A 64,888-nucleotide genomic window follows, 5' to 3' on the forward strand; every position below is an offset into this window, starting at 1 on the left:
AAGCACAAAACTGGCATTACAGAGCCAAGTACAACGAGTCGGTTGTGAATGTTCTAAGGAACAACCTCCAGCAGGCTATCTCACAGGGAGTTGAACAAGGGAAAGAAGGTTTTGGGGACAGTGAGGTTGATGATGCTGCCTCAGGCATTGACCCCAATAACTTGCTGAGCATCCATGGCGTGCCGATGAAATCTACTGGAAAGAAGCAGCAAGGCTCGGAGGATCACATGATTTGCAGGTCATGCAAGGCAAAGGAGGTTTCAATGTTGTTAATGCCTTGTAGGCATCTGTGCTTGTGTATGGACTGTGATGCTTTTGTCAGTGTTTGTCCTGTATGCCAAATGATGAAATCTGCTAGTGTCCAAGTGTTTCTTTCTTAACCTACAAAAGGGTAAGTACTTAAAAAAAGGGGGCGAAAATGAAAAATGCAAGGAAAACACATCATCCTACCGTCTCTGTGACTGTTGTGTGATATCTGCTAATTTATGAAACTTATGAGTGAACTTGTCAACATATCACTTGACTTCAAAAGATGTTACTATCCAATTTGCTTTGTCAGATCACTCTCCCCCCTATGCCCACTTTCTTTCTTAAACTTGTAATTGTGTAAATAGAGTTGTGAATTTTGAATAAGAATCTTTTACATGAGAAATATTTCTCTTCAAGCAATTTCAAACAAGTTAGATGTAGTTGTGAGTGTTTTACATTGTGTCAAATAATTGAATAGCTGCAATGATAACCAGTATTTTTCGCTACAGGCTGGATGCAATGGCTGCTAGGTCCGGAATCTGAAAGAAATATTATTTCAAAGGCAGTAAGTGATTTCTGTTCTTTAATAGAGGGGAAAAAAATATAAATAAGAGCAAATTTAACTACTATATCTAAAAGTCCCGTGAAAATATGCATGGAAATAAAGGCAACTTTATAATGATTTTAGTGCAATAGAATATCATTAATAGCCACAGGGTGCAATTTTTGGTAGCGTTTTGCTTCTTGTTAATCAGGCAATCTGCAAAAGGACATTTAGCTTTACATTAAAATTTTAAACGCCATTTTTTAGACACAATATTCCAATGAAGATTAATCTCATTCCAATTCATATCACTGACCGACCTCCCATACCATTCAATGTGACCGCTTTTTGTCCACAGGCTCAAGCGTTGAAAAACTCCCAACAAAGCCTTTGAATTTTACCCTTCACGGCAACTCGTCTTGCGTTCAAATAACCTACCTCATTGGATGTCAAGGCCGTTCCGTTTCCCCTCTTACTTTGAATGTGATCCGCCATCATATTGTCGCCTACTAAAGCATTGAAAAAATTAAACCTAAGTTTTTTTTTGGTCAGACATAGATATTATCTTATTAGATATAATCATGTTTGAAGTACTATCAGACACTAAATGTAGACAACCCTCCTAAAAAAAATTCCAACTTTAATTTCCCACATTACAGAGGACTACCTTTTAACACTAGAACTAACCTTAGAAGCACTCTCATTTGGTACCAGTGAATTAGAAAAAATAGGAAGAAAAACTTTAACAAGGTCAATTTAAAAAAAAAAAAAGAAAAAATAGGGTTATAAAATTTTAATAGAAGAAAAATTTTTAACTCCACTTTTTTAATTTTTTTAAAAAATTTCATTAAAATTTTTTCTCCCTTCCCGTCCCGTTCAATTCCCTTATACCAATCAGATCCTAATAGTTAAAAATTACGCATTATGGCCCATGGGACGATGAAAAGCAGGTGCGGTTTAGAGAGAGATTTCCAAACAAGTGGTAATTATAGTATATTTATTTAACTACTTATTAAGAGAGAATCTGACGTCATGTAAATTTACAAATGACCTTTTGTAAGCGCATGATTTCAAGTGCACCTTTCCATTCTTTCTAAGGAACAACAAAGGAAAAGAAAACTCAGTCCAAACAGGAACTTAACAGTACTTACATAGATGTAAACTTCGGATTTTGTAATTTTATCCCAAACTAGGAGTTGAATATATACATTCTTATTCTGACCAAAAAAAAAAGAAGAAGAAGAATATACACATTCTTATAACATACAACATTTAAGCACACTGATTACCCTCTATTATTATTACTACTACTACTACAGGGAGCACATCATGTTGTTCAATAACGGTGGGCTAACTTCTCCTTCTCCTTGTATTGTTGAACATACCTGCATCCGGTAGAAACAAGTACCGGTCATTAGCTATTTAATTCCTTTAATTAATACCCCAAAAAACCAAAAAAGTAAACATTTCGAATCCTCAGTCTTGACCGCTTAATTATTTATTGGATCCCGTAATTACATCTATTTATAAAGTATTTTTAACATATTTCAACACATCAATTCAATTTTACTAACTCTATTTTATAACTTTACCGGTATGTAATATATAAATATTTTAAAAAATAACTATTTACATAGTGATGGATAAAACAGTACATGTCAAAAATTAAATAAAGTGAGCTATAAATATAACAACAAAAAGGACATTTAATTTGTGTTATAGATAGGCACGGAGGAGTATTAATTAATTGATCGTTTCCCCATGTGATTACGGATCTAATGAATCAGAACGAGTCTTGGATTTAGAGCTCAAACAATAGCTATATTAGCGATCCCCATATTCAAAAGTTTGAGCTTTTAAAGTTTTCTTAAACATGAAAGACGCAGTATCATCGAGATTAATTAATTAGGACAGGAAGTGATGTTTTAAGCTAGTCCAGAATGAGCAGTTGTATAAGCTTCAACAATAAATTTCCATACAGAGATCTATCGAAGATTCTGCTCTAAGTAAAATTTCGCAGTTATTCAAACAGTTAATGAGCTATATTCATGCTCGCAGATTTTTTGTTCTAGTGGTTGATGAAAGAAAAGAATTAAAGAAAAGAAAAAAAGGCAGGGAGGGAGGAAAATTACGCGTAGGTGCCGACGAGGGGAGAGAGGAAGAGGACGGCGTTGAGCCAATTCTCGGAGACTTTTTGTTGGATCTTTCCGGGCAAGTCCTTGTACAGTCCGCTCATCACTTTCTGCTGAAACGGCGACAGCGCGTACACGACGGCCTTCATCCTCACCGGCTGCTTCCCCATTGTCGGACGATCTGAGAATGCGACGGAGCCACACTGGTGTCCTTCTCTGGTTCTGCTACTTTGAAATTCAATTCTTATAGCGACTCAAGCTCCCTCTAGAACCTCCGACACAGTTCTTTCTCCTCTTTCTTATAAAAATGGTCTTCCCTTCAAATGACCACGTCAGCTTTCTATCCACCGTGTCAATATCCCACACAGTCTAATGACTTTTTTTAAAAAATATATATATATTTATACGTGTGTGTGTATATATTTATATTATATATATATTTATATGATATATAGTTCAGTGACGGGAATGGAGACGTCCAGCGTCCCGCGCGCCCCATACTTTCTCGGAGCTGGGATTAGGACCGCCTGCTGCCGCCGCTTCTACTGTTTTTTAAATTTACCTTATTTCCCAAATACTACTGTAGTATATTTTTCTGCTTCTTTTGTTTATTAGATTTTATATAAGATGAGCAATATTTTAGGTATAGTTCTGAATTATTCACAATTAAAAAAACTCTAAAATTTTGTAGTTTCTTTTTAATGTAGATTTAAAAAAAAACTGTAAAAAATTCAGAACATCATATTTTTTTTCTATAAGATATCAAAATATCACTTATTTTATGCAGAATTCAGTTATTAAAAGAAACGGGAAAACACACGCGGAAAGTAGAAAAAATTTGAAGAGCAGCAAACACCTCGAGTCCTATGATCTATGTGTGTCCCGTTTTTCTTGGGCTAGGTTTGTCCTGCCCTAAAGTGACCGGGTCCGGATACTGGCTAATATATTGGCAACACGTGCAAAAATAATAAAAAAACATAGTTCGAGTCGTATCCAAAAACACTGTCTTTAAGAGTTATTCCGCCACACAGGTTAGAATAAAAGGCAGCACTCCCTATGATTAAACGAACCCTTCCTGCATAGACCAAGGTGACAGAACAGCAAAAATTTAAAACTCAGGAGAAGAGAGAAAGAAGGAGAGCTCGGGGATAGAACTTGACGCACACTGACCATACACCACACATTGCCTTTTATAGGCAGATAATATGTGACCGTTGGGCTGCTATAATGCTAATTAAATGTGATTTTAATGACAATTAAAAAAGCGGTTTTAAAACAACGAATTAAGATAAATTAAACCATTTTAAAGCCATTAAATCTAGTTAATAAAAGAATAAAACTGACTAATAAAAACACATAAATGCTTCAACAGTCATCTCTAACGGTCGGTTCTAAGGACTCCACTTCTCAGCTATTTTATTAGCTCAAGCTCATATCTTAGTAAATACTAAGGTTTTCTCAATCTTGAGTAATATGAGACTTCTTTTGACACACTCAGACTAAAACTCCAACAATCCCCCACATGTGTCAAAAGGAGCATTATCATCTGAGTTACACACATGGGTATAACCATTTCGAATTTGGTGTCTTTCGGACTATGAACCAGACTTAGATTAATAACAGTTAGTACACAGAGATGTCAGTTGCTTCTATGAACCAACAACTCTTGGTGTGTACTAGAGGCATTAAGAGTCAAATTATACCCCCACAATTTTCACTGTTAACGGTGGTTTTGCGCATTATAGCGGCCATGCACATGCCCAATTCTTAACAAATACTCTAGAGATTTCGCTATGATCTCATAGGAGCGGCCTCACTCCATATTCGTAGAGGTGATTTCATTAAGCGTACCTGCAATGAGCACACCATCCTGTAGGATTATGAAATCATTAAGAGCTTTGCTCAACTTCGCCAAGAAATACATTCTAGCACTTTCTCACATCAGGAAGGAACTATGAATTTATAATAGTGCCAGCAAAACTAACAGAAGACTTGTTTTCCCATTTGAACCTTTTTCATGGGGTCTCCAATCACAAAGGTTGGGTTTCCATCGTTGTTAATTTTATATTGGCTTAAGTCCCATTCCCCTTGATGTTTCTAAAATATGTTTCTTTCCCAAAGCTTTCATTAACGGATCCGCTAGGTCTATTTTTGACTTCACAAAATCGATTGAGATAACTTCACAATTTTTAAAGTAGCTTATTCACATAGCATCTCAAACGATATGTACTTGCACTATTGTTTCCTTTACAATGATTATTGCCATTTGGCAATCACAACTCATCGACACTAAGTGTCGGTTTTACACCGAAATATTTGCCAAGAGGTTTTCAACAACTTAGCTTTCAATCACTACTAAAGGTGAATGATCACTAATAGATTTTCTCATATAACTTGAAATTCAGTTAACATCTGTGTATTTCAATACACAGGGAATCCACCACACAAGATACCATCATTTATGGTACTTCTCAACATTTAATTTCCCTCATAGGACTTTATTTAAACATATGCTCAATCTTACAACACATGTTTTATCACTGAAACTAATTTAATTTAATGCAACAAATTCTCAAAAGGTTGAGCTATACAACTATCTCAAACAAGCATTATAGAAACATTCACATATTGGCTTTTAGGAACCAACCTTTGGAAACACTCCTCAACTTGAGAGATTTTGTCGCTACCTTGATGATATTTCAATACTCAAAAACACATTTATTTCACCTATGCTTCCGTTTAAATTTTGAAGCTTAAAAACATAATATTTCATATCCACATTAAAATTCAATATTCACAATAGTTATGCAAACTCATGCATATTTATACCAAGATAAACTATTTATCCACAAATAATAATATTATGAAAATTAAAGCATATTTATTTCTACACGAGATAAATGATTTAATTCTCAAGCCGCAAAAAACCTGATAATTCACAAAATTTGCTCTCAATAGCAAATCACAAAGCCTCCACTTTTTTTTTTTTTAAATCACAACACCCATATTGAGATTTGCAAAATGAGACTAACACAATTTGAAATAAATTAAAACATATTTTTCTCACCAATATTATTTCTGTAAGGTACCTAACATCTTAGGTACCCCCACACTTTGAAATATCTCATTTATCTATAACAATTTATTTTCATATCTCATCAATAATCTCATCAATAACAATTCTAATTAAGTTAGAATCAAAAGAAAATATCATTCTGATTTCACAAAAATGTCACAAAATCTCCAAAGTTAAAATATCCGCAACACAACTATATGGCTATTTGCATGTCAATATGCAAATTGTACCATCCCCTTAATTATATTCTCTTTTTAAATTAAATCAATGTGTGCACTGAAACACGATTTTTTTTTCCCGGCCCATTTAAATATTTTGTATATTAGTCAAATATTTCCCTGTATCACTAAAACAACAATGCATGTCTTCATGCCACTTCTAAATGATTCATCACTTTTGAATACAAAGTAGACATCTTGTCTTTTTTTTTTTTACCAGAAGTAGACATCTTGTCAATGTCTATATAACCGAAAGTCTTTCATAATGAAAATAAACAAATAAATGACAATGATTTCGCATGCAATGATCCGAACGACACCATGAGTATCAGTTACTACAAAACTAAATTTGCTTCTACAGGACTAACGGCAACATATCTAACAAATATTATTGAAATCAATTTAATGTATTCATCCATCAAAAGCAATTGAACCTCCAAGACTCCAACGGAAAGAACTAAATTCACCAATGAATCATTCTCATCAACATATATAAGGCAATAAAACCTCCAACCTCGAACGTCAATAATATTTTAAGTATGGAGGTTATGAAAATTAATGTAATTTAATAATGTCTTTTAAGATAACCATTAACTTTCAAACTTCCAACAAGACAACCATGAAACCATCATGCCATGAACGCCTAAGTGATCATTAATGAACAAAATATATACCGGAAAACTTCATCGTTTATTTGTTTTTACATTCCATAATCATAATATTTAATTTTTATCAAAATTGCCATCACCGCCACAATTACTAACGTATTTTCCAAAGATGTGAGGAGCTATTTTATAATATTATTTTTCCTTATTAAAAACTGATTAAGTCCAGCACTGTTCACATCCACTTAGGCAATTCTTGTTACTCACCAAATGTCAATAATGGTTACATGATCACCCAGTATTTTATTGCCAAAACCGAAAAACAACTTTGATTATATTCCTCGCAGTCACAGACATATCAGTAAAATCATTCAATGTATTCATTATCCAAAACCGATAAAGCCATACAAATAATCATCAATATTGTTGTTGGCACCATTCAATACTCCAGCGATTAATAGGCTTTTAGAGTATTGGTAATTTACATAACGGAGACATATAATAAGCCAACGTATGAAACCATCCCGCTTTCCAAAGGGAAAAAAGACTTTAAAAATATAGTATTTATAACAATCACGAAGACTTATTCAGTATTTGTGCTATGAAGCCACCTTAATAATCATATTTACTAACCATGATAAAGATCTCGTATCATTCAAACATACATATATATTAATATATACATACACACATATGAACACTGTCATAAAGGCAAGTTTCAAGATAGAGACGCACCTGCCTAGCAATCATTTGTCGACCTCTCTCTGATGATCTAAGAATTCTCAAAGCATAAGATTCACATGTGGACAGGTGTGTGGTCTCACAAAGATTAAGACGAATCCGGTAGGAGGGAAAATTCGGCACTTAACCATGGTAGTAATAATCACAGCCCACCATGAGCATCACTTCATTTTAATGTGCTTTCACCAGTCACCGTGAATGGCATAGGCCATACCCCTCTTCTCCAATATCATCAGACCTGTAACATCTCGTCACTTTGTGTTCACACCCACCAATGTCCACATCTCCTCATATACACCAACCAAATGAATTGGAGCTCAAATATGTGAGCTAAACCTCAATGCTCCAGTCATCTCTGGCCTTTATGGCACCAGAGGTTCATCCCCTTCCATCTCAATCCTGCGAGAGAGATGAAGAATAGCCCATTGGCCAATTTCTTCATTGTGAGGTCTCAAAAGTATCTTGAACTGATGCTCAAAACATAAGATCCAACTCATCAATGTTCCTCTCACACAAGGGAACAACCAAATTCATATAAAATAAAATTGTTAAATTAGGACAAAGTTCAGAGGCTTCCCTATATGATCACTTTGATGTTGATGGGTGCTAAAACAGCTAACTCTGCGATTGAGTTGTATCTTCAGTGTGACATAACTCTTAAGATTGTTGGCAACACCTGCAAAAATAATAAAAAAATATGGTTCGAGTAGCGTCTAAAGACACTATCTTTAAGAGTTATTCCGCCACACAGGTTAGAATAAAAGGCAGCACTCCCTATGATTAAACGAACCCTTCCTGCATAGACCAAGGTGACAGAACAGCAAAAATTTAAAACTCAGGAGAAGAGAGAAAGAAGGAGAGCTCGGGGATAGAACTTGACGCACACTGACCATACACCACACATTGCCTTTTATAGGCAGATAATATGTGACCGTTGGACTGCTATAATGTTGATTAAATATGATTTTAATGACAATTAAAAAAGCGGTTTTAAAACAACTAATTAAGATAAATTAAATCATTTTAAAGACATTAAATCTGGTTAATAAAAGAATAAAACTGACTAATAAAAACATATAAATGCTTCAACGGTCATCTCTAACGGTCGGTTCTAAAATAAAAACATATAAATGCTTCAACGGTCATCTCTAACGGTCAGTTCTAAGAACTCCTCTTCTCAGCTATTTTATTAGCTCAAGCTCACATCTTAGTAAATACTAAGGTTTTCTCAATCTTGAGTAATATGAGACTTCTTTTGATACACTTACACACTAAAACTCCAACAAAATATTCCTACTGTATTCTTTTAGACATTTTTATTTTAACTACTACCTCCTTGATAGTATTTTCAAAACAGTCCTTCTAATCATGATAGTTTTAGCTAATATACTGGATTAGTAAGGATATTTTAGAAAAAGACAACATCTATTTGCACTACAAAAAAACATGGTTTTAGCGACGGAATTTTGAATTTAGCGACGAAATTAGCGACGGAATAGCGACGGAACGGATTAGCTACGGAATTAGCGACGGAATTTTTTCCGTCACTAATTCCTCTGTCGCTAATTGATTAGCAACGGATTAGCGACGGATTTTCCGTCCCTAATTACCGACAGAATTTTTCCGTCGCTAACTCGATTTTTTAAAAAATAAAATAAAATGCCACATGGCACCTCTACCAATTGCCACGTCGTCACTGAAACCACCTCCACATGTCGTTGCCACCTCACATCTATTGCCACGTGTGCGCCACGTGTCACACCTCTGCATGCCACGTGTGCCTGCCACGTGTGCGCCACGTGTCACCACCACATAATTCCCTTCTCAAAGTGACTTCTCCATGGCTTGAACCCAGGACCTCCTCCGTGCGCATGTGCGGCTTTACCAGTTGAGCTACAATGAACCTGTTGACTTATTATGTAAAATTAAATATATATTATATTATTTTACACAAACAATTATATATACATATATATTATTAAAAACTAAAAATATACTATATGATAATTTTAATCATAACTATTTTAATGAAAAAATAATTTTTAAATATCTGTTTTACTATTTTTATAATGTTTTATTTTTTTAAAAATCTTTTTAATATAATTTTAATTTCTAACGACACTAATTTTGAATTTTACATCATAAATAATTTTTCATAAATAATTTTTAAATAACATTGATAAGATATACAATTTAATTATATATATATTATATTACATTATATTATATAGGTATATGTGGTTTATATATTTGAAGAAAATCATTTACAATTAGTCAAAAAATCTTGTTATTCAAAAAATAACTACTATAATAAAATCTAATAAATTATTTTATATAAAAAATTAAATGATTTAAATAGATTATGATAAACAGTATTTTCCTATTTATATATATATATCCTATATAATTTATTTTCTTAAAATTTGCGACGAAAACAAATTCCGTCGCTAATTTCTGACGGAATTTCCGTCGCTAATTTTTCTGACGGATTAGCGACGGAATTGTCTGACAGAAAAAGATTTCGTCGCTAATTCTGTCGCTAAATACGGGTTAACGACGGAATTTAGCGACGGACAGAAATTCCGTCGCTAATCCGTCAAAAAAATTAGCGACGGAATTTCGGTCGCAAATTCCGTCGCTAATTTGAGACGGAACAAATTCCGTCGCAAATTCCGTCGCTAATTCGCTGTTTTTTTGTAGTGTTGTTACAAACAACTAATTTAACTTATTTTCTTAATCTACTTAAATTAGTCAAATAACTCTTATATTTAGGATCGGAGGTAGTATTAGCTCTTAAATATAAGGAGAGATGTTATAGTACCTTATAGTTACCGAATCGTAAGAGTGGCAAAAAAAAAAAGGGTTGTAAAATGGTAATATCTTGTAATAATTTTTAACAATAATATGATAAAATTGTTTAATTTTAATTTTTTTTAAATATAGCAATATACATACATATATATATATATATATATATAAAAGATTGCACGAATTCATGACGCGGCAAGATGTGAGTACATCTTACTTTTTTTCTATCAATTAATAATCAAATGAAAACAAAACACAAAACAATTAGGAAGATGAGGCATTAAAGGCTTATTAAACTTGACATGGCACCTCAAATGTCAAATCAGATCCGTTGAAAAGTAATTTCATTAGGAGAAGTGTAATTTAATCAATTTCTTAAAATTCATTTGATTGACTTAAGAATCAAAAGACCAAATTGAAGGACTATTTTGCAATATCTGGATTCTAAAATGCAAATTGATTTCGATCTATTGCTTCCACACCAGCGACTCCTCTCAAATAAATTCAACAAAACACAGGTATTAGTTTGGGTGCTTATCACACTGCTCGTCAGATATGATACATTAAAGTGCAAATAATTATGAAAATTAGTTTCAAATCTTGAAGGCTCAATCACAAATTAATATTATGAAATATTAGCTGTAGATTAATCTTGTAATTTACAATTGTATTGCAACCGGTAATCTGGTATTTATGACGGAACTTCTGAAATTTACTATTGATCTATAATGACTTATACAATTTTCACAATTTACAACAAATTTATCAATTAAATTAAATGCCCAAAAATTATAATTGAATATTTTATTATTGAAGGCAATTCTATTCCAGTTCTAGTTTTACTTCCAATTCCCTGGCCTCAATTCCAATGTACCAAATAGGACATTAGTTTTTCTTTATGGATTATGAACTATAATATTATACTCCCTTAGTATATAATATAATGAGGCAGTTAACTTTTCTCACATATCAAGAAATAAAAGTTTAGTCATTGAATTTGTCATAAATTGATAGAGTTTTCTTATTTTACCCTTAAAAAATAATAAAATTGCCTTTAATGTCAAATTAAACTCACTGCGTCAAAGCTAATTATAATGAGGAGAGCAAGTTACGTACAAAGGAGGAGGAAGAGGAGAAAAATAAAAAGAAAGAGAGAGAAGAGGCAGAGGAAGGGACAATCACTATAGAGGAGAAAAAAAAGAAAGTGAAGAGGGAAGACTCAGGTACCTGACAGCAGCTCCAGAAAAAAAATACTGAATGAAAACAGAGGTTGGAGCCTAGGTTTAGGTTACTAATATAACTTTTTAAAATTCAAACTAACACACACACACACATATAAAACTTACTAAGATAAATTTTTAAAATTCAAACCAACGCATCTTACCTTATCTTTTTATTATTTTTATTTTATTTTATTAAAAAAAACTTGTAGATGAATTTTATGATAACAAAAGAGTCAAGATATCTCAAAAATTTTATATGGACTTTTCTAAATGTTATATACATACATATTTTATACTTCAATATCTCTTAATTTATTTCTAGATATTGGGTGTGTGTATATTTTGTATTATCTTTTCTTGATTATATAGTCATTTGTGATTCCCGTTATCTACTAAATTAATTTTCATATATTTTTATATTTGAAGAAAAAAAGAGTACTTTAATTTCCTGTCATTCCCTAGTCTTTTTAGTCATTTGGACCTACTAATTACGCACCTATTCTTCTTAAAGGCCCAAATTTCACTCTAACTCCAAAAAGAATCAGGATGTTACAAGTTTCAAATCTTGAAGGCTCAATCACAAATTAATATTATGAAATATTAGTTGTAGATTAATTTTGTAATTTACAATTGTATTGCAACCGGTAATCTGGTATTTATGACTGAACTTCTGAAATTTACTATTGATCTATAATTACTTATACAATTTTCACAGTTTACAACAAATTTATCAATTAAATTAAATGCCCAAAAATTATAATTGAATCATTTCTTATTGGAGACAATTCTTTTCCAGTTTCAGTTTCACTTCCAATTTCCTGGCCTCAATTCCAATGTACCAAATAGGGCATTAGTTTTTCTTTATGGATTATGAACTATAATATTATACTCCCTTAATATATAATATAATGAGGCAGTTAACTTTTCTCACATATCAAGAAATAAAAGTTTAGTTATTAAATTTGTCATAAATTGATAGAGTTTTCTTATTTTGCCCTTAAAAAAAATGATAAAATTACCTTTAATGTTATACTTTTATTATCTCTCATCTTTTTCTTATATTTGATGGTGGTGAAAATGAAAAAATCACATTAATTATTCTGATAATGTTTTATATTTTAGACTACAATTTTTTTCCAACCAACGTCTTATCTTATACTACCTCCGGTCCTAATTATAAGACCCAATTGATTTATTTGAGGAGATTAAGGAAGTAAGTTAAGTTAGTTATTTGTAATAAATAAGTGTTGTCATTTCTAAAATATCCTTGCTAATTAAGTATATTGGCTATAACTATCATTATTAGAAGGAGTATCTTGGAAAAAAATACAAAAATATAAGAGACAAAATAGATTGGGGTCTTATAATTAGGACCAAACAAAAAGTCAAATGGGGTCTTATAATAAGGACCGGAGGTAGTATCATAGATCATAGAGTATGTTAATCTTCATGATGTTATTATTAAGGTTTGTTTTATCTTGGGAAAGAACATAAAAGTAATAATCCAAGGATGCCAAAGCACAAAAACTCGGAACAAACCTAGGGGACTTCTATGTAGAAACACACTTGAAAGTTGAAACAAAGAAGAAACACAAGGTAGAAAGGGGAAAACCAGAGGCGAACTCTTGACAGCTTTCCGCCTGAAAAGTCCACTGAGCTTAAAGTACTCTCAAAAGACTGACCCACGAGCTATAGGCCCCTTTTAAAAAAATTCAGTAGTTCTTTCACTAAAATTTTTTAAAATATTTTTCACTTATTTTCAAATAGACAAAAATAAAACAATATATCTCATAAAATTTCTAATTCAAATCACAAATGTTAGCAAACTAAATTGTCAAATTATTTTCCAAATGTCCAAAACTAAATCAACTCAAACTTTTGTTATCTAAAACTAAATAAAACAGATGAACCATCATCAGCAACATCAACATCCTAATTATCATCTTCATTAATATCACATCAATAATATTTGATTGTGCTTTATTGTGAGCAGAGTCTCTTTGAGTGTAAAAATATCAATGTTTTTTTTTCTTTATCACTTTTATTATCTTCAACAAATAATAAACCAAAGTCACACTCATAATATAGTTATCATTTATTCATGGTAAGAAGCACAAATAACAGTACAACAAAAATAAATATAAACTATCCTTATATGTAAAACCATGTAACTAGTCACGAACAAAAATGATAGCTTGATCATTAGTTGGAAGAAGGAAACTTCTATACTTTTTTAGGATGCATGGACTAATACTAAAGGCTTGAAAAATTAAAAATCTATGTTGATTGTTTTTTCACCTGTTCAAAACATCTAAAATTTTATAATTATCAGGCTTAAATGTTGTTTACGTTCTTTCAAATAATTTTCTAGATTTATTCATATAAGAATGATCCACAATCACATAAAACATGTTGATAATCATGCATCATGTTCATGTAATTTGTAAAGGATTAAAATAATTTAAACTAGCTAAATAAAAATTGAACAAATATAATTATCAAAATTTTTAAAACATACGGCCTATTTATTTTGGAGTTGGCCCGTTCAATCCTACAACCCTATAGTATACATTCCTCCTATCTCAAGCTCGGCCCTTTAATTTGATTGTCATGGAACAGCCCCAACAGACTTCATCTCCATTTCAATGTCTTCAATGTTAACCACACAAGTTGTTGGAGTTGTCTCACTCAATAAATGATGGTAAGGAGTATGAACTTGTTCCTTGTTTTCTTATTATACTACTCTTCCGATCATTAATATAAGACCTATTTAACTAATTTGATTAGATTAAAAAAATTATACAAGTTAGTTAATTATAAGAAATGTGACACGTTTTTCTTAAAATACCATGATTATCTTTCTTAGTACCCTATTTTCTTCATGTACTTGATTATAGTTGAAAGAGTATCCATAGGGGTCATTTAGAGAAAATTGATAAATATAAAAAATAGGTCTTATATTTAGAATCAAAACCAACTCAACGATTGAGTCTTATGTTAAGGACCAGAGGAGTATAAATATAAGTCATTCATAATATATTTAATATTTATTTCTTAATTTTATTATTATTTATTTTTATTGAAAAGAGAGAAAGAATTGGAAGATATGAGAATGATTTGTAAATATAAAGAAAGAAATTTTTTATAAAACTAAAAAGTTTTGTCAATTTAACAATTTTTTTTTTTTGACCGGAGTCAATTTAACAAATTTCTAACATACGAAAATGTATTATAAGTAATTTATATTAACGATGCTATTGTTGAAGATTTGTTGGGAAAGGTCAGTACGACCTCTATGCCTCCACCTTATCTTCCTGTAATGATCAATTTGAATGAAAAATAATTACATGATCATCATCATGTGTCAAATCAATTCGAATAATTATAGTAAATTTAATTAGCTCTATTTATAAGATAATAACATGTTTTCTCCAATTAAATTTTTTTAAAAATCTTATTATTTTTATTTGAACCTTTAGTAACCCCACAAAACTTTACAGTTTTTTTTTTGACCGGAACCCAAGACTTTACAGTTTACACCTACTTAATACCTATAAAATTATACATGCGTGTAACAAGTTTAATTCAGGGAAAAAATGTCAAGAAGGTGAGCTCTTGCAGCAGGAGTTACATCAATCCAGCTGTCGTGGCTTTTTTTTTTTTTTTTTTTATAATGAAAAACGTTTGTTTTTTTCCCCCCAATGGCAATCCAAACACAGCCTCATTCTCTCATAATACGAGTTCAAATTTCAAGATATCTGCTTTTAGTGTGCAACGGTTGGACCAATCAATGAAAGGAGTATTTATTATGCTATTATCAATGATTAGAAAATTGTGGCAAAAAGCGGTGAGTTTGTAAAATTACAATAAAATATGAGCATATGATGCAAGCATATATATTGAACTAGTTTGAGAAAAATTTCATCAGATCTGTCTAAATCTGATTTGAACGGTCGATATTTGATTTTTTTTTTTCAAAATTTGTTTAAGATAACTATTTTAATGAGTAGAGAATCTAAAATAACAATAATTTTTTAAACTATCTTTTTTTTAAATATATTTTTATTTAAAAATAATTAATTAAAAATATTAAATTTGAGTCATTCAGATCAAATTTGATCAGTTCGAATCTGATGATTTTAGGATCTCCAAACTAATTCTGTGTATTCACACACACACACATATATATATATATATATACACGCAATCAACAAGCCTCCCACTGTAATTGTGCTTTTGGGCCTTCTCTCTCTCTGTCTCTCCAAATCTCTCAGCGACCGACCCCTCATCATCAGTTCCAAAATCAACTTCCGATGACTGCTCCGCTGCTGCCTCTTGCCATCCTTTAATCTCACCAGTCTATGTAAGTTTCATATATACCGCTTTTCGCATCCATCTCTTCTTTCATTCTTCTATCTATTTATACACGGGCTCCTCTTAATTAATTTGGGTGTTAATTAAAATATCCTCATTATCAGTAGTAGACAAAGTACTGGTTGTTAATCGCATCATGACAATCACATACAGTACTTGATAAATAATCCAATCCGGATTATTTATATGTATTTCCTTACAATTTGGTGTCTAATGATTGATTGTCTAAAGGGGTGTTTGTCTTTATGTATTTATTTTCTTACTTTAATACAATTGATTATTTTATTAAAAAATATATCAGCTTCTCTCAGCTTAAGAGGTCATGGGTATGTGTTTTACTTTGTACTTGCTCCTGTTCTATTTATAAGTTTTAAATTTGAAAAAAGATTTGATCTATTTTATGAGTTTCAGTTTAAGTTTGTTTTAACATTTAATGTATTTTTTTTAATTTTATCTTTATTCATTTATTATCTCTCCTTTACCATAATCTCTCTTATCATATTTTCTCATATATATATATATATATTTTCTTCTTCTTATTTACTATAAAAGTATATTCAAAAATAAAAATATATTTCTAACATACTTATTACTTTTAACTAATTTTAATTAATTATTTGTTATCCGTAAATTAATTATTTGAAACTTATAATAAGAACTAAATGGAGTATATTATATATCCATCCAGTTTTTTCCCCCTCTAAATTTTATATGGTAATTTTTTAAAAGAATTTTGATATGGTAAAAAAAGGTAAAGGAGAGCATGCGGTCCGCAATAAAAATGAGGAATGAAAAAATGGATAATAAATATGAAACAGCAGAGAGACACACACACTACCTCGTCCGTCCGATTCTGAATATATAAATTGAATTACAAACTAAATCTTATATTAAAGATCAGATATAATATATATTTTTATGCAACTAGTGAAATATATATTATTGTTCAATTTTAACCTAGAACATGATGTTTAATTTTTAATTTATGTGAGATAATACATCCTAAAATAATAATGCTTTAGAATTTGTTATTCCCAGTTATGCTCAAATATAAATAATAATTTATTTTATTGCAAATTTGTTACATAAATTACCTTTAAAATGTCACTTTTCCAGTCCTTAATATAGTAGTTAATTGGAAAGTTGATGTTAGTTCTATATATAAGACTTATTTCACATATTTATTAATCTTTCTTAAATTAACCATATTGATATTCTCCCAATAATAATCAAGTAGAAGAAGGACGGAAGGAATTAAAGATGATGCTTAAAGTATTTTAGAAAAAAAAATATTAACAAATTTAACTAATATTTTTAATCTATTCAAATTAGTTAATTAGGTCTTAATAATTAATACCGAAGAAGTACTTTATTAGAGTTCCAATAAGCACCTATAGATGGCAGCTGGTGGTTAGACAATAGCATTGGCGGCAATTGCTCAGTCGCAAGCGATGTTTGGCATGTTAAAAATAAAATTATTTTCTACATTGTTATTGTAAAGATATAATTGTTAAAAAATATCCATGATTCAATAAATTTTTTCATTTAGTTTTAAATTCATTTCTTATAATTAAATTGACATCTTTAAAGTTTTAAATATATAGTATGAAATAAATTTTATAAGTATGAAATTTTGAACATTGTCGGTGGACTAAATTTGAAATAGACTAAAGTATATATTTGGTCATTTAACTTTATTTAAGGTTTCACTTTGATCCCTTAACTTTAAAAAGTATATTTTTGATTATTTAACTCCAAAATTGTTAGTCTTAAATGATATTTTTTTTCTAATAATCATGATTGTTTTGAATGTTAAACTTAATATGTTAGTATTTAGTAATGTTTTATCAGTATTTAAGAGTTCAATATCATCATTTTTTGTTAACAATTTTACGGTTAGAGGACTAAAAGTTTATTTTTTAAAGTTAAATGACCAAAATAAAATCTTGTGCAAACTTAAAGGACTAAAAGTATACCTTAGCCTTTAAAATATAGTGAAGGGGTTGAGAAGAGAGGAAAAAGATACAATTAATGGGCTAAGATGGAAAAGAAAGGACAATATTTAGGTATTTATTATATTAAATTCTCCAATTACACATTATCATGTATTCTATTTTTAGAATATTAGCATTTGGTATCATTTAATTATAAACTTACATGAAAAAAAATATATGGCCATATGTGATTGAAAAACTTGACATAATGTATAAAAGTAGTTTTCTTTAGGTGTTTTTGAAAAAGAATTTAATGTTTGGCTAATTTTGATAATTAGCCAAAATAGGACAACCGAAGGGATGACAACCAGCTAGCAAACGGGTTCTCCCGCATCTTCTCAATCTCGTTAATGAAAAGAATGCAAAAACAATAAAACCTTTTATATTTATGGCATCATTATGTCCCTTCGGGTTGATTACATGTAATTCTGCTAGTTCAGGTACGTGGTCGAATCTATGTAATGTAAAAAGAATTACATTTTGTAATGCTGATTACATTAAGTAGCAGTATTGGGATTACGAGACTCATGAAATGAAATGCACACTTTTTGTAATCAAGTAGGAAAGTCATTATTATATTGTCTTTATTTTTAAATTGACCAAATTAGACTTAATAAAAGACGCATAACTGGAAAACCCCATCGCCTGCAGCAAATTGACCAAATGAGATTTGGTCATTTACTTCGTTCTTATTAGTTGATGAAGAAATGAGAATAATGTTCTTATTGAATCGATAAGAATTTCATTAAGAAAGAGATAAGAATTCGTTAATAATGAGATCATTATTAATTAACGAATTACTAAGAACATTATTAACGAGGAGATAAGAAGTTATTAATAACTGGATTCTGTTACAAATATAGGGAATGGGGTAACTAATTCCAACTTTTAGGAGGAATTATATGTCTATATTTAACATGATTATATATAGGATGAAGGCAAATTTGTTTCTTCTACTTGTTTTTATATAACATGTATGTCTATTGATCCTTATTATTGAGAAACATAAACTGTAGAAGTGTAAAGATGAGAATGAAGGTGGCTCAAGTGTTGCATATGAAAGGTGGCACTACAGAAGCAAGCTATTCAAACAATTCTTTATATCAGGTATCTACATATCTAACTTCATTCAATCCTTTCTAAAACTCTAATTTGCATGCATTGATTCCATTATAACAAATAGGATGATTAAGGTCCAATTCAGTTCCGAAAGTTTTCACATAGAAATTGTGGGTATCTGAAAGTTTTCTTAGGATCAAAATCATTCTGGAAGAGTTAACTAAAAGATGACAAATTAGTCGCCCTAACCATTAGAAAACTAACATTGAATGCTACCATTGTTAGTGGCCAGAGATGGAATTGCTTCCTTTTAAAACTTCTGGGGTGATAGTGATTCAAGAAAAAAGCCTTTTGAATATCCACGGTCCCTATATGAAGACTTTTAGGACAAAATTGGATACCAACCCTAAAATATAATACTATGTATACTTACTAAAAGATGGGGTGTGTGTGTGTGTGGATAGCAAAAGGTGATTTCTTCAACAAAGCCCATAAGAGACGAAGTTATAACTTGCTTATATAAAGAAACAATCCCTCGAAGCTTAGCAGTTGCAGACTTGGGTTGCACATCTGGGCCAAACACTTTCTCTGTGATTTATGAATTGATTGAAACTGTGGAGAAGCTTTGCAGAGACCTAAACCATGAATCCCCAGAATACATTACCTTCTTAAATGACCTACCAAGCAATGACTTCAACACAGTCTTCAAGTCTCTTGAAAGCTTTAAACAAAAGCTAAGTAAGGAAATGGTAGGTGGGAAGCAGACTGGTCCATGTTACATCGCTGGAGTTCCTGGTTCTTTCTATGGCAGGATTTTTCCTACTAAATCTTTGCACTTTGTTCATTCCTCCTATAGTCTTCATTGGATGTCTCAGGTATATACATTTTATTCCTTTGAGCTTGTATTTAGTGGATAATAATTGTCGATATTATTAAATTAATTGGTGAGCGGGGTGATTACATTAATTCAATAATTGTAGGTACCTGAGGGTGTAGAGAATAATAAGGGCAACGTTTGTATGACAAGAACAAGCCCTTTAAATGTGTGCAATTCTTACTACCATCAATTTCAAAGAGATTTCTCAATGTTTCTTAAGTATCGTGCTCAAGAAGTAGTTGAAGGGGGTCATATGGTACTTACACTCTTGGGAAGAAGCAGTGGTGATCCATCAATGGAAAAATCTTGCCACATTTGGGACATTGTAGCTGAAGCACTTAATCAAATGGTCTTGGAGGTACCCATATACATACTCTAGCATGTCGTCTTGTTAATTATTCTGTTCTTTACTAAATGTGGGAGTTAGATAACTACTCCCTCAAGTCTTAGATATAAGTAACAACTAACCAAATTATGTAAGTAAACGTGTGACACACACACATATATGTTTTCAAATTCATATGAAAATAGGGGACAAAAATGGACTTTTTTTTTTTAAAAATAGTAGTGCTTATGTATGATGATAATGAGTGAAAAAGAATGAGTGTGAAAAGAGATAAGAGAGAATGAGTAGAAAAAAGTGAAACTAATAAGGATTGAGTTTAGTAGAAGAAGCTAATCTCTCATAACATGACGAATCAAGGTTTGAATTTCTGCCGAGAGAGGCAGTAATATTTAGTGCCCAATAATGCTTCTAATAGGATTGCCTTTAATAGAAGGATAGATATGTTTAGCAAAAAAATGAAAAAAAAATTACATTAAATAAACGAATACAAAATGTTACTTAGATAAATTACCAGCCATATATAGGAGAATGTTATTTATACATAAGATTGGAGTGAGTGATTTATATAGATTAAAAAAGTTAGTTAACTCAATATTTATAAAGAAATGTGTTAGTTTTTCCAAAGTATTACTTTTAATAATTTGCGCATTTAAACTACTCCCCTAATGGGAAAAACATCTTAATGTGTGGAATTAATAGGAAGAGGGGATTATAAATTTGAAAGATAGAGTAAATATAGAACAAAACAAATCCCTCTAAACCTTTCATTTAGAACAGGAGAATGCAACAATTTTCTTTGAAAAGCCAATTCTAAAAGAAAACGATGGAGATTAATGATAGTGCAATTTGTTTTGATGTGATGCAATGAAGGGAATAATAAAGGAAGATCAAATGGATTCATTCAACGTTCCTTTCTATACTCCGTCCGCATCTGAATTGGAATCAGAGGTTAAGAAAGAAGGGTCCTTCGCTATTAATCACTTGGAGGCATTTGAAACAAGTTGGGAGGCTGCTTGTGATGAGAAACGTAATGACAGTAAAGAGTACCAAATTACACAATTCATGAGAGCTGTGGCTGAACCTTTGCTTATGAACCACTTTGGAGAATCCATAATGGACGATGTTTTTCAAAACTGCCAAGATATATTAGCAGATCTTATGTCTAAGGGAGACCTTGTCCATGTGAGTCTCTGCATATCTTTGACTAGAACAAGTTGAAGAAGAAGCAACATGTGTGTGTGTGTGTGTGTTTCTATAACACACCAGATATCATTAAAACCTTACAGTTAAACATACTTAGATGATAATAGTATTAAGATGTGTGACATCTTAGGAAGTCCTTGTGGTGTGGGAAAAAATACAAAATTTTCTCCAATAAATATTGACATTGTGTTTAATCAACATATAGTGCTGTGCCCTAGTAATGTCTATGATGTTATAAGATCTTGCGACTTTCCAAATTTATTTTTCGATTGATAGCAGTTCATTTGGGGAGTTGATATGATGAAAAAAACCATCAATTAAGCCAAGCGTAAAAGAGATGATTAATGGCATATTTAAAAAATGACTCATTAATGTTTTACTAAATTTGATAAAGAATTTTTGTAGTATTAAGAGCCAATAATTATAAGATTAAGACCATAAGAAATACTATCAAGCTGACGCTCAAAATAATCCAAGTTTCAAAGAAGTAATTATGCAATATAATCCAAAATTAATTAATATGTTTGTGAGATGGGTTCAGTTACTAAAAATGTAAGGAGGTTAAATTTTTTATTTTTATTTAACACATTTAATCTTTGATTTTACTTACAAAATTTTATTTGATCCATTGTCATTTCAAGCAAGCACTTAACAAGGAAAAGGGAAATGGGGGGCTCACGTGAGGAGGTTAGTTGCCTGCTGGCTGAGCAGTGGCATGACATTGTTTAAAACACCAAATACGCATTAATTTGATTAATGGACAGTCAGTTGCAGTTTACGAATCTCTTATTGCAAAACTCACCTGAATTCCCCTCTCTGGCCTTTTTCAATATTCCCACAGTACCTTCCTTTACTTTCTTTTCACACAGACATATATATTAAAATCAATAAGATACTATCTCGGGTACTAATTATAAGATCTCATTTGTAGATTATACACAAGATCTTATAATTAAAATCGGAGATAGTAGCATGTTAATATTAATAAAATCATCATTTAAAATCTCTATACGAAAATATTTTACCGTATATAAGTGATGTAGAGATCATGAATAATTATGGGATAATTAATTTGCAAGTCCTTATAGTTTCAACCAATTTTGAATCAGGTCCCTATAATTTTTTTTCTTTTTATTAAGTCCTTATACTTTCATCTGTTTTTAATTAGGTCCTTGCATTTATTTTTCTTTTTATCAAGTCCTTCTAAGATCACCTTATTTTTAAGTAAGTCCCTGAATTTTTTATTCTTTATTTTATAAATTCTAGTAGTACTATTCTATAAACATAAAATAGTATATATTATGTAATATTAGTTTATAAACAATAATATTCTAAAAATAATGAATTATTATAATAATTTTATTTTTTTAGCAAAAAAATAATTGTTTTAAAAAAAATTTCCTGAATTAATTAATTATATTATTTATCTTTTATTATATAATTATTAATATTTTATACTTCAGTATTAATTTATTTAATTAAGTTTATATTTAATTAATAAATAAAAATTAAAAATAGATGGACTTGATTAAAATTTTAGTGAAATTATAAGGACTTAATAAAAAGAAAAATAAATGCGAGGACCTAATTAAAAATAGATGAAAGTATAAGGACCTGATAAAAAGAAAAAAAACTATAAGGACCTAATTCAAAATTAGTTGAAACTATAAGGACTTGCAGATTAATTAACCCAATAATTAATAAAATAATAATGATAAAGTTGTGCGTATAAAATTTATTCTCTTTGACTCTTTCAAATCGAATAAAACAACATTAAAATCTGTCCTGCTCCATTTCCTTATTTTAAAATTCCTCCCCTCAGTTTTGGGAACCAAACACACCACCCCATTAATTATTATTATTATTTAATCCTGGCCAAAAAAATTACAAAAATGTTTCACTAATATCACAATCATATCCCAAAAAATAGTGAATCGCTGGTGATTAATCGTGTGACAGAGAGCCTTTTTAATTCACCCGCCGCCCACCGCTCTTCTAAGTTCTCATTAACGTCGCCCATTGTGCTCTTCTAAGTCTTCATCACCGCCGCCCAGAGCCGCATCGTCATCTGGAGAAGATAGGTAAGCTTCCATTCTTCCATACCCTCTGATTGCTTATTCTGTAAACCCGTCCTTCGTCCACATTGTTGCTCTTTCCCGGTGCGGTGCGTGAGTCTCTCCCTTGATCCCTCTCCCTCCCTCTCTCAACTCTCGAGTTTTCAAGCCCTCGGTGAAGCTACCCAGTACCAATTTTTCTATATAGATTGATTCTGTTTGATATAAGAAGTAATCTTTATTTTCCATCTGCACGGCTATATTTCATAGCTTCTTGCCTATAATTGAATACAATAACATTTTTCAGCTGTTGGAAATAACATGCTTACTAATGCGTTATATCAAACTCATAATTCTCCATGTTCGTTTAGGTGGTCCCTAGTTATAGATTTCATTTCTTGTTGGGTCTACTTATTCTGATATGTGTCTGTTAAGTTCTTTACCTTTTCCCCATTTTTTACATTACTGTCTGTTAGAATTATTACATTGCTTCATGTCCTGACTTGTTGATAGTGGAAAAGGGCCGAAGATTAATTAGCATTTCTAAGCAACTTGCATTGCTCAAAATGTTAAGTGATAAAGTTTCTCGCAGAATTTTCTAAGAGAATATTTACCGCGGGGGGTTCCGAGAGAACAAACTTTTTTCTATGGGTTCCTTCTCTTATTTTATTTGTGACAAAATCTGAGGAAAAATTAATTCGTCTCGGGTTCCCTAAGTTGTCTCAAATTTTTCTGAGAAAAAACTTGTTTTCTCGCATAGAATTTAAAACCGATTGGACCGGCCGGCAACACAAACTGGCAGTAGGCCGACTCGGGGTGACTCAATATAACCCGTGAGAAACCTAGCTAACTCAATTGGTCTGGTGGGTTAACCCAGTTGTGTGTTTTTAAAGTTGTTTTAATGCTAAAAAAATATTAGTTCAGTGACTAAATGATTGTTGACAGAAATATTTTGTTACCATAAATCTAGTTTAATATTTTGCTAGAATGAATATTTAGTGATTTTAATAATATGATACTATGACGTCAATTTGTCAAGGGAATCGTATGGAAAATTGGAAAGAAAATGTAAATATGATTATTTTGTTAGAGATTCAAAGTATTAAATTGATATTTAGTCTTTTGGATGGCATGATAAGCATTTAAATTAATTTGTAATTTTTTTATTCCTCACAAGTACTTGATTCTTGGGTTGACTCCAATCTAACCCATTAACCTTTAATCCACTGTCTCAATTGGTCTAGAGGCCATTCCGGTTTTCAATATCTTGTTCTCTTGTAGAGTGCCTCAACCAAAATTGTTGCCGCAATTTTGGTACCAACTTTTATGGTTGAGTGATGCTTCTTAAATTTTGTAGTGTTCTGGGGAGCATTTGCTTTTTCTAACATCATATCCAGATTTCCTATCAATATTCAAAATATTTGTCTTGACTTTTTCTTAATACTCACTTTCTTCTATCGTAACCATGGTGAATGAATTTGTCAATTTTAAACGTTAGATTTCAGTGTCTCACAGGAATTGGAGGAAAATGTAACTTAAGATGTTCATTTGATATATTCATATCAAACTTTCTAAATACTGTCTCCAATCATTCGTTGGCACTTAATTGGATATTGTTTCTAGTATGAAGGTGCCAATATATTTTGGTATAATGTTTATACGTAGGTTATGCTGAAAGTGTACTTTCTATGCTACTATTTTGGTTTAACTGACAGTTAGTTATTTGTTTTATCTAAGTAAATTTAAAACAAAGTTGCTAGTACATATGACCCTCCAATATATGTCCAAAATGAAAACCCTCCTTAATTGACATCCCTTCCTGCAGTAGTGACGTCACCCAGTTCCTTCCCAAAACCATGAACCATAATACAAGACACCATGGAATAACACAAATTACAATTATATATTATCAAGTCAACTTGCAGGCATAGACCAACTTTCTGAAAACCCAAACACAACGTAGCAGGAGCTTTTATGTTATACGTCTTCTATCCCAGTTACCTCAACAAGCTCAAGGAGCCCATAGTTGTCTCGGTTATGAAAAATTAGTGAAGATTCCAATGCTCAGAATAGTTTCTTTCCTTCTTGTTGATATTTGATGGAAAATTGTAACTGCCAACTAGTTCCCAAATGTGGAATGCACGAGTAACTCTCGCATAGGGTTCAGCACGCTAGAAGTTGATGGTTCGGTTCTACTGGATGGCCGCAGTGGATATGGGGGAGTCGTGATAGTGAGGGAAGGTGAATTAGTGGTTTGAGCTCGAGCCTCACATCAGTTCGACAGTTCCTCCTGCTATTGTGAAACTATGAGTGATCATGAATGGTCTTCATCTGTGTTGATCAAAAGGTCTTGAAAACATAGTTGTGTATTCTGATTCTATAGAAGCCATTAATCTGGTTACTAGAGGTTGTGTCAGTAAATATCCTTTTAGGTATATTTTGGACGAGTCTAGATTGTTTATTCATAGGGATTGGCAGGCTTTGTTAAGACACAGTCTGAGTGATGACCTTACTTTTGCTGACTATTTAGTTAAGGCCTCCCATTCTCTCACATGGAAGGTAATTTTTGTATCTTTGATCAATCCCCACCTATTAGTCTAGAGGTGGGTTTTGGTAAAGTAAACTTGCTCTCGTTGTTTTGCTTTGTACTTGCTTAATTAGTGAATGGTATTCAGTAATTTACTAAAAAGTTCAGTTTTTAAGAAGAAATAACTATTGACATGATTATAGGCCAAAGGCGAAAATTGGGACTCATATTTTTTTCTTAATAACATGCATGTGGGTTATTGATCCTTATTATTGAGAAACATAATTGTAGAATTATTCATCTGCGAATGGATGTTGCTCAAGTGTTGCACATGAATGGAGGCATTGGAGAAACAAGCTATGCAAACAATTCTTTATTACAGGTATATATCTAATTTTGTCCAGTCCTTTCTGACATCCCAATTACATGCATGCTTCCATTAGGGTATATGAAAGTTCTATAATATCATGTATATTAACTAATGAAATAACATACACAATCAATGTGGATAGAGAAAGGCGGTTTCTTTGACAAAGCCCATAAGAGATGAAGCTATTCAGTGCTTCTACAGAGAAACATTCCCTCGAAGCCTAGCAATTGCAGAATTGGGTTGTTCTTCTGGACCAAACACTTTCTTTGTCACTTGCGAACTGATTGAAACTGTGGAGAAGCTTTGCAGAGACCTAAACCACAGATCTCCAGAATATACGATCTTCTTGAATGATCTACCAAGCAATGACTTTAACAACATCTTCAAGTCTATTGAAAGCTTCAAACAGAAGCTAAGAGGAGTGGCAGGTGGGTTTGGTCCATGTTACATCGCTGGAGTTCCTGGTTCTTTCTATGGCAGGATTTTTCCTACAAATTCTTTACATTTTGTTCATTCCTCCTATGGTCTTCAATGGATGTCTCAGGTATATATAATTAACCTTTTCTTTTAAATAATATTGAATAATTAGTTGTTTATACTTGCAGATTAATTAAATTGCAATTCACTGATGGTTGTATGTGATTATTAATTGTAGGTTCCTGAGGGCGTAGAGAATAATAAGGGCAACATTTATATGACAAGCACAAGCCCTTTAAGTGTGTGGAATGCTTACTACCATCAATTTCAGAGAGACTTCTCAATGTTTCTCAAGTGTCGTGCTCAAGAAGTAGTTGAAGGGGGTCATATGGTACTTACCCTCTTGGGAAGAAGAAGCAATAATGAACCATCGATGAATAAATCTTGCCTCATCTGGGACATCGTGGCTGAAGCACTTAATCACATGGTCTTAGAGGTACATATATTTATACTCTAATTATATATGTCATATTTTCTTTTTGATTAACAATATTCTTTGAAATGCACATACTGAAAGAAAATGATACAGATTCATGATAGAGCAATTTGTTTTGATGTGAAATGAAGGGAATAATAAGGGAAGATCAAATGGATTCATTCAATATTCCTCTATATACTCCGTCCTCATCTGAATTGGAATTAGAGGTTGCAAAAGAAGGGTCCTTCACTGCTAATCACTTAGAGGTATTTGAAACAAGTTGGGAGGATGCTTATGATGAGAAACGTAATGACAGTAAAGACTACCAAATTACACAATTCATGAGAGCTGTGGCTGAACCTTTGCTTGTGACCTACTTTGGTGAAGCTGTAATGGACGATGTTTTCCGACATTGCCAAGACATATTAGCAGATCGTATGTCTAAGGGAAACCTTGTCCATGTCAGTCTCTGCATATCTTTGACCAGAACAAGTTGAACAAGCAACATATAAACATATGTTTGTACAGTACGTTGACATGTGTCATGAATATACCGTTTGTCGGTTTGATATTGTGTATGCTTGGTTTTAAACAGTTCTTGTGTTTAACCAGCATTGTATATATCCTAGTAATATGCAATGTCTACGATGTTGTAAGATTTTTCTTGTGTGGTAAGATTTTTCTCGTGTCGACTAATGTATTGTTCTAGATAAATACGCCTGATACTAGGTATTTCAAAGCAATGGAATTCTACTTCTTTGTAAGATCACCGGAAGAAGCTTTTCTCAGTGTATTTGCGGTATGTTATCATCTCGCGGTTTTAAGTGCTCTTTGCTCGGTCAAACGGAAATTAAAAAATAAGCTTGCTATTAATACTTATTTCACATTTATGAATAGAACAACCTCTAATACTTGATTTGTCCTTGCTTGTTCATTATCTGATATCACAAGGAAATGTTACTATCGTTTTTTTTTTAAAAAAAATAAAAGGCCGCATAAAACACATGGAAACTAACTTGCTACTAGAAGCTTAGAATTCAAATATTTGAAGAGAATGGTTTTGTAATCTGCGGGGAAAATATCTATGATGACAACTTAAATATCCATTTGTTGACCTCAGTGTGTCAAACGCTAAAGAGAACACTTTATGAAAATTATTGAGTGAGATCTTTCAATTAACAATATATTCAAAAAATCAGCCTTAAATAGAATTTAATAGCGTCGTGCGATCTATGTAGCCGACTTCATCTAGTAGGATAAGAATTTGTTTTTGTTGGGCTTATTAGGTCAAAAATCACCATAATGATTAAATTCTTTTAATATGAGGTCAAATGTGACAATCCAATTGCGCATTTTCTTAGCCAGCCATTAAGAGGTTGAGCTGTAAAACTCATGCGAAAACGGCAATATTTTGCAGTAATTATGGTTCCAACTAAAACAAAAACTTTCATGAATTCCTATAATCTCTGCAACTGTATGAGGAGTGTATCCTAATTTTTTTGATGAAACCAAGTTTCCATATTCCCTTGCTGTCCTGGAGTAAGCCGCCGCAAGTAGTTTCACCATTTTAAAGCAAAGAGTGATATCTGTAGGATGGGTTGAGGATGTTTTTCAAGAGATAGGCCTTGATAGTTCTTTGAGTAAATCTTTCTCAGAGTTAGGCTCCCGAGAATAACTTTACTGCATCTATCCTTCCATATGCCCAATAACATAAACAAATTAAAGAGCTTTTGCCGGGGTATTTTTCAGGTGGATTGATTCCCTACTTCACGCTTTGAGTTCCAGATAATCCAGTCCTGCTTAGGCCAGGAGAAAAAATTAGTAAGGTCTTGATGCTTTTGCTTCCCTTCCCGATTCTCCAACCTGCATTCTTCATAACATTTTCCTAGCATTATCATCATCATTTCAAGGCTCGGTAATCAGGCTTGGTTCTGTTCAGAATTGAGACCCTTTTTTTTTTTTGGTATGGTTGATACCTGATTTACGCTAGGGAACCCAAGAAATTTATGAATTATTCATTAATATCAGTCATATATACGCCACTTTGTTTTCTGCAATTTTTACCCTTATTTTAGGTGGTTAATTTTCCCCTTATATTTAAACTCTGAAGTTTACATAGAGCTATTTTGCTTTCTTCCTGGCCGAAACTGGGAAAAAACATTGCAGATCTTGCACCTTTTGAAACATCAAATTGATTTTTCATATATATATATATATATTAATTTTACTTAATTTTCAAATTAATAGTTAATATACAAAACATGTTCTTATGCAAATTTGGCTTGAAAGTTTTCACCCAGAAACTTTGGGCACCCGAAAAATTTTTTAAGTAAAAATTTGTTCTGGAAGTTTAAATTCGTGGCAATATTATCCATTTATCTATATGACCTATAAACCTTTTAGTGACTTTATGATTGGTCCGTGTGGATATTGTAGATTTTTTTTTTTAAAAAAAAGGGTTAATTAATCTGCAAGTCCTTATAGTTTCAACTAATTTTGAATTAGGTCCTTATAGTTTTTTTTCTTTTTATCAGGTCCTTATACTTTCATCTATTTTTAATTAGGTCCTCGCATTTATTTTTCTTTTTATTAAGTCCTTATAATTTCACTAAAATTTTAATCAGGTCCATCTATTTTTAATTTTTATTTATTAATTAAATATAAACTTAATTAAATAAATTAATACTGAAGTATAAAATATTAATAATTATATAATAAAAGATAAATAATATAATTAATTAATTCAGGAAATTTTTTTTAAAACAATTATGTTTTTGCTAAAAAAATAAAATTATTATAATAATTCATTATTTTTAGAATATTATTGTTTATAAACTAATATTACATAATATATACTATTTTATGTTTATAGAATAGTACTACTAGAATTTATAAAATAAAGAATAAAAATTCAGGGACTTACTTAAAAATAAGGTGATCTTAGAAGGACTTGATAAAAAGAAAAATAAATGCAAGGACCTAATTAAAAACAGATGAAAGTATAAGGACTTGATAAAAAGAAAAAAAATTATAAGGACCTGATTCAAAATTGGTTGAAACTATAAGGACTTGCAAATTAATTATCCAAAAAAAAATATTGTTTTCTTCCTATTGGTTGACGGGGGTATTTTTCCTAAAAAAAAAGTTATTTTGTTTTCATTTACGGTCTATCCGTTTTTAGTCCGTGCACCTGACTGGGTTAGTTGTTTTGTTTTCATTTATGTTCTATTTTTTGTTGTTGTCGATTTTCCACTCTTCTTGGGTCTACAAATATATGAGTTTGGGCATATGATCCCCCCCCTCCCGGTTGGTACATGTATTTGCTTTGGACGTTTTGTTTTCATTTGTTGGGAGCCTTTCCATTTCCCTTTGTATTGGACGGGTGGATTTTCATTGGTTTTTGCGTTGGTGACTATATAAATATAAAGTTGTTGGTGGGCTTTTTTGCTGTCCCTTTTCCACTATTTCATGTGAATCTATTTTTGTTTTGTCTTTTGGATTTTGCTATTCGGTATTGACTGTTTCCTTTTTTTCTTTGCTGCAGAGGGTTATCTAGAAGAACAGATTGCTCTATGGAGATTTCTTTGGCGTTGATGAGGTCAGGGTGCCGTGATAAACATCTCTGTGTGTCTGTTGTGAGTGTGTATGATGACATGGTTTGGCTTTTACAGAAGTTAGGTGAGGTCTTTGAATTTTATTCTCATGAATAGGCAGGTACGTATGAATCTCTGACTTCTTGGGGTTTGTTTGTATGTTCTTTCTTCTTGTCGTCGATTGTTAACCTCCACCCGTATTCATTTTTTGGGGTTTTTTTTTGGAAGCTATCGAAGATCCATGTTGCAGTTCTGGCGGATGACCAATTGGATGGGTTTCGGTTGATTGTTAGAAAGGTGATAGATATAGTAATGTATTTTTAACACACTATCAATTATCCAAAAATAAATTTTATATGCATGAGAATAACATCGGAGTAAGGAAATTAACAAACCCGACAATTACTTATATTCGTTTTTGACTATTTCATCCTATCTATAACTTAGCTAATGGCCTTCAAAAATCTCTGGTTTTTACTTAAATTAATTATTAAATCAAGTAGGACTGTTTAAGTCACAAAATTTTCAGTTTCATCCCTTTTGAATATGTTAAATGCTGGGTAAAATTAATTTATAATTGTCGTTATGTATATTAACAGATATTAAAAAAACTTACCGTTTTCACTTAAGAATCATTAAATATTTACTTTTACTAATTCATTAGTATCAAAGACTTGGTGGTTACGTTGCGCTGGAGTTTGCAAGGATGGGTTTTAAGGGCTTGTTTGGTTTGAGGGGAGGGAGGGGTAGGGGAGGGGAGGGGGGGTTTCATCCTTACTTTGTTTGGTTTGATTAAAAAGGAGAGGAGGGGAAGATATTTAATGATCCTTTGTTTAGTTCAAGGAGGGGAGGGGAAGGATAATAATAATCAATTTACCATTTTTACCCTTACATATTAGTTTATGTTTTTTATTGATATATTATATAAATTAATTTACATCTTAATTTAAATCATATAATTTAATAAAAATTCAGTCTTATCATGTTAATATGTGTATTAAAAATTGGTACAGTAATTTTTTATTCTAATTAATATAATAATATATTTAAAATAACAAATTAACAAATTTTATATGCTCTAAGAAAAATGAAATTTATTCTCTTTAGGCTATCTTTTTTTCCAGCTTTAAAATATATTTAATAAATAATATATTTATAAAAACAATTAATTTTATAATATTATAATTTTTATTTTTAAATAATTTTTAAAATATATTTTTAATTATAATAATGTATATATTTTTTATTTTTTTTACTTATGATAATATATTTTTTATTTGAAATAAATATTATATAATATATTTTATGGGTAGAAGTGGAATATTAAAAAAACTATAAGGGCATAATGGTTCAAAAATTTGGCTCATCTCCAAAAACCCCCAATTTGAAGGGGAGCCAAATGGGAGTTGGGAGAGGGGGAGGGGGGAGGGGAGGGGACATTTTAGCTCCCCTTCCCTCCAAAATTTTTAACCAATGAGGGGGGCTCATTTGCCCTCCCCTCCCCTCCCCTCCAACCAAACAAACCCTAAGGGAATTTATTTCTTCGTTTATTTTTCCTTCCCTTCCATGGAGTTTTATATAAAAAAAATGGGGTTAACATTTAGCGTTATAGCACATAAATCTACCAAATTAGGTTAGTGATCAAGAAAGAAGGCCAAACATGCATGGATATCACCAACGTCACTAATTAGGTTGGTTATTTTGTTTTTAGCTAAAATAAATTAACTAGAATTCAAAGAACAAAATAGAATTCTTAAATTCATTCTAATTCTTTAATCTAATTTTATCAGTTTGATGTAAAATAAAAATAGTAAAAATAGAAATGCAATTCATCATAAAATTGAATAGACAATCTAGAGCACAAATTTATTTCTTCCAAGCAAAACTATAAGGGGGGAAAAAATAATTGCGCCAAAAAAAAAACATTCATTGTCTAATGGGTACAAGAGAGTTCTTCTGGACCTTTGACATAGATTCAAATCCTATTTGATGCAAATTCACACACACACACACATGTACGTTGATTTCAATGTCAAGAGAAAGATTTTGAATTGATATATGTGCTCAAAACATTCAAGATTGAAATTGTTTCCACCTTAATAATATATATGCTTTGAAATTTTTGGCTGTCTCAGCGTTGTGACTCTTCGATAGCAGATCATACATAATTAATCACGAAAAAAATTGCTTCTTTAAATCTTTCCTCTCTCCGAAGTATAGTAAATAATGGTCCTCCTTTGTTAATAGTAATCCTTTCAAAAATACCCTCTATTTTAACCTCATCTCTAAATTATAATTATTTCATGACGGTCAAAATATCAACAAATGAAATTACTTTGCTCACCCCTCTTGAATGATTTATATCTCTTCACTCAAATTCCTCGATAATAGAGCATAACAATCATAAAACGAAATGGTCTCTTCAGTATAATGACTAAAAACAATTATGACAAAAAAAAGCTAAGAAAATTACCCTCTCAGGTAATATTAAACACAACAATCAGTTCTAATAAATAAAATAGTAAAATAATAAATAAACTGACAATGATATCTTCTTATCCAATACAACGGAAAAAATATATGGATTATCTAATGATATTTTTAGAAATGACACAATTTTTCTGAAGATAAGCAAATATTACGTCTCATGAAATTATACTTTTGTGTTTGAAGTATGTTCTCGGTGGCTTTTAACATTCCAATGCTGCTGACTCTCTTTTTCTTTTGTTTTTGGGGATAAGTTGCCTTTAGAATAATTAAGAGGACTATAAGATTACATAGGGTTACACACTTTTCAACATCTTGAAAAATGAGAAGACACTAAATCACTTTGTGAGATAATTCAGAGAATTATATAGTTACACAGACTTGCGCCCTTTTCAATAATATTTTGAAAAATGAAGAGATTGTAAATTATTTTGTAGAATAATTTTAAGAACTATACATCACCCGTTTAGTGCTGGTCAAAAATATCACCCATATATTTAGTATGATATAGAATTTGATAGTATGGAAATGGAAATGGAATTGGAATTAGGAGAAATGTTTGCTTCGTACGCCTAAGAGAACATGGAAATGGCTTCAATATGGAATACTCACAAGTTCAAGTTTGTTGGTTTTTTTTTTCTATTCATTAATTATTAATTATTAATAATTATCAATGGATCAATAACTATTAATTTTTTCTTCACAAAAAAAAGAAATATGGTGATTGCTCAAGCTTTTTTATTTATTAAAGCTCAATTTTTTAAATATTAAATTACTAGGAAGTATATTCATTTATTAAATAAATTTATTGACTTCGCTTCTCATAATTTTCTTGCAAATATTTATTAATTCATTAATTCATTATATAGTGAAAAGTGACGTAGGTTCAATTATGTTGTCATTACAGCGGCATTCATTTGTTTGACCATGATATTATTTAATCGTTAATTAAATTTCATAAGTCATTAAATCTCTGAGCATTGCTTCCCAAAAATTAATGACATTATCAATGGTTTCTTTTTCTATTTATTTATTGTTAATTTTTTGCCAACTATTTATTGTATTTTTAATGGACTAATAATTATAAAGTAGTATGACCGATTTATCGGCTGAGACCACCGGCAAACTTATTTATAGAAAAAATAGATTGAGCCACACAAGTTATTTCAACATATTTCAAATTCAGGTGGCAAAGATTTACTACTATAGAATTGTTAAGATTTTATTTTTTTTCAAAAAAGTAAATAGCTGCAAACAAATTATGGGGGGCGGGGGAATTAATATTTTTTCAAGAGAAGAGAAAGTGTTTTTTTAAGGAAGATTAGACGATTGGCTACTAAAGTTATTAATGAAGTATTATAATTTTTCATCAAAGAACTTAGAAACTTTAGACCTAATTAAATATCACTTATTTTAACCATTTAAATTTATTTATCTGTATATTTTTATTTAAAGTTATAATAATATTTGTGTAAAATGTTAAATCTGGACCATTAAAATTTTAATCAAATGGTAGTGAAGAGAAAAAGATGATAGAGGAAGGCAAGGGTAGATGAGAGCATCCATTTCTATATATATTGGCTTGATCTCAGGGTTTTGCTGCGCAGATGGTATTTGTCGGACGGTTTTGCATTCAACATTTATTCTATGCAACCCAAAGGGTTTTATGATCAACTAGAGATAAATTAGTGATTGATCACTACGCAAAGGAATGCTTGATGGTGTATAATTTGAATGGTATTAGAGGAATAATGAGAAAAGAGGAATGTATTAAACCATGGTTTGGGGTGTCAATCACCCAAACACCCCCTCTAAAAACCAAAACCATGGTTTTGGAAAAAGCAAAATTTTTTTGCTTTTGGAGAAAAAAGGGAGAGTGTGAGAACCTATATGATATGTATTTTATTATTTCTTTTATAAACATATTTTTTGATAAACATATTTAATCTTATATTTTATAAATATATATACACATTAATTATTTATTAATTATATTATCTTATGTATTATTAATTATGTTGGTAAAAAATATATTATTAACAATTTTATTCCTTCAAATTAAAATATATTATAAAATATATTTTTTCTGTAATTATCATATTAACTTATTTCTTTTTTTTAGTAATTTGTATATATAAAAAATGCTTCTGATAACAACTATCCAAACACTTTCACTTCTCAGAATCACTTTTTTACAAAATCTATTCTTCACAGAATCTATTCTCCCCAAAATCTATTCTCCAGAATCACTTTTCCAAATCACGGTTTGATTTCATCCAAACACACCCTAAGTAATGATTGGGCCAAACTCAACGCGACAAGAGGGGAAGAAAGACTTGTTGGCTGCGGAGGCTTGCTACGTGAATTTGTGACTGCAATGACGCTGGATTAGGGGATTCACGAGAAAGCTGAGAAGTGTTCTGCATTAAAAGCTGGGATCTGGGGAATCATTGCAAGTTTGAAATTGGTCTTCGATACTGGTATTAAAATGGCATTAAAATCTGTGAGTTAGTGAAATAAGTGTTCAATATTTTGTTGTGTACTCTTTCTTGTATCTTATTATAAAATCCTTTTAACTAAATTACACGGTTTAAAAAAAAGTTAAAATTAGTTAAAAGTAATTAATATGTAGCAAATATAATTTTTTTCAAATATACTCCTATACATAAATAGGTAAATGTGAAAGAGTAATAGTGAGATAAATGAGGAAAGAGAATATATTAAATGCATTAAATTAGAGGTAAAATAGGTAATAATACATTAAATGCTCAGATAAACTCAAAGAGGATCTTATAAAAGGGATAAAATCATTCAAAAGATTAGATCTTATAATAAGAGACGGGGAAGAGTATTTGTGAAATAGTATGTTGGATTAAACTTCAACTTGAGTCCCGTTTTTCCTTTATTTTTTTTTTTGGCAAAATCCCAAAAATAAACCTTTAAAATTTCAAAATCTCAAATCAGGAATGACTACGACAATACATTACCATTTACTTTTCAAATGTTGTCAATTATTATTAAAGTGCAGTAAAAATTTTTCTATTTTTTTAAAATATTTTTTTGGGTGTATACAGGGAATTCAAACATCGTTGAAACATCACCCCAATGTTTAGCAGATTTTAAGCACTAGCAGTGAAGAAGGGACGCAAAAATTCGGGAATCTAAGGTTTCTAATCTCCATAGAAACATAGGGTTAACATTGTCTAAACATGGTAATTAATTGTGCTATTTGTTTTTGCCAACATTTAATCATCATATTCTGTTCACTAACAATCTCAACATTTCTACATCAAAAACAAAATGAATAAATAAATAAACCTGAACATCTCCCAACATAATGCAAATGGCAACGGAAACTATTTGTGATTCAGGCAACGGGCGCATGGAGATTGATGATATAATAGAGATTGAGGACATTTTAAGTAGATAAGGGATTACAAACAAAATACACATAAATGCTAATCTATTTTAGACATCAAATCTAAGAGAATATAACTTTATCATTTTTTTTTTTCCCAAAGCAGGACACGGGACATGAAAACAAAATACGGTGGGAACGGGGGGCTGAAATTGTTTTTTTTTTTTTTAAACTATGTTTCAGCAAATTGAAAGTACTCCTCTAGTATTTAATATAGGACTTAATTATGGAGTTAATTTTGATCTTAAATATAAGAATTACTTCTCATATTCATCAATTTTTTTTAAATTATTTCTATAGATACTTCTTAACCATAATCAAATAAAAAAGAGAGTAAGGATATTAAAAAAAATAATTATGGTGTTTTAGAAAAAATATATCATATTTTTTATAATTAACTAACTTACTTAACTTCTTTAACCTAATCAAATTAGTTAAATAGATATTATATTAAGTACCGGAGAACTATAACTTTTTCTAAAAAATAATTGATATATGAGGCCAAGGGCCTCTTTACAACCTCAGCGCCCCATCTTTTCTTGTCTCAAACTTTGTTTAATAATATGATTTATAAGATATATATATATATATATATATATCAATTTTTTCATGACATAAGTATATCAGATTCATACTAATGAATTTTTTTTTTTATTTAGACAATTTTAAACCCCCTTCCCATTGGGGAGGGATCCACACGCCCACACTTCACACACACATCTATAGTCTATGTGAAAAAATAATAGGCACACTAAATGAAACACGTGACATTTCACAGTAATAAATATTTCCAGCATCAATAAATTTTGAAGGGCGTAAAATTACACACTTTTTAAGATGGGACAAAAGTAACACTTTCGTTATTTGGGGGAAAAAAAAACATGTTTGCTAATTTTGTGGTCTGTCACATTTTTAGTGACGATTTTATTGTCATCACAAAAGCCAAAACTCCTTGTCAAAAATCTTTTTTTTTTTGATAGTGGGATGTCTTATTGCAAATAACAGCGGTATTACTTTTGTTCCATTTTAAAAAATTTACCATAATTTTGCATCTTCCAAAATTTATTGGTGCCAACTCTTTACGCAAAATTTAATTATTAAAATTATACTTTAACCCCATATTTTAATATGCTTTGTGAGTTTGTGCAATTTATTCTGATCAATAAATGATGAAAATATATTTTTAAATACATTCTAATAAATAACAGGGAATTATTTTTTAAAAAAACTTTATATGGAACTTGTCTAATTTTTTTTTCCAATTTTATATCTAATGTCCCGTCTCCATCTTGTCCTCCATTAATGAGTCAGTCATGCAAAGGACGAGATATGACGTCTAGTTTTTTCTAATAATTGTTTTCTCTTCAATCGACCACGTCACCTTTCTATCCATCATGTCAATATCCCGCGTAGCTAATGCTTCTCGTCGCTACTTAATATATAACTTAATTATTAAATTGATTTAGGTTCTAAATATAATATTTATTTTTTATATTTATTAATTTTTTTAAATTATTCCTATTAATAATGTCTTAAATATAATGAAATAAAAGAGAAAGAAAGGATACTAACAAAGATAATTATAGTGTTTTAGAAAAACCATATCATATTTTTTAGAAGTAACTGATTTACCTAACTTTTTTAATCTAATCAAATTAGTTAAATAGGTCTTATATTAAGAACCGGAGGAGTAACTTTTTTTTTCAAATATATATTCACACTTTAAAACCGATTAATTAATTTGAATAAATCAAGAATCTTAATATTTTTTTTTCTAAAATATTCTAAATATTTTCATATTATAAGTTTGCTGCCCTTTTAGCGACTCTTAACTTTTTCTTATTTCCCAATTGTTTTTTCTTCCCTCTTTTGATTATTAAATTTTGTATAAAATAAGTTATATGATAGCGGAGTTTTGAATTTATTATGATTTTTCAAAAAAAAAGAAAGAAAGTAAAGTTGTGCAGATTTAATTGTTCAAAGATAGTACTAAGCATATACTCTGCAATAATATACATATATGTGTGCATATATGCATTGCACGAATTCATGACGGTAAGATGTGGACACATCTTATGTTTTTCTAGAAATTAATAATCAAACAAAGAGAAATTCTTAGGTGCACGGGAGCACCAACTCATTTGTCCTCTGTCCAATAAAAATATTTCAGTTAAGATAATTTTACTCCCATCTATTCATTTCTATTAATTTGTTATTTAAAAAAATAAAAATGGCAGGGTTTGATAATTTCCTTTACTACCCCTTTCTTTTTCTCAATGGCTTTCTGGTCTCCTGGTTTCAAACTCTCCCTTCCCCCTTCATCTCCCTATTTCCTTCGGCGGTGGCGGCATCCTCCATCACTGATGGCAAAAATCCTTCATTGGTGACCATGGTGATTCTAGTCTTGAACCCAGAACGCAATAGGCTGCAGATCCAGTTCCATTGTGCATTTTTCCTCCTTCCACTTTGCAGGTCTGAATCACTTCTTCTCCCACTTCTTGCTTTAAACTTTTTAGAAAGAAAAACAACAGTAACAAAGAGCATTCCCCTTATGCTTTCTCTCTCTTAAATCTCCATTTTCTAGCTCCTTTCTCTAGCTGCTTAGTGCTTACTCTGCCTCCAGCAATATATATTAGTATCTATACGTTGTGGATTTGAGATCTGCTGTTGGGATCTTTCGGAGTTGGAGCATTTGGATGCGAAAGTGAGAATGGTGACGGTGTTGGTAAGATCGGCTATGTTGGATATTTCTAGCGACGAGGGAGGGGTAGCGCCAGATGAGGTGGAGGCAGAGGCTGTGGTTCTGGAGGGAAGGCCGTCAGTGAAGGGAGAGAGTGAGGAAGAGAGTATGAGAAGGAGGAAAGGGGAGGCAGCCTGAGAAATTCATCAAAACAAGACATTTCTAATTTTTAAAATAAAAAAACAATTAAAAGTAGGTGGCTGACATATAAGATTAAGGAAGTGTATAGATGAAACCAAACTATGATTTGGAGAATAGTTTCTGGAGAATAGATTTTGGAAAAACTAGATTTTGTGAAGAATAGATTTGAAAAAATGATAACAAAATACCATGTGAATTTCAAAAAGACAAATAAGGTACCTGAATAAGCAAAATGACAAATAGGGCACTGGGTACTAATTTGGAATTTAGATTTTTAGCCTAATTACCAAATTGTCCTGTCTAAAAGTGAGAGAAAGGAGAGAGGAAGACGCTGATGAAATACGGGAAGAAGGAAAGAAGAATGTTGGAAATGCTATTATCTTACTCCTCCGCATCACCATTCTGTAGAGATTGTTGATTTGATGGGTTTTGGTTGTGGGAAAAAGGATTTGTAATAAGAGAGGAAGTGAACCTGTGGGAAAGAAGTTGATGGCGGGATTTGGATTATTCATTTTTGTGACTGCTTCATGGTGAAATAGAAACATGATTATTGCATTTGAAGGTTTATATTTAGTATTCGGTGAATGATGAAGCAGAAATCAGAAAACAATAGCAAGCAATTATGTAATGTAACTGTTGTCATATGTATGCTGGTTTTTGGTAAATCTCATTACGTGAATGGTAAATTTTATTATATATGTAGTTAATTATGAAAGTTAATGGTTCAATGTTTATTGTGACGTACTTCATGTGCATGTTCACTGAATGATTTATTTATGTTTATAAGTTGCCTTTCCGGTGAAAAGAGGTTTACAAAACCCATTGAAGTAGTCACTTTCACTATAAAAGTTGTGAATCACATTATGTGTTTTGTAAAATTTAGTGTGAAATTTTATTGGTGGTGAAAAGTAAGTTACTCATCCTCTAAAAATATGTTGCAAAACCTATTAACAAAGTGGTCACTTTTACTATAAAAGTTATAAATCCCAGTATATGTTTTGTAAAATTCCGCATGGAATTTTATTGGTTTTTAGAAACAAGTTGTCCATCCCCTGAAAACTGGTTGCAAAAGCCATCTAAGAAGTGGTTATTTTCACTATAAAAGTTGTAAATCTCACTGTGTGTTTTGTAAAATTCAGCGTGAAATTTTATTGATTTTTAGAAACAAGTTGCTCATCCCCTGAAAACAGGTTGCAAAACCCATTTAAGAAGTGGTAATTTTCACTACAAAAGTTGTAAATATCACTATATGTTTTGTAAAATTCAGCATGGAATTTTATTAGTTTTTAGAAACAAGTTGCTAATCCCTTGAAAACATGTTACAAAACCCATTGAAGAAGTGATCATTTTCACTACGAAAATTGTAAATCTCACTATGTGTTTTGTCAAATTTAGCATGAAATTTTATTAGTTTTTAGAAACAAGTTGTCCATCCCTTGAAAACAAGTTGCAAAACCCATTGAATAAGTGGTCATTTTTACTACGGAAGTTGTAAATCCCACTATACGTTTTGTCAAATTTAGCGTGGAATTTTATTAGTTTTTACAAATAAGTTTTTTATCTCCTGAAAATAGGTTGCAAAACCCATTAACAAAGTAGTTACTTTCACTATAAAAGTTGTAAATCACAATATGTGTTTTGTAAAATTCAGGACAAATGGTTTAATAATACTAGAAAACCAGACAGCTTCACATTCTCTGAAAATGGTTTTATGCGAAGAACAGAGACAGAACCAAAAAGAGGAATACTAGGCAATAACATTTTAAGCTGTGGGAACCCACCGAAAATGCTCTATGAAGAATAATATTTAAGCTTCCTACTTGTGTATTACAGTTGATGTTACTTCAGCGACCTCTTCGACGACGACAATCTCAAGGAGTACGAGTTCTTTCAGACAGGGCAATTATTAACTTTCATAATTAACTACATGTATAATAAAATTTACCATTCACATAATGGGATTTACCAAAACCAGTAGGCATATGACAGCAGTCACATTACGTAATTGCTTGCCATTGTTTTTTGATTTCTGCTTCATCATTCACCGAATACTAAATATAAACCCTCAAATGCAATAATCCTATTCCTATTTCACCATGAAGCAGTCACAAAAATGAATAATCCAAATCCCGCCATCAACTTCTTTCCCACAGGTTCACTCCCTCTCTTACTACAAATCCTCTTTTCCACAACCAAAACCCACCAAATCAACAATCTCTACAGAATGGTGACGCGAAGGAGTAAGATAATAACATTTCCAACATTCTTCTTTCCTTCTTCCCGTATTTCATCAGCGTCTTCCTCTCTCCTTTCTCTCACTTTCAGACAGGGCAATTTGATAATTAGGCTAAAAATCTAAATTCCAAATTGGTACCCAGTGCCCTATTTGTCATTTTGCTTATTCAAGTGCCTTATTTGTCTTTTTGAAATTCATATGGTATTTTACTGTCATTTTCCCAATAGATTTTATGAAAAAATGATTATGAGAAGTAAGAGTATTTGGATAGTTGTCATCAGAAGTACTTTTTATATGTACAAATTATTAAAAAAAACATAAGTTAATATGATAATTACATAAAACATAGATTGTATGATATATTTTAATTTGAAGGAATAAAATTGTTAATAATATATTTTTTACCAACATAATTAATAATACATAAGATAATGTAATTAATAAATAATTAATATGTGTATATTTATTTATAAGATATAAGATTAAATATGTTTATAAAAAATTAATTAAGGGGTGTTAAAGTCATATTATTGTTGAGATTTACTCTAATAGGCACAATCATACTCTCCAATTTGAGCCAAAAGCAGAATGGATTCACTTCTCCTGAAACCATGGTTTTGGGTTCCAAAACCATGGTTTCGACCCAAACCATGGTTTCAGATAATTTGTGCCTGTTTGGGTTGTTTTTTTCCCAAACCATGGATTGGGTCTCCAAACCATGATTTGGCCTGCTATCCAAACGGGGCCTAAAAATGTCTGGGTTGGAGCCTTATCATTGGAGAGAGCAAAGATGAGTTGGTGCTTCTGGAGCACCTATGAATTTCTCATCAAACTAAAAACGCCCAAAACAATTAGGAAGAGGAGGCAATAGGCATTAGGCCTATTAAACTTGACACGACACCTCAAATCAGATCCATTGAAAAGTAGCAATCTCATTAGGAGGAGGGCAATTTAATCAATTTCTTAAAATTCATTTGATTAACTTAAGGATCAAGAGACCAAAATTAAAGGACTAAAATATGCAATTTTGCGATATCTTGGTTCTAAAATGAAAATTGATTCCGATCTATTGGTTCCACACCAGACCAGTCATTCTTCTCAAATTATTTTAATTCAACTAAACACAAGAATGGGTTTGAGTGAGAATTAGATTTGGAAAGTTGAAATCTGATTTAAATAGTTTAGATTTGATTTTTTTATTTGTTAAATAATCATTTCAGTTAGTATAAAATTTAAAATAAAGATAATCTTTTGACTATTATTTTTCTAAAAATAATTTTTATTTAGAATCATTAACTAAAAGTTTTAACTATGAATAGTCCATATCTGATGATCATCTAAATCCAGATCCAACATGCATACACATATTATGTATCCTGTATGTAAAATTTGAAAAATAAGTTACATTGTAACACTATAGCAGGGCACACATGCGATTTCAAGAACAAGAATTTACGTGATCTAGTTTCTTTAAAATTTTACAATACCGTGTATTCTATACGTCTTTAGCTATTTAGACAAAAAAGAAAATCATGTAATCCATAACTTAAGAATAAAATAATTTGCTATAAATATAATATTATGTTTCATATTGGAATATTGAATATTGAATATTGATATTAATTTATTTATGAAAATTTCTTGTTTAGCTAGAAACTAGTATGAGGCACAAGAAGACATATGGCTTGCTAGGAAAAGTTATATTCATCACGTTCTTAATATGTAACCTATTTAAACAATTTGATTAAATTAAAAAAGTTAGGTAAATTAGTTAGTTCTAAAAAAATATGACATATTTTTCCTAAAATATCATAATCATCTTTCTTAATATCCTCCATCCTTCTTCTATTTGATTATGATTGAAGGAGTATCAATAAAAATAACTAATAAATATGAAAAATAAATATTATATTAAGAACTAAAATTAATTTAATAATTAAGTCGTATATTAAGAATCAGAGAAGTAACACATTTGAGACCAAGTAAAAACAGGAAAACTAGAGGGCACATGTTGACTCTTGATAAGTTTGGGCCTGAAAAGCCCACGAACTCACATGTTCAAGATTTACCCGAGAGCTTTAGACCCTTTTTTTTATTTTTTAAAAATATTTTTCACTTATTTTCAAATAGACAAAAATAAAAAAAAAATACACCCCTCTAAATTGCTAATTCAAACCGCAAATATTAGCAAATTAAATTGCCAAATTATTTTTCAAATATCCAAAACTAAACCCACCAAACCATTTTGTCCAAGATTAAATAAAACAAACCAATCAAAGTAAACATTGAAACAACTAAACATTAGTAGTATCATTAGCAACATTAACAATATCAACATCCTGATTATCATCTTCTTCTTTATCAGTATCACATCAACAATATTTGATTGTGCTTTATTGTGTAGAGTCTCTTTGAATAGTAAAAATATCAAAATTTTCTTCGTCATTACTTTTATTATCTACAACAAATAATAAACCAAAGTCACATATTCACAATATGTTTATTATGTATTCGTGATAAAAAGCATAAATAACAATACAACAAAATAAATATAAATTACCCTTTTATGTAAAACCTAGCAACTAGTTACTAACACAAATGATAGCTTGATCATTAGTTGGAAGAAGGAAGCTTTTATACTCTTTATGATGTGTGAACCAATGCTAAAAGCTTATTTACTCGTTACTGTTTCGGCCCCGAGATCATTGAAGATAGCATGATGTACTTTCTTTTCATACATAACCAAATAGGCAAGCTGTAAATTACAAGGAGCACCGGCCAAACACTGTGTGCTACTAAGATTACCATATGGGTTAATTCCGTCCGTACAAAACCCTAGCCGAAGGTTTTTTGTATCGCTACGGAATTAAGGAAATTTTTGATCTATTGTTTTCCATTGAGGAGAATCTGCTGGGTCACGAAGCTTTCCATCATATATTTTCTCATTGAAATGCCATCTCAAGTTCTTTACATCTGTGGCATTAGCAAATAGACGTTTAAATCGTGGTATTACTGGAAGATATCACAGAACCTTCAAAGGAGAACCTTTAGTCATTTCATTATAATCACCATCATCTTTCTTAACTTTATATGTTGAAGTCCCACATTTAGGGCACTTATTCAACCATTCATACTCATTTCTGAATAATATACAGTCATTAGAACATGCATGTATCTTCTCATATTTCAAACCCATCGGACACAAAATTTTCTTTGCCTCGTACATTCGTTTCAGAAGTGAATTCCCTTTTGGAAGAATATCACTTAGCAATTCAAGCAATTCCATGAAATGAGCATCGGTCCAACCATTTCTTGCCTTCAAGTTCATCAATTTCAATATGGTTGTCAACCTTGTGTAATAATCTTTACATCCTGGGTATAAAGGCGTCTCTGCATCACTACACAAAGTTTCAAAAGTGGGAGAGAACTGTATAGAGGATTCAGACTTTATGTCACGAAACATATCCGAAACTCTATCACCAGCGTCTTCATTTACTACTTTCTCCCTTCCAGACAGTGTAGTCTTTCTAATTTCTCCATGCCATATCCAATTTGTATATGTCAAATTTATCATATCACAGATAAGATACTCTTTTGTCTTAAAAATACTCCGTCGACTATTGTTCAAGTATTTGATACAAGGAGAATAGTACAATCCATCTCTTTTATTAGGGGCATTTCTCTGAGCAAACTCAAGAAACCTTTCAACCTCATCCTCATATTCTTTGCTAATTCGTTTAGCTTTTATCCAATTACGATCCATTATTCTACAAAGTCAACAAACATAGTTGTCAAGCTTAATTTTAACTCCTTAATTCAAATATTGAAATAATAAAACAATTAAATGTTAGTTAATAAATTAAAATTGACTAATATTTAATTACAAATTAAAAGGAATGTCTCTATTTTAAAAATAATAAACAATAAAATATATAATTACTTTTAAAAATTAGATCAAGTAATTTCTTAAAAATGAGTATATATAGTGAATGAGCGAAAATGTTGATAAAAATAAAAAATCAAACAAACATATATAAGTTTTGTGAAATAGTTAAACAAAAATTATTTTAATCAACATTAAAATTATTCTTCATAACATATTTCAACATGCATAAATTTTTATAAAAATATTCAATTAATTTAATATAATTTCTTTTCAAACATTTGTTTCTAATTTAAAGTTATAGGAAAAAAAATAAAAATATATTTGTATATAAAATTTAGCTTTTTGTAAAAATAAACTAAAACATATATATACTTAAAAAAGTAAATTTTTGTAAAATTATTATTCTCTTTAGATCCTCCATTCTAATTTTTCTTATAAAAAATCCTAAATTATTTAAAATATAAACAAATCAATCAATCAGCCAAATTAACTTTACAATATAATAAACAAATTAAAGATAGGATAAATTTGAAAAAATATAACAAATAAAACAAAAATAAAAATTCAATTTCAAATAAATTCAATGAATAAAGATTCTTAAAGCTAAAACTTCTGAATCCAAAACGAGAACACAAATGATATCTATTGGCAATGAAATTTTAAACATCACTTTATTATCAATTGACGGATAAGAATATTTGGCCATCTGTAATGAAAATTACATTAATAGGAATATAAGCTGAAACATCTCCCGATTGGGTCTCAACTATGGATAAAGTAGTCATACTTCCTTCACCTAATTGAAAATTTGATTTAGTGGCTCTTTCCAAAAGGCGTGAATGTAAATAAAAAACATCTCCTGGATAAGCTTTGCGACTTAGTGGTCTTCTATCAAAGTTCATAACAAAAAAAAAAACCACAAAACACTGAACAGATTATTTATTACTAAATTCTCAAATTTATTACAAAAAAATTACCAAAAATTTGAAATAAATATCAAAAAAATTATTAAAAAAATCAAAAACTTCAAAACTAATCAACGTCAAACATTTAAACATGTTTCTAATACCATATATAGGAAGAAATTAAGGTTTTCTCACACCAAATGCCACCAAGCAACACCCCAAGCACATAAATAACACAAAATCAACAATGCAAGCCAACCATGATGTAAAACTAACAAACTTATTTGAAATACAACAGATTTTTATGGTCAAAACATTCAAGAAACCAAGAACAATTGAAAAAAAATGAAAGAAGAGGATACTCACTCAGTAGAGACGATTCAAATATGGGAAGAAGGATGTTCAAACGGCGGTGGATAGTAGTAGACAAGGGCAAGAAACCACAAGCTAAATGGAGGAGTTTAAACGGTAGGAAAAGAGGGGGAATGGCTGGTAATGGAAGGTCATTGGTGGTGGGACAGAGGGGGACCACGGCGCACTAAAATGAAATTGTGAAAATGAAAGAAATTGAACCCCTGGTAGGGTTATTTTAAAACTTCTCACGGTGGTTATTTAAATAACCGCCGTTAAAAACACTTTCCATGACGGTTTTCTAAATAACCGCTATGGAAAATCAACTGTCACAACACTTATTTACGAAAATGCCATTGTCTTTTTTTTTACGATGTTTTTCTTCTTAACTGTCGTTATTTGGCAATGTTAAAAGTCTTTTTTCTAGTAATGACGTCTATTAACAACATAAATATATCCACTTGCAAGTGGATTAATTTGTTCTGTATTTACATAGTTGCCAGCCAATTTCAGTACAGTACTTCATGTATCAATTTGCTTTGTAAGGTCTTCACAGATTCGCCTTCCGCGTGAAAGATGCAAAATAATTGCTTTCCACTGCTGCTAGCTATATATAATACATTGTTGCATATCATTCAAGTAGTAATTTCAATCAGTTTTCAATAATTAAACACAATATACCTTTACAACAGGAATTTGCGAATTCACAACAAAAATACGAGTTTTCACAACACTAAATCACTATTTTCCTGGAGAAGTAAAATTTGTGAATTCATAACAGAACTCATGACAGGAACAAAAATGCTAAACTCATGACAGGAACAGAATGCTTACTTTTAATACTCAATGGTGTGAATCTAAAATCCACTCTATAATATTATATCAAATCTCACTGGTTTATTACTTCACAGCAACCCAAATCAAATTGATGAAATCTGCAATAGAAGAAATAGACAAGGATTTTGCAGTATTATATGCAGAAATTTTTGAATGCAAATGTAGTGAAAGAGGTCGCCTACAGAGAGAGAGAGAGAGAGAGAGAGAGAGACTATGGTGACGGCAAGGCTCTTGTTACCAGAACAGCACTAACAGTGAACGTTCTCCTTACCTAAATAACAACAATGGCAAATGATCTCTTTCAACCTAACAGCATTTTTTTTCAGATAGTGAGAGAAAGAAGAGCTTAAGTTTTGACAGATTTGAAAGAGAGAGGGGGTAAAGAGCTTCAGGATTACAAGTGAGGAGTAAAATGTCTTTTACTCTTTGAAATTAATTTTAGGTTGGCCCCTGGGTCCTTCAGTGAAATTTCAGAATCCTTAACTAAAATTTTAGATTTTTTTGGGGCTGTTTGGAATTAATTCCCATATGCAGTCCTTAATGAAAATTTTCCCATAAAATTATACATGCACGTATAATTTAGTGCCCATGAGCAGCGGAAAAAAAAAAACTACACATGTATGTAATAAGTTTAATGAGATAACTGATATTAAGGGAAAAAACACCAACAAGATTAAATCTAATAGCAGGAGCTAATCTCTCACACTGAGGTAAATTTAAGTTTAAATTGCTATTAAGAGAAATATCTATATTTACCTGGCAGTAGGACCAATCAAGCAGATATGTTTTTCTTTTTTTTTGGGGTAAAGTCAGTGTTTCCCCATGTTATTTTAATTTAGACTCAAGGCTAATTTCTATCAAACCGGGAATATTAAGCAAAGAAGAATTAATTATGCTATTACAATTGTAGAATTACAATTAAATATGAGAGAATTATAATCAAGTCCTAAAGAAAAAAATAATTACTAAAAAATTTCAATAACAACTTGAGTAACCTATAATGACAAATTATATAGTAAAGAATGACAATTTTTAGGACTTGTTTTATTTTTTTTATGGGAAATTATTGTACTTCTCCCATTCAATATCTTAAAATATGAGGATGAGATGCAACCAGCAAGGCTCCGTAGCTCTATGACAGCGTCTTGGGTCCTCGTCTCTCCTGTCTTTCTGTGTCTTCATCGGCTGGTTCATGTCTCTATCTTATCTCCTCACCGATGACGATGTATGGTGTTGAATAATCTCGCAACTCCGCTGCTGCCTCTTGCCATCCTTTAGCGATCTCACTCTCTGTAAGTTTCATATATACCAGTTTTCGCCTCTCTTCTTTAATTCTTCCATTTACAGGCTCTTGTTAATCTGCTTGTTAAAATTAAATACTACTTCTTCTCTGAGTCCAAAAAAAAAAATACTACTTCTTCTCTTTAATATAAGATTTAGTTTATAGTATAATTTTCATTACAAATTAGATCTTCTATCTAGAATCAAAGATAGTATTATTATTTGCAGACCAAGTACTGCTGGTTAACACCAGCATTGCATCATAACTGATATGTACTTAAATAATACAATCTCCCGATTATTTATAGGAAAAATTTCCAAAAAAATATTTTTAAAATTTCAAAATAAAAAATAAAGAATAATTACAAAGATATGTTGTCATTTACTTTTTAATGTTATTAATTGTCATTAGAGTGTAATAAACAAGACTGATTTAAGATTTTAAAATTTAAAAATATTTTTTTTGGAATTCTCCCTTATTTATAAACAAAATTTATAGTTAAAATTGTTCATAAATTTTTATTTCATATGAATTGATCAGGGGAGGTGCGTAGTATATAAACTATAAAACATACGTCTTTCATGCAAGATATATATTTTAAAAAAGGGATTAGTTACGTCCAACATTTTGTAATGTATCTAGTATTATATAATATATTTTTATGATATTAGACGCAATTGCCAGATACACTTTAGGATGTGTTTGGTATCACAGTCAGGACTCTCAAACTGACTTCTTCACCAGATAAACTAAAAATAGCAACTTTTTCTTTAAAATTCATATTTGGACTGGTTGTGGAGGCAAATGAACTTATGGCCTTAAGGGCCTGTTTGGTTTGAGGGGAGGGGAGGGGAGGGAGGGGAGGGGAGGTTTCATCCTCACCTTGTTTGGTTTGATTAAAAAGAAGGGGAGGGAAGGGTATTTAATGATCCCTTATTTGGTTTAAGGAGGGGAGGGAAGGGATAGTAATAATCAATTTACCATTTTATCCTTACATATTAGTTTATGTTTTTTATTGATATATTATATAAATTAATTTACATCTTAATTTAAATCATATAATTTAATAAAAATTCAGTCTTATCATGTTAATATGTATATTAAAAAATTGGTACAGTAATTTTTTATTCTAATTAATATAATAATATATTTAAAATAATCAAATTAACAAATTTTATATGCTCTAAGAAAAATGAAATTTTATTCTCTTTAAGCTATCTTTTTTTTCAGCTTTAAAATATATTTAATAAATAATATATTTATAAAAAACAATTAATTTTATAATATTATAATTTTTTATTTAAATAATTTTTATTTAAATAATTTTTATAATATATTTTTAATTATAATAATGTATATATTTTTTATTTTTTTTACTTAGGATAATATATTTTTTATTTGAAATAAATATTATAATAATATATTTTATGGGTAGAAGTGGAATATTAAAAAAACTATAAAGGCATAATGGTCCAAAATTTTAGCTCCCATCCAAAAACCCCAATTTGAAGGGGAGCCAAAATAGGGGAGGGAGGGAGGGAGGGGAGGGGAGGGGACATTTTAGCTCTCCTCCCCTCCAAAATTTTTAACCAAATGAGGAGAGGGGCTCATTTTCCCTCCCCTCCCTTCCAACCCAAAAAACTCTAAAGGAACTTTTTTCTAAAAGCTCTAATTTATGGGTGTGTTTGGATAGAAACCAAACTATGGTTTCAAAAGTTTTTACGGATCTAAATATGTGGAGGAGATTATCTCGTTTTGCGGAAAAATGCTTCTGAAACCACGGTTTTGAGATAGGTCCTATGGCTTTTAGCTTCTCTCTGTACGGTTGAATAGGTGGGGTCCATGAGTAAGGAAAAAGAGAAAATGTTTTATGCATGATGTGAGTTTTTTTTTTAGCCCAGCCCTTTTTTGATGTTAAAGAAATTATTTTTTGAATAATAAAACCATTTTAAAAATAAATTTATTATTTTCTATCATATTTATAAAATCTGTGGAAAATTGAGAAAAATGTTGTATTAAAAACTTAATTAGTAAGAAGTAATTGATAAATTTTTATATAACTATTTTTATTTTTATAATTTTAATTTTAATTAAATATGTATCATTCAATAAAATTTATATCTTTTGTTTTAGTTATTTTACATCTAAACTTACTTTTACATTTATTATCTAAACAAGTTTCAGCTTCTTAAACTGACTTTTTTATAAAACCCAATCTAAACATAAATCACATTATACTATCTAACTTTTACTCAATCTGATTTTTACAAAAGTGAGATTGAAAAAAAATTACTTCTGTCATTACTATCCCAAACACACCCTAAGAAAAATATAGATACTAGGTATATAAGGAGGATACTTACGGATGAACTAACAACACAAACGTCACTGCTGTCTGCTCTATCAAAAACGTCGCCGTTTTTCAATCTCGAGATGTTGCGGGTCTTTGTTTTCCCGCGTCCATCCGTCAGTTGTCAGCGTAGATCTACAGGAGACAAATATCTATGATAGCTTGAGTGACTTTCGGTCTGCCGTTTTATTTGTCAAACACGTATATGTATTAAGAATATTTAAAATACCCTCTTAAATTATTTGTATTGAAAATATTTCTTAATACAAATTTTCTTAATGTACATAATCAATAAATATAGTTTAAAAAAATAATAAATATGAAAAACAAGATAAATTGATGTTATATATTTAGGACTTTAATCCTGAACTAACTCTTATACTAGGAATAAATCATAACAAACAGACATGAAGATATTTATAATTGCTAATAGAGGACTTGCTATATGGTCAAGACCTTAATCTGTATATACTGAGAGGTTTTTTTCCCCACCCAATATGAGAGAAGTTTCTAATATAAATGATTAAAAGTGATACTTTATAAGTATCGTATTTTATACAAATAAGTAACTAAATCATGTTCCATAATATATTTTTAAATTAAATTAGTTATTTATTTATGTATATAATAACGTATTCTTTAACAAATTAAGCTCATAAAAGGGCAACCAATGGAATTCAAAGGGGATTACATTTTGTAATACCTATTACATTAAGTAGCTATAATGGAAATACATTGCGGGGAGACTCGTGAAACGAGATGTAAACCTTTTTTAATCAAATAGGAAAGATATTATTGTCTTTATAATTTTTTTAAATTGACCAAATTAAAACTTGGGTGTTTGGATTAACTGTTTGGATGTGATTTTATGATATATGAGATAAATATATGAGATGAGTTTGGTTTTGAAGCGCATGAAAGTACTTTTTTTAAGTGTTTTTGGGGTTTGTTAAACCTCCTTAAGGAAAGACGCATGTATCTAAAATTGAAAACCTGATTCCCTGGCACATATTTCCTAATGGCCATTGCTGCTATCATCGCCTATGATCAGATTGCAGGGTCTAATCCTGATTATCTACTTCTGTATCTCGTTATTATAGTAGTGGTGACATGGGAGATTTGGTCATCTAATTCATTCTTATTAATGAAGGGATGAGAATGCTTTTATTGAATTATAGATAAGAATTTAGTTAAGGAAGAGATAAGAATCAATGAAAAGATCGACAAGAATTTCGTTAATGAATGGATAAGAACGAATATCATTAACGAACAAATAAGAATATCATTAACGAATTACTAAGAACATCATTAATACTTGGATTCTGTTACTGATATGAGGAATGGTGCAACTAATTCCAACCTTTAGGAGGAATTATATATCTATATTTAACATGACTGTTTATATATATAGGCTGAAGGCAAAACTTGTTTCTTCTACTTGTTTTTCTACAACATGTACGTGGCTTAAAGATCATTAAGGATCCTTATTATTATTATTTGCGAACTTATTGATCCTTGTTATTGAGAAACATAAACTGCAGAAGCGTAAAGATGAGAATGGACGTGCCTCAAGCGTTGCATATGAAAGGAGGCACTACAGAGACAAGCTACTCAAACAATTCTTTATACCAGGTACGCGCATATCAAACTTTATTCAATCTTTTCTAAGGCTCCAATTTGCATGCATTGATCCCACTATAAACTATAGGGTTAAGGTCCAATTTTACTTCAAAAGTTTTCATGTAAGAGTTGTGGGTATTCAAAATTTTTCTAAATTAGAATCAATATCGTTACAAAAATATTAAAAAAAAAAAAAGAGCAAATCAATCGTTTTAACTATTAGAAAATTAATATTGACTGTTAAAAAACTAACATTGGATTGGACCGTCACAGTTTTTAATGGCTAGAGGCGAAATTGCTTCCTTTTAAAACTTCCGAGACAATATTGATGAGAAGAACCTTTTGAATACCTACAACTTCGAGACCAAAACTTCTGGGACAAAATTTGACATTGACCCTAAAATATAATACTATGGATGCTTACTAAAAGACGGTATGTGTGTGTGCGGATAGCAAAATGTGATTTCTTCAACAAAGCCTGTAAGAGACGACGCTATAACTTGCTTATATAAAGAAACAATCCCTCGAAGCTTAGCAGTTGCAGACTTGGGTTGTTCATCTGGACCAAACACTCTCTATGTGATTTATGAATTGATTGAAACTGTGGAGAAGCTTTGCAGAGACCTAAACCATGAATTCCCAGAATACATCATCTTCTTAAATGACCTACCAAGCAGCGACTTTAACAGTGTCTTCAAGTCTCTTGAAAGCTTTAAGCAAAAGCTAAGTGAGGAAATGGTAGGTGGGAAGCAGACTGGTCCATGTTACATCGCTGGAGTTCCTGGTTCTTTCTATGGCAGGATTTTTCCTACTAAATCTTTGCACTTTGTTCATTCCTCCTATAGTCTTCATTGGATGTCTCAGGTGTATACATTTTATTCCTTTGAACTTGTATTTAGTAAATAATAATTGTCGATATTATTAAATTAATTGCTAAGTGGGTGATTATATTAATTAATTCAATAATTGTAGGTACCTGAGGGTGTGGAGGATAATAAGGGCAACGTTTGTATGACAAAAACAAGCCCTTTAAATGTGTACAATTCTTACTACCATCAATTTCAAAGAGATTTCTCTATGTTTCTCAAGTGTCGCGCTCAAGAAGTAGTTGAAGGGGGCCATATGGTACTTACCCTCTTGGGAAGAGGCAGTGATGATCCATCACTGGAAAAATCTTGCCACATTTGGGACATTGTAGCTGAAGCACTTAATCACATGGTCTTGGAGGTACGCATATACGTACTCTAGAATGTTATCTTTTTAATTATTCTGTTATCTACTAAATGTATGAGTTAGATAACTACTTTCTTAAGTCTCATATATAAGTAAGAACTAACCAAATTACGCAAGTAAATGTGTAAAATCTATATATTTTTTCAAATTCAGATGAAAAGAGGGGATCTTTTTGTCCTAGTGCTTATTTATGAAGAATATGAGTGAAAAAGAATAAGTATGAAGAGAAATAAAAGAGAATGAGTAGAAAAAGTAAAATCAACAAGAGTTGGATCTAGAAAAAAGGGCCAGTCGCTCACAATATAACGAAACAATGTTTGAATCCTTACTATGAGAGATACCCACATAGTACTTGATAGTGCCTTAAACATAATTGATCTTTATAGGAGGATATTTGTGCTTAGCAAAAAAAAAAAAGGGATAAATGTCATTTTTGCCTCAAAGATTTCATAAAAGAGCACTAGGCACTAGGAAGTTTTTTTTTCTTGGAGCAATGTAGCCTCAGAAATAGTAAAAACATAGCAATGTCACCCTTCGCTGGTAAACTCTAACGGTCAAGTGTTAGTTGACCAAACTATGTTGATATGACTATACCATGTGGAATATTATGCCACCTATTATTTCACGAAATTTGCCATGTCATCATTTTCCTTACTGCTCTGTCGAAACTTTCTTCCTTCCCTGCCAAAATAGCGGCTCAATGTCATCTTCTTCTCCCAAAGTCTCCCAAAACCCCAACAAATCCACTTCTTCAGTGGATTGAATAAAAAATCATCCATCCATTGCTCTTATCTTCTCCTCCTCCGGGGAGCACCCCTCCACCGTCACTACCGGTTTCTACTCCAGAGATTTGATTCACAAATCCCCAAATCTCAAAAAATTACAGCAAAAAACAAAATAACTTCCCTAAATAGAACCAGTCAAAAAGAACCAGCGAGCTTATGAGATTTAGCAAGAATTATGTTTCTTGCTCTCTTTCAAATCCAACCCCCGTTCATGTGTCAACAAAATCAAACAGAGTGGAAAAACAAATCATGTCTGAAATTATTAAAAAAAAAATGCCAAAACAAGAATACCCTTCATCATCCTTACTGGAAAGAAAAGCCTCAACACCCTCCATCTTCGATCATGAACAGCGAAACAAAGGTGACCCAAAATTAGTTCAACAATTAATCAATCAGTGGGGGAAAATCTTGGGGGAAAAAAAAAACTCTCCAGATTATTATTGTTGGGCATACATGGATGTCCAACTAAAGAAATGGATTATGGAGCAAAGATCAAATCTGAGGAGAGGCATAATACATCCAAAAATCGAAGAAATTGAAGTGGAAAAATCAAAGAAGTTGAAAAATCCAGAAATCAAAGAACCCATAATCTCCATAGCACTCGACAACTTATATATTAAAAGAAATGAGGTGCAATAGAAAAAAAAAATCAACAAAAATTCAAGAACCCATAAATCAAAACCCATATATAAGCACACAAAAATCAAAACCTGCGAAGAAGACGAGGAGGGAAGAGTGGAAAAAGACAATTGAGGAGGAAGGGAAAGTGAACCTTGGGCAATGGCGAAGTGGAGAAGGCGAGAGAGGAAGAGATAAAATGGCACACCTAAAGTGGAAAGACAGAACAAAAGAGGGGAGAGGCTTAAGAGATTCATCGGCCAACGAGTACGGCGTCATTTTATATTTTATATTTTATTTTTGATGATTTAGCATCCTAGGTGGGAAAACACGTGTCATAATACCTTAGGTGGCAAAGCCACATCAATATAGTTTGGTCAACTAACAGTTGACCATTAGGGTTTATTAATGGATGGTATAACATTACTTCATTTTTATTACTTTTAGGATAACATTGCTCTAAAAAATTTTATTCATATATAAGATTGGAGGGAGTGATTTACATAGATTAAAAAAATTAGTTAAGTTAATTATCTATAAAAAAAAGTGTACATTGGTTTTTCTCAATTACCTTTTTTAATTGTTTGCATTTACTACTCCCTTGATAGAAAAACATCTTAATGTGTGGACGCGTTTAGGGGATTATAAATTTGAAAGATAAACAGAATCTAGAACAAAACGGATCCCTCTAACGCTTTCATTTAGAACAGGAAGATGTAACAATTTTCTCTGAAATGCAAATTCTAAAAGAATACGATAAGGATCAATGATAATGCAATTTGTTTTGATGTGTATGCAATGAAGGGAATAATAAAGGAAGATAAAATGGATTCATTCAATGTTCCTTTCTATGCTCCATCCACATCTGAATTGGAATCAGAGGTTAAGAAAGAAGGGTCCTTCACTATCAATCACTTGGGGGCATTTGAAACAAGTTGGGAGGCTGCTTGTGATGAGAAACGTAATGACAGTAAAGAATACCAAATTACACAATTCATGAGAGCTGTGGTTGAACCTCTGCTTATGAGCCACTTTGGAGAATCCATAATGGACGATGTTTTTCGACACTGCCAACATATATTAGCAGATCGTATGTCTAAGGGAGACCTTGTTCATGTCAGTCTCTGCATATCTTTGACCAGAACAAGTTGAAGAAGCAACATATGTAAATATATGTTCGTACAGTGCGTTGTTATTGTGTTGCGATTTAACCATCTGTTGGTCTCCATGTCTATTGATATTGCGTATATGCTTAACAAGTATTGTATCCTAGTAATATGCAATGTCTATATATACATATGCTGTTGTAAGATTTTTCTTGTGTGGATTAATTGTTGGAGTTTTAGTATGTGAGTGTGTCAAAAGAAGTCCGATTTTAATCAAGATTGAGAAAATCTTAATATTTACTAAGATGTGATCTTGAGCTAATAAAATGGCTAAGAAGAGGAGTCTTTAGACCTGACCATTAGAGATAACCATTGAAGCATTTATTTGTTTTAATTAGTCGATTTTATTTTTTCATGAACTATTTTTAATGGCTTTAAAATGTTTTAATTCACCTTAATCAATTATTTAAAAACTGCCTATTTAACTGTCACTAAAACCATCTTTACTCACCATTATGACAGCCCATTGGTCACATATTTTCTGTCTATAAAAGGCAATGTGAGGTGCATGGTCAGAATGTGTTAAATTCTATCACCGAGCTCTCCTTCTTTCTTTCTTCTCCTGAGTTTTAAATTTCTGTTATGCTGTCACCTTGCTTTATGTAAAGATTCATTTAATCTTAGAGAGTGCCGCTTTTTATTCTAACCTTGTGTGGCAAAATAACTCTTAAGGATTGTATCTTTGGATACGACTCAAATCATAATTATTATTTTTGTAGGTGTTGCCAACATTAATATATTATTCTAGATAAATAAGCTGGTTACTAAGTATTTCAAAGTCAGTGGAGTTCTACTATTTCAAAGACAGTGGAGTTCTACTTTCTTTGTAAGATCACCGGAAGAAACTTTTTTCAGCGTATTTGCTCTATATTAACGACTCGCCGCAGTTTTAAGCGCTCTTTGCTTGGTCAAACAGAAATTCAAGAATGAGCTTGCTATTAATAATACCCATATTTCGCATTTATGAATAGAGCAACCTCTAATGCTTGATGTGGCCTTGCTTGTTCATTATTTGATATCACGAGGAGATGCTATTACTGTTTTCTTTTTGTTTTTAAATAAAAGGCTGTGTAAAGCTAGTTAGTTTGAACATTCATTTGATGATACTCGCAAGCCAAAGAATTAGTGCAACGATTAGCTTCTCTTGACTTGAGCTCAAATATGACAATCTAATCACAGCTAATCGTTGAGAGGATAATTCTGTGTTAGTCGCTGTTGATGAGATGTGTCAAAGCTTCTAAATAGTAGCTAAAAATGGCAATTTCATTATAACCATGGTTTCAATGGAACTAGTTTTGGTGCTATTGATGATGAGTACCGTGATACTTATTTCTGTGACAAAATCTAAACCATTGAGGTATAATTTTAATAGTCTAGATTTAACATTTTTAAGTAATGATTTTTAAATAAAAAGATATTTAAAAAAAAACTTACAGTTAAGAAATCACATTTATTTTGGATTATATGCTTATTAAAAGAAAATATTTTTTAAAAAACAAAATATTAAATATTAAATCTTGGCTATTCATATCAATTTCGAAGGCTTCAGATTCAATAGGCATCATAGTACTTATCACTGTGATGAGTATTGAAACTGATTCCAGTTCGAATTTACATGAAGACCTTCATGAATCCCTATAATCTTCACAACTATAGGAGAAGTGCAATTCCAATTGTTTGATGAAACCAAGTTACCAAATTCCCTTGTTGTGATGGTGGAAAACACGGCCAGTAGCCTCACCATTTTGGAACACAGCTATCCTATAAATGTCCAATCTCAACCAGCCCAGCTTTGTATGGAGGGATCCATCTATTTGGAGAATCATTGTAGGGTGGGTTGAGGATGGTTTCAAGAGATTACAGCAAGGTATCCTCAATAGTTCTGAGTAACTGAGAAGACTAGATCTTTCTCAATTGAGCTTCTGTGGATGAATTCTGCTACGAGAAGAAGAAAAAAAAGTAGTAAGCTTTGAGTGATTAATCGACTTAAACCAATTTTCCCTAGAATGAGAATAGTCCTTGAGAACGTGGGTGGGTGAGTTAATTCATGAATTATTCATTAATACTCCTCTTGTCCTTAATATAAGACCCATTTAACTAATTTAATTAGATTAAGGAAGTTAGGTAAGCTAGTTAATTATAAGAAATGTGACATGTTTTTCCTAAAATACCATAATCATCTTTCTTAATACCTCCTCTTCCTCTCCTACTTGATTATGGTTGAGGGAGTATCCATAGGGGTAATTTAGAGAAAATTAATAAATATAAGAAATAAGTTTTATATTTAGGACAAAAACTAACTCAACAATCGGGTCTTATATTAAGGACCGGAGGAGTATCAGTTATATATGCGTCACTTTATTTTCTGTAATTTTTTTAATTACCACTATTTTAGGTACGTAGCTCTTTTTCCCCTTGTATTTAAACTCTGAAGTCCTAAATATCATTGTTTTGCTGTTTTCCTGGCCGAAACTGGGATAGAACATCGCAGACATTACACCAATTAATTGAAACATCAAATAGATAAAGGAAGTCCTATAACGGCAATCGAAACATCAAATTGATTTTTCATGGATCTTGCGTATAATTTAAAGATACTGAATTTTGAAATCAATAGCCGAGATGTGGGGGGGGGGGGGAGGTGTGATAAATGATTGAAACTCATTGACTCTGCTTGCTTAAGCCTTTTTTCCCCCTCCATTTTTTTACATCAGCAATTTATATGTTGTCGGCTTGATTTTGATTATTATGATGTTGATATCAGCATGTAGTTGAATTTTCTTAAAGGTAATAATGAAGCAAAGGACCTTCCTATGTTTTTTCATTTTTGCTAAGCAAGGACCTTCTTATGTTGACTTTTCTGGTTTTCTTAAACTCTGAACAAAGTTTTGCATGAAATCTCTGACAACGGTATGCATAGCTCTTATGTATGTATGGATGTATATGTATATATATTATATACTACCTCCAATCCTTAATATAAGGGCTAATTTGATATGCAATTTAATCCTAAATATAAGACCTTAATCTACTTTGTATCTTTTATATATCTATTTTTTTTCTAAAGCAGTTCTTGTATTGGTTGCATATATTAAAAGTTTCATTAAATAGTAGTTCTAACTAATACATTTGATTAGTAAGAATATTTTAAAGAAAACAACACTTATTTATTATACATACCTAACTTGACTAATTTACTTGATTTACTCAAATTAGTTATTAAGGATTGGAGGTAGTATTAATTACCAAAATACCATATTAGACATTGTACACATACAACACTAAATATGTCTAAGGTCGTTGTTTAAACGGGGAAAAAAAGTTTTGATTAAACTTGGTGAAGGAATTATCGGGAGAATATTACTCTTGTTGGATTTTGGGCTTGGATCCGCCCTTGATGGGCTGAAATATTTGACTGGATATTAAGAGAATATACGGGTCGAATATCCAAGCAAGATTATGATATGTTTGACTCAGTCAAACATCCTGAATCAAATTCAATCGGTAACGATATAAATTTAATTAATATATATCATATATAAATTTAATTAATTTATATTATATAGATTAAATATATATTGAGTATATATATTTAGAATTAATTGTGATTGATTCTGGATTTGAATTCAAATATCATGATATTATGAGATAAAGATATATTTATATATCCTAACTCAGATTTAATCTGATGGGCTCAGTGGATATTTTGGCTTCCTAAAATACTCCTGACAAAAGTTATAAATAGAAGCTTCCACCCATGAGTCCAACTCACTTTAGTAGTTGAGCTTTCCTACTATCTCTCTCTCTCTCTCTCTCTCTTATTCTTTCTTGCAAAGAAATGTTCTAGTGTGCACTCAAAGCTTAGACTTTTATAGTCTAGCTTATAGTGTGAGCTCAGAGGATTTGACCGACCCGAGATCCGACCCGGTATGTTTCCTGATCCATTCTCTATTTTATTCTCACATTGGTATCATAGCAATGGTAAAAGAAAATGTGGTCCTGACCAATAAGAGGAAAAAGTTTGTAGACCTAAGGACATAAATTTAATTGAACAAATAGCAAAAAGCATGTTGATGAATACAAGCAAAAAAATGTCTGTTTTTAAAATTGAGCTATTATGCTAAACAAATTACTAATGAGTAAGACGCATTCTTTTTCTCAAACATTGTAATCCAATATAGAGAGGAACTGGCAAGGAGAGGATACATATTTAGGAAAGGATTTTTCAAACAAAGTCTTTGTAGATGTTGGAAAGACGTTAAAGAGAGTTTGAGAGAACCCATGATAAAATACATAATGAATGGATGAGTTTTTGTTCGTGTTTATTTTTCTTTTTTCATTTTATGTTTAATCTTTGAGACTTTATGTTTGGGTTATCCAAATCTTTGTAAACATTTATGCTTCGTTAATAAAAAAATTTTATATTATAAATGCTTTATTTGAGTGGGAGTTTTATGAGGAAAGCTCAAATTGGGGATATGTTTAAGGAAAGTCAAAGACAAGAAAGGTAAGAGGCTAACCAGGAGTAATGGGATGGGAGACAACCTAGTTGTCTCCTGATCATGAAAATGGCAAGACTCTCACCCGGACGATCTATGACCTACTTGAATAATGTGTACGTTGCATACCATACTAAAATGCATTATTATCTATATGATAGCATGATGTCTCAAAGAGGAATCAAGTCCATCATAACTGACCTCGTAGGAGGTGACAAGCTAAACGGAGATAATTACAGCATGTGGCATCGTAAGATATCATATGTCCTCGAAGAACAAGAAGTCACTGATGTGTTGACAACTTTTCTTCCAGAGATTGAGGCGAATGCATCACGAAGGGACCAGGACGGCTACGCAGCCTGGAAAAGAAGGGACACCATCACCAGAATTACCATGCTAAGTGCCATGACTGACAATGTGTTGGTGCAATTTGAAACACATCCTTTTGCCTCTACTATGTGGGCTGCACTGAAATATGAATTTGATGGTACCTCTACTGCAAGGCTTAGGAGACTCACCGTTAAACTTGATAATTTCAAGCTGGGTCCTAAAATTCCCATAAGGCATCACTTAAGGGCAATACTGAACTTGATCAGGGAGCTTAAGGAAGCCGGAGGCGCCTTATCTGATGAGCAACAGATTCAAGCTGTCGTGAGATCTCTCCCAGCCAATTGAGACACCATAAAGCATACTATTACTCATAATGAGAGTATAACAACCTCTGCTGATGTAGCTCGCCACCTCTAACTGGAGGATAACCGAATGGAGACTGTGAAACCTGTCAGTAAAGCATATTTAACTGAAGGAAAGGGAGAGTCAACCTGCCAAAACCAATCCAAGAGAAGCAAAGGCTCTTAAATAAGAAAGGCGGCCCTAAAGTGAAGAAAGGAAAGAATTCCTTCAGAAAAAGGCAAGAAATCTGCAAAGAAGAGGAACATAGCAACCATCAAATGCTATGCTTGCTAACAGAAGGGGTATTATGCCAAGGACTGCCCTGAGCAGAAAAAGGTATTGGATTTAGATTCGATACATTTCTTTTATGCTTCTAGCACTGCGTTTATTGCTAAAACTAATCCTATTTGGGTTATAGACTTAGGTAGGGGTGCACATGGTAGAGGGTTGGGCAGGACAGAGCCCCTGCCCGATGCCCTGCCCGAAGTAAGAGAGGGCTGAAAATTGCAGCCCGATGCTCGGCCTTGCCCGTAAAAGCCCTAACCATTTTGGGCAGGGCATGGGCAGGGCTGGGCAGGGCGGGCTTCGTTGCCTAAAGGGTGATGCCCTACCCTCATGTCATGGGAAAAAACTTCTATCCATACCTAAAAATTACATTTTATAATTCTACATTTTAACACATTAAAATCATCCAGAAATAATCCAAAACATATCTTAACAATTATCCAATTAAATAACATCAATAATCCATTTAAAGCAAGACAATCTCAATATTATAATTGAAGCTTTGAAGTTCAAATGGCATCACTCTCCACAATTTCCACAAAAAGATGGAACACATGAAAAAATAAAAATAAAAATAACTATAACTTTAACATATTAGAAACGAAACAATTAAAAAAAAGGAAACTATAGATTAACCCAAACATGAATAAAGGTTCCTGAATTTGGCAATAGTAGGAAAATGCCCTGCCTCTCACTCTCCCAAATTTAAGAAGAAAACAAAATGATGAGTCAGAGAATATAGAAATCTGTCGAATATCACTAACAGTTAACTACAAAAGACTTAGGGATATTCCCCAACTTGCCTTCAAGTAAGTGCAAGACAATATTATATGAAAAGAAGAAAGCAAGACATAGACTTCTTCAATCCAGATATACTGCATAGCAAGTGAACACTTAAATATACAGGTTTGCCCAGGCAGTTCTTTAGACATCAATCTACATAATCTTTGCAATTTGTGATCATTTGCCATTATAATTCAGGAAGTGACGAGCTAGCAGAAGAATGAAAAAAGGAGGTTAGTCATAATGAGTAGTGGTGAACAATAACTCCCTTTAAGGTTATAAATGAGTAGTGCAATAAAATAATTAATTGTCCTGATATGAGATCTCAAGAAGACACACTAAAAGCAATATTATAGACATTATGTTCCCTAAGCCACAGTGAGTAAAACATCTATTGTGTGTTTCCAGCTTTTAAAATAAGTATGCCTGTCAAATTAAAAGGTATTTTCTATCCGTGCTTGACATGACTAAAACTGGAATGAGATTCTTGAACTACCAGGAGCGCGAGACATGAGAAAGAACGACAGAGGTGAGGAGTTACTGCACAATGTGGAAGATAGAAGGCAGTAATAGCAGGTTCAATTCGAAGCCGACAGAAAGGAGGGAAAGGGAAACTGGAGAATAAATAGCAGTGATAGTAACTCTACCTCAATAGCATTTTTCAGCAAAAGATCGTCTTCAGGTGTCCAGGAGGCGACTGTAGCTAGAGCCACCATGCTTGAAACGCGCCCAAGCAGCTTTTGTCTTTGGTGTGTCACTTTACGGAGAAAGTGGCATGACTGCACTGATTGAGAGGGAGACCAAGACTGAGAGACAGAGGGAGAGCGAGAGGGAGACTTAGAGACTGAGAGGGAAGAGTTGAAGAGGGAGATTAGGAGAGGGAGACCGAGACAGGCAAGAGCAAGACTGAGAGAGTGAGACGGAGACTGAGAGGGGGCGCCGAAGTGGGGGACTTGCGAGAGTGGGGGCTGCTGCTTGGCACAATGCCACTAGGGTTGGTTGAGTGGATCAGTGGAAGACCTAAATCAGTATAAAAAAATTTTAAAAAAAATAAAAACTAATATATTTCGGGCAAGGCCAAATGGGCAGGGCAGGGCAGGGCACCCTGCCCGCAGCCAGGCCCTGCCCAATAATCTGCCCTGCCCAAAAGTTTTTTTTTTGAGCTTCAATTTTTTGGGTGGGCTGGGCTTTTTTTTTCCGGGCTCGAGCGGGCACACCGGGCGGACGGGCATTGTGAACACCCTAAGACTCAGGGGCCACAGACCACGTGAGCAAGGATCATGGCAACTTTACATAATATCATCGGTTACTAGCAAGAAGCAGATGGCTTTATGTTGGGAACAACGCGAGAGTAGAAGTCAAAGGGATCGGCACTTGTGAGTTGACCCTACATGGAGGAAAAACCCTAGTCCTGCAAAATGTCCTAACGCTCCGAAAATCCGGCGAAATCTTATGCTTGTTATTTCCTTAGTTAAATTTCATTTCAATGTCTTTTCCATGATTTCACAGTAGACATTTCGTATGGGACCAATTTTTCAGTTTCTGGTTATGTTTCGGATGGTTTCTCTGTTTTAGAGAATTTCAATGACAATTTTTCTAGTTTTTACTATGCACTTTCTTCCGATGTCAATTACAATATATGGCATGCTAGATTAGGATATATTGGTCAAGAACGCATGACCAAATTGGCAAAAGAGGGTTTGCTA

The 64,888-nt window shown here is 31.6% G+C and overlaps 5 protein-coding genes across 9 annotated transcripts in view; 4 read left to right on the forward strand and 1 right to left on the reverse strand.

The window, feature by feature from the left end:
• LOC114756946 (probable BOI-related E3 ubiquitin-protein ligase 3) overlaps nucleotides 1-563 on the forward strand; it is a 4,511-nt gene extending 3,948 nt beyond the window's left edge. The window contains exon 5 of the mRNA XM_028945922.1: nucleotides 1-563. This exon is cut by the window's left edge and continues 172 nt beyond it. Coding sequence (XP_028801755.1) covers nucleotides 1-380 — 380 coding nt within the window. The 3' untranslated portion in view covers nucleotides 381-563.
• A 1,358-nt stretch (nucleotides 564-1,921) lies between these two features.
• LOC114756947 (cytochrome b-c1 complex subunit 8-like) lies at nucleotides 1,922-3,284 on the reverse strand. The gene is made up of 2 exons (XM_028945923.1): nucleotides 2,926-3,284; nucleotides 1,922-2,178 (listed from the first exon to the last, which is right to left on the reverse strand). The coding sequence occupies exons 1-2, from the start codon at nucleotides 3,093-3,095 to the stop codon at nucleotides 2,130-2,132; spliced, it is 219 nt and encodes a 72-aa protein (XP_028801756.1). The 5' UTR covers nucleotides 3,096-3,284; the 3' UTR covers nucleotides 1,922-2,129.
• Nucleotides 3,285-15,864: 12,580 nt separating this feature from the next.
• LOC114756948 (salicylate carboxymethyltransferase-like) lies at nucleotides 15,865-21,525 on the forward strand. 4 transcript variants are annotated; one of them, XM_028945924.1, is made up of 5 exons: nucleotides 15,865-15,959; nucleotides 18,981-19,071; nucleotides 19,488-19,898; nucleotides 20,004-20,258; nucleotides 21,117-21,525. In XM_028945924.1, the coding sequence occupies exons 2-5, from the start codon at nucleotides 18,991-18,993 to the stop codon at nucleotides 21,462-21,464; spliced, it is 1,095 nt and encodes a 364-aa protein (XP_028801757.1). In that variant the 5' UTR covers nucleotides 15,865-15,959; nucleotides 18,981-18,990; the 3' UTR covers nucleotides 21,465-21,525. The 4 variants fall into 4 exon arrangements, with proteins under 4 accessions (XP_028801757.1, XP_028801759.1, XP_028801760.1 ...); XM_028945926.1 differs by having other exon boundaries at nucleotides 18,984-19,071; XM_028945927.1 differs by having other exon boundaries at nucleotides 18,991-19,071.
• A 4,812-nt stretch (nucleotides 21,526-26,337) lies between these two features.
• LOC114756949 (salicylate carboxymethyltransferase-like) lies at nucleotides 26,338-27,822 on the forward strand. The gene is made up of 4 exons (XM_028945928.1): nucleotides 26,338-26,412; nucleotides 26,543-26,944; nucleotides 27,056-27,313; nucleotides 27,445-27,822. Exons 1-4 carry the CDS (start codon nucleotides 26,338-26,340, stop codon nucleotides 27,790-27,792), a joined length of 1,083 nt encoding a protein of 360 aa, XP_028801761.1. The 3' UTR covers nucleotides 27,793-27,822.
• Nucleotides 27,823-49,103: 21,281 nt separating this feature from the next.
• LOC114756945 (salicylate carboxymethyltransferase-like) lies at nucleotides 49,104-57,122 on the forward strand. 2 transcript variants are annotated; one of them, XM_028945919.1, is made up of 5 exons: nucleotides 49,104-49,181; nucleotides 53,048-53,153; nucleotides 53,595-54,005; nucleotides 54,114-54,368; nucleotides 56,582-57,122. In XM_028945919.1, the coding sequence occupies exons 2-5, from the start codon at nucleotides 53,073-53,075 to the stop codon at nucleotides 56,927-56,929; spliced, it is 1,095 nt and encodes a 364-aa protein (XP_028801752.1). In that variant the 5' UTR covers nucleotides 49,104-49,181; nucleotides 53,048-53,072; the 3' UTR covers nucleotides 56,930-57,122. The 2 variants fall into 2 exon arrangements, with proteins under 2 accessions (XP_028801752.1, XP_028801754.1); XM_028945921.1 differs by having other exon boundaries at nucleotides 53,063-53,153.
• The last annotated feature ends 7,766 nt before the right edge of the window (nucleotides 57,123-64,888 follow it).

The sequence above is a fragment of the Neltuma alba genome, unplaced genomic scaffold (assembly GCF_004799145.2).
Source record: "Neltuma alba isolate B1F8T4 unplaced genomic scaffold, ASM479914v2 tig00010552_pilon, whole genome shotgun sequence".
Classification (NCBI taxonomy): domain Eukaryota; kingdom Viridiplantae; phylum Streptophyta; class Magnoliopsida; order Fabales; family Fabaceae; genus Neltuma; species Neltuma alba.

Excerpts from the sequence above, each read along its gene's own strand:
- LOC114756947 (XM_028945923.1), bottom strand. The coding sequence starts at position 3,095 with ATGGGGAAGCAGCCGGTGAGGATGAAGGCCGTCGTGTACGCGCTGTCG. Across the intron at positions 2,179-2,925 it reads CCCCTCGTCGGCACCTACGC|GTATGTTCAACAATACAAGG; the intron begins GTAATTTTCCTC and ends TACCGGATGCAG.
- LOC114756948 (XM_028945924.1), top strand. The coding sequence starts at position 18,991 with ATGAGAATGAAGGTGGCTCAAGTGTTGCATATGAAAGGTGGCACTACA. Across the intron at positions 19,072-19,487 it reads CAAACAATTCTTTATATCAG|CAAAAGGTGATTTCTTCAAC; the intron begins GTATCTACATAT and ends GTGTGTGGATAG. Across the intron at positions 20,259-21,116 it reads TTAATCAAATGGTCTTGGAG|GGAATAATAAAGGAAGATCA; the intron begins GTACCCATATAC and ends GATGCAATGAAG.
- LOC114756949 (XM_028945928.1), top strand. The coding sequence starts at position 26,338 with ATGGATGTTGCTCAAGTGTTGCACATGAATGGAGGCATTGGAGAAACA. Across the intron at positions 26,413-26,542 it reads CAAACAATTCTTTATTACAG|AGAAAGGCGGTTTCTTTGAC; the intron begins GTATATATCTAA and ends CAATGTGGATAG. Across the intron at positions 27,314-27,444 it reads TTAATCACATGGTCTTAGAG|GGAATAATAAGGGAAGATCA; the intron begins GTACATATATTT and ends TGTGAAATGAAG.
- LOC114756945 (XM_028945919.1), top strand. The coding sequence starts at position 53,073 with ATGAGAATGGACGTGCCTCAAGCGTTGCATATGAAAGGAGGCACTACA. Across the intron at positions 53,154-53,594 it reads CAAACAATTCTTTATACCAG|CAAAATGTGATTTCTTCAAC; the intron begins GTACGCGCATAT and ends GTGTGCGGATAG. Across the intron at positions 54,006-54,113 it reads GTCTTCATTGGATGTCTCAG|GTACCTGAGGGTGTGGAGGA; the intron begins GTGTATACATTT and ends CAATAATTGTAG.